The sequence below is a fragment of the Ziziphus jujuba genome, chromosome 2, assembly GCF_031755915.1.
Source record: "Ziziphus jujuba cultivar Dongzao chromosome 2, ASM3175591v1".
NCBI lineage: Eukaryota > Viridiplantae > Streptophyta > Magnoliopsida > Rosales > Rhamnaceae > Ziziphus > Ziziphus jujuba.
The window spans coordinates 10,505,238-10,577,326 of record NC_083380.1 but is presented as its reverse complement, the minus strand read 5'-3'; the positions used below and the strand labels follow the sequence as shown (position 1 = coordinate 10,577,326).

The 72,089-nt window shown below is 35.0% G+C and overlaps 2 protein-coding genes and 1 pseudogene across 2 annotated transcripts; 1 reads left to right on the top strand and 2 right to left on the bottom strand.

Moving 5' to 3' along the window:
- Positions 1–3,341: 3,341 nt before the first annotated feature.
- Positions 3,342–5,607, bottom strand: LOC107418322 (phenylacetaldehyde oxime monooxygenase CYP71AN24-like). The gene is made up of 2 exons (XM_048474235.2): positions 4,580–5,607; positions 3,342–4,072 (listed from the first exon to the last, which is right to left on the bottom strand). Exons 1-2 carry the CDS (start codon positions 5,543–5,545, stop codon positions 3,461–3,463), a joined length of 1,578 nt encoding a protein of 525 aa, XP_048330192.2. The 5' UTR covers positions 5,546–5,607; the 3' UTR covers positions 3,342–3,460.
- Positions 5,608–20,282: 14,675 nt separating this feature from the next.
- LOC125422597 (uncharacterized) lies at positions 20,283–47,920 on the top strand (annotated as a pseudogene).
- A 17,452-nt stretch (positions 47,921–65,372) lies between these two features.
- LOC125422594 (phenylacetaldehyde oxime monooxygenase CYP71AN24-like) lies at positions 65,373–67,331 on the bottom strand. Its single transcript, XM_060814659.1, has 2 exons — positions 66,281–67,331; positions 65,373–66,170 (listed from the first exon to the last, which is right to left on the bottom strand). The coding sequence occupies exons 1-2, from the start codon at positions 67,241–67,243 to the stop codon at positions 65,550–65,552; spliced, it is 1,584 nt and encodes a 527-aa protein (XP_060670642.1). The 5' UTR covers positions 67,244–67,331; the 3' UTR covers positions 65,373–65,549.
- Between the last annotated feature and the right edge of the window lie 4,758 nt (positions 67,332–72,089).

Sequence of the window (72,089 nt, the reverse complement as noted above, 5' to 3'; positions counted from 1 at the left end):
ATCAGCAAGATGGAATTTTGTGAACACTGCATATTAGGGAAGCAACATCGGTTGAGTTTCAAGCTAGGAACACGTAAAGCTACCTCAATACTGGACTATGCACATGCAGATTTATGGGGACCAGCTAGCACACCTACACATGGAGGTAACAGGTACTTTCTTTCAATTGTTGATGACTTTTCCAGAAAAGTTTGGGTTTTTCTGTTAAAAAATAAAAGTGATGCTTTTGTTAAATTTAAACATTGGCACTCTTTAGTTCAAAACCAAACAGGGAAAAAATTGAAAGTGTTAAGAACTGATAATGGGCTAGAATTTTGTAATCTAGAATTTGACAATTTCTGCAAAGAAATTGGAATTCTTAGACATAGAACAGTTAGTTATACCCCTCAGCAAAATGGAGTTACTGAGAGGATGAACAGGACCTTACTAGACAAGGTTAGGTGCATGTTGCTAAGTTCTGGTTTACCAAAACCATTTTGGGGTGAAGCTATTATGACAGCAACTTATTTGGTTAATAGATGTCCATCAACAGCTATAGAATTCAAAACTCCTGAAGAAATGTGGACAGGCAAACCAGCAGATTATACTAGGCTAAAAATCTTTGGATGTGCAGCATATGCTCATCAAAGTGAAGGGAAACTTGAACCTAGATCATTGAAGTGTGTTTTTCTAGGTTATCCCGAGGGAGTTAAAGGCTATAGGCTGTGGGCAAGAGACTTGAAAGGTTTTAAAACCATAATAAGTAGGGATGTTATTTTTAATGAAAATATTATGCCTTGCTTGAGTAATAAAGATGCAGGGATTGAAATTTCCACCAAAGATAAGTCAGTTCAGTTTGAGGTGGAGCCATATATGAAGGCAAAGGAGGACCAAACAACCCAAGTGGAAGCTGAAGCTGAAACACAACTTCCAGAATCTGAAAATGAGCAACCAGATCAAGAAACTGAAGAAGAATCAATTGCTGAAAGCACAAATCCTCTACAACATTACCAGCTGACCAGAGATAGGCAAAGGAGAGTGGTAAAACCCCCTGTCAAATTTATTTCTTCTAACTCCACGTTTGCTCTAGTATGTTTTCAGGAACTTGCTGATGAGGAACCTAAGTCCTATTCTGAAGCTATGAAGAGTAAGCATTCCAGATTGTGGTATAAATCTATGTTGGAAGAATTGGAGTCTTTACACAAGAATAAGACATGGGTGTTGGTTCCTAAACCTACAACTCAGAAAGTAGTTGACTGCAAGTGGATTTTTAGAGTGAAAGAGGGGATATCAAGTGCTGATCCAATTAGATTTAAGGCAAGATTAGTTGCCAAGGGATTCACACAGGTACAAGGGATAGATTATACTGAAATTTTCTCACCTGTGGTGAAATACACAACTATTAGGATGGTTTTATCATTAGTTGCTCATTTCAACTGGGAGCTGGAACAACTTGATGTGAAAACAGCATTTTTGCATGGTGAGCTTGATGAGATTATATATATGAAGCAACCTGAAGGTTTTGAGATCTCAAACTCAAATAAGGAGATGGTTTGCTTGCTGAAGAGATCATTATATGGTTTGAAGCAGTCTCCTCGACAGTGGTATAGGAGATTTGACACTTATGTGTTAAAAGTTGGTTTTAAGAGGAGCAGCTATGATAGTTGTCTATACTACAAAGGTGAAAACTATCATGAATCAGTCTATTTACTCTTATATGTAGATGATATGCTATTAACTGGTCAAAATATGAAGAATATCAAGGATATTAAGGATGAGTTGAAGGCTGAATTTGACATGAAAGAGCTTGGACCAGCAAAGAAAATTTTAGGCATGAGTATTGAAAGGGACAGATTGAAGAATCAGCTTTTCTTGAATCAGAAAAGTTATATTCAGAAAATATTGTCTAAGTTTTCAATGAGTGCTGCAAATTCAACAAATGTACCACTTGGGAATCATTTCAAGCTATCTGCCAGTTTGTGTCCTCAAACCGAAGAAGAAGAAAAAGACATGAGTAATGTGCCTTATGCAAGTGCAATAGGGTCTGTCATGTACGTTATGATCTGTACAAGGCCTGATCTAGCTCATGGAATCAGTGTTCTTAGTAGATATATGGCAAATCCTGGAAGAAAACATTGGGAGGCTCTTCAATGGCTTCTAAAATATCTTAAGGGGACTTGTGATGTTGGCTTGATGTTTAGTCACTGCAAAGAAGGTGTGGTTCTCAAAGGATATGTAGACTCTGATTATGCAGGTGACAGAGATAGAAGAAGGTCAACTAGTTCTTATGTATTTACACTTTGCAATAATTGTGTCAGCTGGAAGTCTAGGCTACAACCAAGCGTGGCATTATCATCAACCGAAGCTGAATATATAGCTACTACAGAAGCTATGAAAGAGGCTTTATGGTTAAAGGGTTTGCTACAAGAATTGAAGCTTTTAGAGGGTGAAGTTACTGTATTTTCAGACAGTCAAAGCTCAATTCATTTGTGTAAAAATCCGGTTTATCATGATCAAACAAAGCATGTTGAGGTGAAGTACCATTTCACAAGAGATGTTGTGAATGAAGGAGTTATTGGCTTGGAGAAAATTGCAACAGTACATAATCCAGCAGATATGGGAACTAAAGTGCTTCCAGTTAGCAAACTTGAAATTTGCAAAAGTTTGCTAAGAGTTGAACCTAGTTGATAGCTTAAGTCAGTGAACTGAGAAGTCCAAGGAGTCTTGCACACAAATTATCCTCTCACTTGAATCAAGGTGGAGTATGCTGGTTGTGATTCAATTGAGAGATGGTCAAAGTTAACGTTTCGTATAAGCATCAGTTGTGAAACAATGCCGTTGCACTTAAGGAAGTGGTTATGATGAGTCAGCGGTTAGTTTTCTGTTTTGGAGGTTTATAAATAATGGTTTAACTGCAGAAACAGAAAAACAGATGATAGAAGCAGCTAGTTCTCTATCAAAGTTTTTCTTCTGGTTTTCTCTTTTCTTCTTGTAGCCTCTTTCTCTTTGTATTTCTCTTTCTCTTGGTATTGTTTAGGATCATTCTGGGTGAGTGATTTGTGAGAAAGAGAGAGGTTGTAAAGGGGTTTCTGGTGTGGTTTATGGGTGTAGAGAATCTGTAAAATCAAGAGAGAAACTGCTGCAAAGGTGTATCTGTTTTGTTCATAGTGCAAGAACTTCTTGGATGGAGTTCACTGAGGATGTAGGTCATTTCTAGACCGAACCTCGTAAAATTTGTGTGTTCTTTGTGTGATTCTTCTTGTTTGTTTCTTTCTATATGCTTGCTGTGATGAGTTCTGTATTGAATTAAGTTTCAATACCTACCTCAAATGATATGATGTCATATCAATGAAAAACAGAGATGGGAACAGAAAAAGGAACAGAAGATTCCGATCCTCTTTTTATTCGTACAACATACTAATACATAGCTAGGGAAATTTAAATACCCCATAATCCCCAAGTGCAAAAGTCATGGACATCATTAGGTAATCGGGATTGGTACTACAACAAGAGGGTTTTTCCTATGCTTAGTGAGCCCTACAGTTTCATCCATGTCCAAGTTCTTTGGTGTTTCATTATTCTCATCAGGCAGCTTCCAATCAAACCAATATAAGAGGTTGGCTATCACGTACTCAACCACGAACATCGCAAATGTCACACCAGGGCATCCTCTTCTTCCAACACCGAATGGTACCAGTTGAAAATCTTGGCCTCTGAAATCAACTTGGCTATTCTCAAATCTCTCAGGGACAAACTCTTCTGCTCTATCCCAAAAATTTGGATCCCTTTGGACTGCCCATACATTATAAATAACTCTGGTTTTAGGAGCAATATCATAGCCTCCCAATTTCACACTTTCCGTTGTTTCTCTAAAAATTATCACAGCTGCTGGATGTAGCCTTAGCGTTTCTTTGATTACACATTTTAAATAATTCATTTGATTAATATCGCTCACATCTATGCTTGATTTTTTCCCGACCACCCTTCTCACCTCTTCTTGTGCTCTCTTCATCATACTTTTGTTTCTCATGAGCTCTGCCATTGTCCATTCCATTGTCGCTGAGATCGTGTCACTTCCTGCCACAAACAGGTCCTGATAACATATAATTAAAGACTAATATTAGTATCCATGTGGATACATATTATTAATACATCTTCTTCGATTGTATGTGTATGTTTGTGCGTGTGTGTGTATATATATATATATATATGTAAACCTATATAATCTCCCAGCTTATAATGGTCAAGAATGAGAAACATGATGATGTGACAAACCATATAATTAATAATTTAAAATCTAATTTAAATCTAAAAAAAATTGAAGATGTTACAACCTTTAACACTAGCCATATTATCATATTTTCTGTTATAACTTGGGGAAATAGTTTTAATTAAAAAGATCAAATATACAATATTCCGCTATGATAAATGTTTAATTTCCTATTATATATAATTCATGGATTATATTACAGAAATTACATGTAGTTAGATGTTAGTTATTGTGACAATATGATCCATCATTTAAAAATTAATCAAATATATATATAAATATATATATGTAAATATATTTATAAAGGTTAAAATTGAGGAAGAGAGATACCAGCAAAATGGCTTTGAGGTTGACATTAGTGAGTTCCATGTCAAGACCACCATCTATTTGAAGCTGGAGGAGAATATCAACAATGTCCTTTTTGTTATCAGAGGATTGTTCATCCTTATCACTTAAAGCAGCCTTATGATCTTCAATTACCTTTTCAAGAAAAGGGTCTAATTCTCTGAAAGTTGCATGGAGGCTTGAAACCAATCCTGTAACTACGTCCATCCAACTCAAATAAGGGAAGAAATCTCTGAAGTTGAAAGCTGTAAACTGGCTCATAGCCCTTTTGGAGAGCTCTCCAAACCTGGTTGTAGTCTCGTCTTCTTCGTATTTCTGTCCGAGAATGCATCTCGAAATTACATTATTCGAAGTTGCAATCAGCATCTGGCTTAAGTTCACTGCAAGCCCTCTCGAGCTTGCATCGCGTAGCTTACGAACTAATCCTGCAGTTTCTTCTTCCTTGACAAATCCGAAAGATAGTGCTCTTTTCAGGCTCAGAAGTTCAAGAACAAAAAATTTCCTAGCTTGCCTCCAGTACTCACTGTATGGTGTAAAAGCAACATCCAAACATCCATAAAAGAAAATATCAGCAGCCATGGATTTGGGCCGGTCGGAGAAAGCGATATCATGGTTCTTGGTTATTTCTTTAAGCATACCGGCAGAGGAAACCACAAGAGTTGGAGTATAGCCCAAGTCTAAGTGCATTAGTGGACCATATTTCTTAGAGAGTGCTTGGAGAGATCGGTGTGGAAGCTTGCCTAGCTGGTGAAGGTTTCCAATAATGGGAAGCTTTGGTGGAGATGGAGGCCGTTTGAGTTTGGTTTTTGGTGATCTAGTCAGAGAAAATGTGAAGCGAAGTGAAATGAAGAGAAGTAAAAGGAGGAAGAGGAGAGAAATGAAGTAATTAGCAAAGTGTTTGCTTCTTTGTAGCTCTTCCCACATGGGCAACAAAAATGATAACACTTCCATTTTTCTGTTTAAGCACGCACCAAAATGAAAGATAGCCTTGCCTGTCTTCCAAATGTCTATTTTACTTACATATTTATAGCCTGCGCAACATCAAATCAGTGGGTAAACATCTGATTTTCTGTTGTTATTAATTATCTGGTTTAATGACAAGGAGTCCACCATCTAGATTCAATCATTGGTTAACAAAGAAAACTAGTACAATAAAACTGTTGTACAGTGGGTCCAACATTCTACTAGTTTTTTCTTTTACTATAAGTTTTTTGAGTAATATTATTTATTCTGAAAGAACGCGCAAGTTTGTTCAAACTTGCAAAGTCCAAGTGATGAATCCAAGTGTTTGGTAATGGGTAATGGAACAAAATGAACGATAGCCTTGCCTGTCTTCCAAATGTCTGTTTTACTTACTAATTTATAGCCTGTGTAACATCAAATCAATGTGTAAAACATCTGATTTTGTTTCGTCATAAACTATCATTTATTGACAAGGAGTCCAACATCAAGATTCAATTATTTTTATAAAAGAAAACTAGTACGATAAGTCGACTATTCTGCGGTGGGTCTAACAATCCACTAGTTTTTTCTTTGACTATAAATTTCTGAATATTATCATGTATTCTAACTTCTCAGTACACGCCAGTATATTCAAACTTGCAAAGTCCTTCAATTTCCAAAACATCTGGCGATCACGATAGCAATTAGTACTATGCCAAACATAGATTTCTCAGGTGATATATCCAACAGTATGGTTATGGAACAAAAGAAAGGGATTTTCTTATATGATAGGCATAGCACTAATGGAAATATTCTTTTTTACTATTTTTGTGTTTCTATTATTAGTGATAAAATTCTATCTTGTCTTATATTTTTTTACTATTATAATTGAAAAATACTATTTACCATCACTAATGGATCGTTTACCATTGAGATCATTTATATATTAAATGATAATTTAAATGTTTGCTATTAAAATTTTCACTTTTAAAGTTTTAATATAAAAAATAATAAAATCAGATGCTGCAATTAAAATTTGTCACATATGCTGATAATAGTTATTAACATCAATATTTGATAGAAATTAAATTAGTGAATAATGACTACAAATGAAATGATAAAAAAAATTCTAATTGTGCATATTTGTGGTTGTAGGCTGTAAATTTTATTATAAAGAGATCGAGCTAGACTGAATATTTTGGTTAACAAAGAAAAAACCATTCTATGGTGATCCAAGATTCGAAAAATTGGTTTACAGAGAAAAAAACATTCTATGGCACGACGATAGATTTTTTTTTTCACATTGCAGAACTTTTTGGATGGCATTAGCATCAAAATTTGATAGAAATTAAAGTACTAGAAGATTGATAAAAATAAAATGATAAAAAATTCTGATTGCGCATATTTTTGGTTGTAGTTTGTAAATTTTTCCGACAAATTGGTTAACAGAGAAAAAAAGCATTCTATGGCAGGAGGATAGATTTTCTTTTCACATTGAAGATCTTTTTGGATGGCATTAACATCCAAATTTGATAGAAATTAAATTAGTAAAAGATGACTAAAATTAAAATGATAAAAAAATTCTAATTGCGCATGCTTTTGGTTGTAGTTTGTAAATTTTATTCATAAGGAAATCGAGCTAGATTGAATATTTTTGGTTAACAAAGAAAAAACCATTCTATGGTGACCCAAGATTTGACAAATTGGTTAACAAAGATAAAACCATTCCATGGCATGAGGATAAAGGAAATTTTTGAATGGCATTAACTTCAAACTTTTATAGAAAAGTAATTAATGAATGATGATTAAAAATAAAATGATAAAAAAAATTCTAACTGTGCATATTTGTGGTTGTAGTGTTGTAGATTTTATTATAAGGAAATCGAGTTAGATTGAATGTTTTGGTTAACATTGAAAAAACCACTCTATGTTGACCCAAGATTTGTCAAATTGATTAACAAAGGAAACCCACTCTATGATAAAGATTTTTTTTTTTTAAAGTTTTTTCACGTTGAAGAAATTTTTGGATGGCATTAAAGTCAAAATTGAAAGAAACCAAATGAGTGAATGATGACTAAAAGTAAAATGATAAAAAAAAAAAAAATTAAGGTGCATATTTGAGGTTGGAGTTTGTAAATTTTATCAATAAGGAAATAGAGCTAGATTTTTTTTTTTTTTTTTTTTTGGGTATAAAGAAAAATCCACTCTACGGTTGACAAAAAGTAATTAATTTGACGTCTCCAACTAACAAATAAATACGAATGCTAATGGTATATCAATTAAGCCAATTTTGATTGAAGAAGATGACATATACTTTGTAATTTATAATATGACAATATTTATATATCTATTCACTAATTAGATCATTTCTAATCTGTATATGTTTTCATTCTCTTTTTTAACAATATGTCCAATTTTTCCCCTTTTAGGAAAGAAAAATCACTGATTGGACGGCAGTAGACTTTTCTTTTTCCTTTTTTTCTTTCTTTGGCAGCAGAATTTTCAGCCAACAAAGTGCAATTTATCTGTTGATTCTTCAAAAATACTTTGGAGATTGTAGTTATCTGTTTTTAATGTCATTTCCGATGACAAGTCCAACACAAAAGTCATGAGACTCATGATCGCAATCAAGAATTAGCTTTATTTTTAACTTTTTTATTTTACTTTTTAAAACTAATTAAAAATATATGTATAAAGAATAAACTCATAAGTCATAATATTCTGCCAATTAAAAAGCACTATATTAGCTGGTGGATCGCTGTTATCATTACAAATATGATGACAAATGGCAATATTATGGATAGCTCTTCATCAACCAGGATTATTTTAGCTTTTAATAATCTAACAAAGTTTGACCCATGATTCTTAATAATCTAACAAAGTTTGACTCATGATTCATTTGAAAAGTATTTGGAGCCTCAAAGTTTGAAATCCAAAGCATCTTTTTTGAATCTTGAAGTATTTGAAAGTTCAAAAATTGAAGTATTGATTTGACTACATAAAAAATAAAAATAAATAAATGAAAAACAATAGGTTCGTGGTGCAATGTAAGAAAAGTCATAGTTTAACGGATAAAGTTGAAAAAAAAAAAAAAAGGTGCAACGTGGCATAGTTTGGGTTCAAATGATATTAAACCTTTTTATTTTTATTTTTAATTTATTTATTTTTTATTTTTTGTAAACACCCTTTTTATTATAAATAACAAATAAAATATATCACATGTGAATAACAAATAACGACTACTATCTACAACACTTACTCTAGGCCAACCATCAATTTCACATGTTATTAACCTTGGAGTATTGTGGCATCTACAAGAAAGGGCTTAGGACATTAAGCCCGTTAATTTCACTTATATATAATCCTTCACCATAACATGCCCAAGTATTAACCCATTGGTATTCACCAAAAAAGTATTAACCCATTGGTATTTTATACATTTTTAGTATCATTTACAGAAACAAATTCGCAAACATTGACATGTTTAAAAAAAAATAAAAATGCCAATTTGACCCCCAAAAAAAAAAAAGAAAAACAAAATTGTAAATACCAAAATACATTCTAACCGAGAGTTTGTAAATAGCTAAATAATGGGATCTCATTTTTCTTTTTCCTTTTTTTTTTTTGATAAACAATCATAGGGATCTCATTTGGTAATCGATATTGGTATTAATCTTTTTTTTTTTTAATAGAAATAATGAGTCCTGCAGTTTCATTCATATCCAAGTTCTCTGGTGTTTCAATATTTTTAGGGAGCTTCCAATCAAACTAATATAAAAGATATTCTTGCAAATTCAAGTTGGCCGATGATTTTTCTTGCAAGTTGCAACTGATGCATTTATTTATTTTTAAAGATATTCTTTAAACACGGTTTAGTGGTCAATTTTTTTTTATTAGAATCAGTTTAGTTCAACTTAATAATAAGAAAAACCAATAAGAAAAGGAAAAATAAAAAAGGATCATCATTATATGAGAAACAGCGATTTTACCGCTAGATTTAATTATTATTATTATTTTAACTAGACTCAATTATTGAAATTAACAAATGATATTAAAGAGATGATTCAATAAAATAGTTCCCCCAATAATTGCCAATTAAGTCAAGATAAATAAATAATAAATAGTAATTAAACATAAGAAATAGGTCGCGTCCCGCATATATGTGAAAGCAAATATGCAATACTGATACTGATTAGTGATGCTGATCTCTTTTCTAGATCGGCTTGTCCTTTTCTAATACGAAACCATAACAAATTTCCTTTTGAAAGCATACAAAAAACTTGGTGATAACTACATTTTTTCCTCTTCAATTTTATATTACTATTTACGTTTTACCTTCTATATATATATATATATATATATTACAAACCTGTCATAGTTGTCTTCTCAACTGTTACTTTCTTGTCACTTAAATTTTGATACCTCATGTAATGGACTAAAATGGCAAGCAAAATAATTCTAGGCTATAATGTCTTTTGTCACTTATCTTTGATGCTAATCATGGTATCTTGTGGACTCCTCCTGGACATGCCCATGCCAAAGCCATTATTTCCTCTAGCAAATATCTAAAATTCGTATCAAAACACAGTAACTTTTACATTAGAGCCTGGAAAAATAATTCTAACATAGAAGATTAAAAATACAATTATGTTATAATGAGTGTCTAATATCCAATTACATCCAATTCGTAAATTTTATTACTGAAATTACATGTGATCAAATTTTAGCCATCAGCTAATAAATATTTAAGTAAAAATATATAAAAGTTAAAAAAGGGGAAGAGAGAGATCATTAAAATGGCTTTGAGGTTGCCATTAGAGAGTTCCATATCAAGAGCACCATCTTTTTCAAGCTGGCGGAGGATATGACCGATTTCCTTCTTGTGATCGGAAGACTGTTCATCCTTATCACTTAAAGCCTCCTTATGATCTTCAATTACCTTCTCAAGGATAGGGTCCATGTCCCTGAAAGTTGCCTTGAGGCTTGAAACCAAGCCAGTAACTACATCCATCCACCTCAAATAAGCGAAGTAATTTCCAAAATTGAAAGCTGTCAACTGGACCGTAACACTTCTGGGGAGCTCTCCAAAACCATTTCTGGTAGTGTCTTCACTCATATCCAATTCCTTGTGATCCATTAATGCACTACCCACTCCTCCATCAGGAACCTTACAATCAAGCCAATAAACAACATTGGCAATCATATATTCAACCACAACAAGTGCAAATGATGATCCAGGACATCCTCTTCTTTCCACCACCAAATGGTAAGAATCTGAAATCTTGGCTTTTAAAATCAATGTTCGTCTTCTCAAACCTCTTTGGAATGAAATCATCTGGTTTTCCCAAATTCTGGGGTCTCTTTGAATTGCCTCAGCATTGATAATCACACTGGTTTTTGGAAGAAGGGGACATGGAGGGTGTAACATTAGAGCTTCTTTGATGACACATTTCTTACCTCTTCTTATGCTTTCTTCATCGTTTTCAGATTTTTACCAGCTCTGCCATTTTCCATTCTACTAACGTTGAAGTAGTTTCTGTTCCACCCGCAAATAAATCCTGAAAGAACAACTAGATTTACATTTTTGTTCACAAAAAAAAAATAAATAAATAAAAATAACGATAAAATATTATATAATTATATTAGGAAATCCAGAGATTTATCTTATTACCCGTAATATAGAGCGCCTTTCACAGCCCTATTACCAGTGATAAGATGTTTTGTCTAGGATTTCTGAATAAGGGAAAAATTATATCTATATATATATTGTAACACCCCGTACCAAAAAATATACATGATTAAACAAGTCTGTTGACCTTTTCAATAGCCAATATTTTTGCTTTGACTAAGGTACCATTGTGTAGATCTCGTCGAGACGATTTCATCGATTGGCGGCACGCCAAATTCTGAGTTACGGATAAAAAGTTATGGTTCTGAGAAGTATAAGTTTTAAATCAGTGTCCAAGCCAGTCTCCAGTTTTTGTCTATTAGTAACCCAAGGCTTTATATAAGCCTAGGTAAGCGTGTCAAACAGAAAACAAAGCCCAATATTGTCAGGACCCGTCCAGAATTCCTTCCCCGGAACCCTAGACAAGCCCTGATCCCAGGGAAATACCACCGAACCTTCCAACGGAAAATCCGGCAGCACCTCCCCTAAGGGTAGGACTAACCAAAAATTACCTGCACTGAAAACACACTTCAAAAAAAAATATCCCATTATTCCTCCCACAATACTACAAATTGGTTCCACGAATTTCAGCATTCAAAATAAATACAGTAATCCAGTGCATAAATAACAACTACACGTCCAATACAGTATGCAGAGCATTAAACAGATAAATGTGGAATTTATACAATGACAGGTAAGAAGCAATACAAGATAGAGAGGAAAAAAAGGGAAGAAAAACTTCTTGAACCTTCGGCAACGAACTGAGACGTTGGGCTCGCCCCGGACAATCAACGTCTCCAAACTGGACCTAGGGGAACAGAATTTAAGAGTGTGAGATGCTAATCATCTCAGTGAGTGACCCTATCTACTATACAATATAATACCACGGTAATAAGTATATAAATAATAATTAATTGGAAAATAATAATTTCTCTCAAAACCCTTACAATTCTCTCAGTTGGAAAAGTTTCCCTTTTAAAACATTTTCACAAAACTCTTTGTTCGTATTCCCCGAAAACCAAGACATCAAATAAATACCAGAAATGGTAATAATTATAATTTTAATTCCAATACAGTTTCCAAACATTTTATTTTTAAAACACAGTTCTGAAAATCATTTGATGCACCCACTATATACCAGTGGCGCCAACAGTACCTAGCGTCCCGAGGTACCGCCAGACAGGAGGTTATAGAGAGAAACCGGCATACGGTCGCGTGGCGTCCCACTGCGCCGCTGCTAACCTGGTGTCCCGGCCATGGGGGGTGGCCTACCCTCATCCGATGGCAACCACAGGACAACCTCATAATATCAACGCGCGCTACTCACACCCACCTGCGCGCTAATCACAACCGTGTGCACACTAACCATATCACATATAAACAGAACACCAATACGTGCACGGTGCATCTAAAAATCATAAAATCCACATATTTAATTTATAAATCAAAACTCACATTTTGCATAAACATAGTGGGTATAGTCCATCCGCTTGAACCCGGAAATTCTCCGTAATTTCTTTATAATCAACACCATAAATTCCATGATTTTCAAATCCACCAACTCCCCAAATCCACCAATTCAAATATTCACATTTTTCCAATAGCATAAATAATTTCTCGAAATATAATAATCAAATCTCATAATATTCCATGGGCATATTTTATAAAATTGAAATCACCAACATAACCAAATATTTTCTTTGAAATATTTGAAAATCAAATCATGCCCAATTTAATATTAAAACCACAAGAATTTCAAAATTCTCAAACCCATAAAATAATTTCACATGGCATAAATTTGTAAAATGCACATTTTCTTAAATCCAATAATTTCACAAATAATTCCACAATAAATCAAATAATTATTTGGCACATAGAATTTAAATTCCCATATTTAAATCTCACATAATATTCACCAATTAAATTCCCAAAATAAATTTGAAGGTGGGTCACTCACCTTATGCACGTATCTCAATCAAGATCCTTCGTAGGATCGACTCCGCTACTCGCACGTGCACCTAAACATCCACAGTACCAAACCACAAATATTAATATTTTATTCGAGTAATTCCCAAATGGGTACCCGGGAAGCAAACACCAAACGATATCTAAAATTTACGAATTATATACCGAATCGAAGCTCAAGTGATGCTGATCACAAATTCGGTCTTAATTTCCGGTGATCGTACCCGACGGGGTCGGAATTTCGCCGGAAAGCTTTTCGGATTTCGGCTCCGCAATTCCACAACCGTCGCCGGCGGCGGCGCGTGCGGTGGCCGTTGGCTGTGATTTTTTGCAGATTTGTAGATCGTGGGGAGAGCAATCCAACGGGACCGGCGGTGAGGCAAACGGAGGCCGGACGGGGGAGAAATCATGGTTTGAAGATTTCCGGCCCCTCGCCGGAAAACGCTCCGATCCCGGCGCGTCGGTGGTCCGATGGCCTTGAAACTTGGTGGGTCGGCCGGACTTGAGAAGAGGATGAAGGGTGTCAGGCGCGTGTGGCCGGAAAATGGCCAGAAGTGGGTCGATCGGCCGTGGCCGACGCTGGAGGGAAAAACTCACCGCCGATCTTCGAACGTCCGATCCGGGCGCGTCCTGCGGCCGATCGCCGTGAACATTTGAGGTTTTGCCGGAAATGGGGAGGGAAATCTTGCTAGCCGGTGCATGTACAGTAATTCAGCCAGAAAATTTGAAAAATTCCGGCGCCGGTCGGACTCTCTCTCTCTTTCTCTCTCCTCTCTCTCTTCCCCGAGAATTTTATCAAATAAAAACTCCCGTGTGACACTGTTCATGCCACGTGGACCAATCAAAAGCTGACACGTGGCATCACTGTGCACTTAAGCCAGATATAATAAAATAATACGGTATCCGGCGAATTTCAAACGTCCATAACGTTTTAACCAAGCGTCCGATTCAAGCGTGCCGCTAGTCTATGAACTCGTATCGATGAGTACTTTACAACCGTACAAGAGTCAACACAAAATTACACCACAAGAAAAAGTCAACTCCCGGCACCTTTTGGACTGCTTGCACTTCAACTTGTTTCGCCCATAACTTGCAAACCGTAGCTCCATTTTCAATGTGCTACTAGTCTACGAACTCGTGCCAATGTGTACTTCATAACGGTACCTCAGTCAACCTAGAATCCCAATCGGATCAAAAAGTCAAATTTGACCCCTTCGGTCAACGGTCAACAGTCAACCTCGGTCAAAGTGCAAAAATTTCCGACATGGTTCGGGACGGGGTGTTACAAATATACCCATTTCTTCCCCAAAACCCGAAAAATTCTCTCCTCAGACCCGTGGGTCCGAACTGGGTCGTTTCGACCCGTTTACTGTCGAACCGGGTCACCACCGTTTTGCCCATTTCCGGCCAACCACCACTTACACGCTCTAGCCACCTAGGAAGGTCACTTGAAAGCGAGCTCAGCCGTGAAATTTCACGGCAAGAAGTGGCCGGACGCGCCCAAATAGGGCCGGCGAAGTCCACGGCTGCCGGCGAGGTGGGTCATCGGATTTTCTCATTTTTTGGCCGTTTCAGGCCAACCCATACACCTTTTCCACTATTTTCGACCCCTCTGAGCTCATTTCCATGGTTATTTTGTCCAGATTCCTCACTGTCAGGACCCGTCCAAAATTTCTCACCGGAACCCTAGACAAGCCCTAATCCTAGGGAAACCCTACAGGACCCTCCAATGGAAAATCCGGCAGAACCTCCCCTAAGGGTTTGACTTACCACAAATTACCTGCACTGAAAATACATTTCTATATTCATCCCCTTATTCCTCCCACAATACTACAAATTGATTCCATAATTTTACAGCACTTCACAGGAATAACAGCAATCCAGTGCATAAATAAATCATAAATGTCCAGAATAGTATACAGAGCTTCATGAAGTGCTATTTAATAGAAAATACAACAAAGATGAAAGAAATAATATAACTGAATTGCACGAGTACAAAGGTACTTCTCGAACTACGATAGCGGCGGAGATTTGGTTCGCTCCGGAAGAACCCCTACCACCCCTTGCACCTAAGGGAACAGAATTGAAAAACGTGAGATGCTAATAATCTCAGTGAGCGACCCTAGCTACTGAACACTTTTAATAATAATAATATAAGAAATAAGGGAATTAATTAATATCGGCAATTAAATAGATAAATAAATAATAACAATTGAAAGTAATAATTTCTCTCAAAACTCTCACTATTCACTCCGTTGGAAATGTTCCCTTTTTAAAAACCTTTTCACAAAACCCGATATTCGTATTTCTTGAAAACCAAGGGATCAAATAATTTGATAAACCATAAATAAATAAATACCCCAAATGTAATTAAAATGTAAATAAATATAATAAATAATTTTTGAACACTTTGGGGTTTGAAATTTTATCTGAAAATTTATACTTGATGCACCACACCATATACCAGTGATGCCCTCCGATACCCAGCGTCCCGAGCACCGATTGGCGGGGAGATTAAAGAGAGAAACTTGCAAACGGCACTTCGGCATCCCGATAGTACCGCTGCTGAAACCGTCATCCCGGCCAAGGAGGGGGGCGGCTGTGGCCAATATCAAACTTGCCTGCCCACGGTCCAATGGCAACTCACGGGAGACATAATACTTGTGCGCTAACCACATATACACCGGAACACCAATACTGTATGAGTGCGTCTAAAATAATTACTAAATTAATTATAACCGTACCATTTTTCCAAAATTACTGTGGAAAATATATCAATTTTCACGTTTATCATCCCACATATTTTCCTTTAACAAACTCGGTACGAAAACATTGATAACAATAAAACAATAATTTTTCTCGTAACACGAAGTTCAACAAATAATATACCACAGGCATAGTTATAAAAATTAAACCACCAATTTAAACAAATATTTCTCAAAATATTTAAACCAATTATGCCCAAAAATAATATTAAAACCACATACGATTTATTACTAAAAATACCTTGCTCATGCATAATAAATAAAATTAAATTACAATAAAATAATAATTAAATTGCACCACATGAGCATAATTTCAAATATCAATTTTACACCAATTAAATATAATTAATTGCCCCAAAATATTTTTAAAGGTGGGTCACTCACCTTAAGCGCGTATATCAGCTAAGATCCTCCGCAGGATCAACTCCACTACCCACACGCGCACCTAAAACATTCACAGTACACCAACCAAATATATTACTATTTTAATCGGATAACTCCCAAATGGGTACCCGGGGAGCGAACACAAACGACAACTAAAAATTTCGAGTAATATACCGAATCAAAGCTTGAGTGATGAGGATCACAAATTCAGTCTTACTTCCCGGAGATCGGACCCGAGGTGGTCGGAATCTCGCCAGAAAGCTTTCGGGATTCAACTCCTCGATTCTCCCAAACTATCGCGAATTGGAGGAAAAGGATGCCGGATTCGGATTCAGAGGTCGGAATCAATGGACAGGGACCGACGGTGCAATTGGGTACTCGCCGGAACAGTGACTTCCGGCGAGCCGCCGTGGTCACCGGCAACCGTCGTCGGCGGCGGCGCGTGCGGTGGCCAATGGCTGAGTTTTTTTGGGGTTTTGTAGATCGAGGGGAGAGGATTCCAACGGGACCGGCGGTGAGTCAAACGGAGGCCAGACGGTGAAGAGATCGAGGTTTGAAGGTTTTCGGCGCCTCGCCGGAAAATGCTCCGATCCCGGCACGTCAGAGGTCCGATGGCGGTGAAATTTGGTGGGTAGGCCGGAATTGACACGGGTGAGAGATTGGTCAGGTGCGTGTGGCTTGAAAGTGGCCAGAAATGGGTCAACGGCGGTGGCCGACGGTGGAGGGAAAAAATCGTCATCGTGCTTCGCCGGCTCGGTCTGGGGGCGTCCGGCGACCGGCAGTCGTGAAATTTCGGGGTTCGGCTGGAAATGGGGAGGCGCTCTCATCTGGCCGGCGCATGTAGCAAGGATCGACCGGAAAATTTGTCGATTCCGGCGGCTGGTCATTTCTCTCTCTCCTCTCTCTCTTTCTCTCTCCTCCCCAATGTCTTTGCCAAATAAAAGCCACCATGGGTGACACTATTCATCCACGTGGATCAATCAGGTGACGACACGTGGCGTTACTGTGCACTTAAGTCAGATATAATAAAATATTACGGTATCCGGTGAGCTTCACACATCCATAACTTTTTAACCAGATGTCCAATTTAAGCATGCTGCTAGTCTATGAACTCATATTGATGAGTACTTTACAACCATACAAAAGTCAAAACAAAATTACACAATAATAAAAAGTCAACTCTCGGCACCTTTTGGACAGTTTGCACCTCGACTTGTTTTGCCCATAACTTTCAAACCGTAGCTCCGTTTTCGACGTGCTACTAGTCTACGAACTCAAGGCATCATGCACTTCACCACGGTACCATGGTCAACTTGAAATTTCAACTGGAACAAAAAGTCAACTTTTGACCCACTCGGACAACGGTCAATCTCGATCAACGTGCACGCATTTTGATGTGGTTTGGGTCAGGGTGTTACACTCACCGTTTGAAAGATCCGACAACAGGAAGTTTGACCGATGCTTCAACAGTGTTTTCCGGCCACCGGAGGAAACTTTGGACCAAGGTGAGCATACTGATGAGTTCTTTGTCTCTTGGGATTTCCATCAATATAAAGTTTGTGAATTTTGAAGGTCGTTTGATAATTTTTCTATTTTTTGGATCAATTAGTTAATTTTCAGATAAGTTAGGGTATGTGTTTGGATAAAAATTGGTCAAATTAGTTAAAATTGGAGTTGAATTAGTGAAATTGGATATTATTAGGACCCATTAGGTGGTTCGATTTCGAAAAATTAGGGTTTGGGTGAAAATCCCCAATTTTGGGTATCGAGTCTTAAGGGCACACGGTATAATTGGACTGCCCGATGTCCAATTTATGCAACTTTGTAGTACTGTAAATTATCTTGGGACATTTGGATTATACAAGTGTCTATGGTTTAGTTGTTTGGAGCCTGAGGAATATTTTGTTATATTACAGGCACTCGAATTGAGCCTGGAGGCGATCCTGTAGAAGAGCAGGCATGAGCATCTACAGTACTGTGAGTGGTTATATCATTTTAAATGTTTTGGGTATATAGTATACTATATATGTGGTTTAAATATTTTACGTATATACCATTTGATTGAAATGTTGTTTTATGCATGTATAAATATGTGCTTTCACATATATGTATTATCATTTTATATGACTTTTGATAATATTTTAAGTGATTTTCAATTTTAATGGGTCCATAAATGGACTTGTGGTATTTAAATATCTTGGTAATTAAATTGATGTTTTAAATCATTTTGGAAACTATTTGGTTTGAGAAACCAGATGGAAAATCATATAATTTTAAGCATGATCAAATATTTTATAATTTTATGTGCTTAAAATTGGTTTATGGTGAATATATTTCACTGTGGTATTTCTGGTTTTCGTATGAAATAATGTTTTGAGATTTTTGAAGTATTTAATTAAGCGGTGGAAGTTTAAATGTTAAATTATGATTTATGATACAGTATCGTTTGGAAAAGTTTATATATATAATCTTACAAGATTGTTTCATGTATACTATATTGGTTATTTTTAAATTGATGTAACCATGTAATGCCAATACCTTGGATCAGTATTATATTATATTACCGCGCGCTGGGTTTACCATGGTGCCGTGAGGTTGGTTTCATCCAACGGTTATTTATTATTACCACGGACTGTGAGGTCGGGTTTATCCGACGGTTTATTATTATTACCATGGTGCCGTGAGGTTGGTATCATCCAACGGTTTATTAATGCCATGTACCGTGAGGTTGGGTACGTCCCGATGGCTATTTATTATTTCCACGACACCGTTCATATATTGAGAGTCGTGAGGTGGGTATATCCCACGGTTTGTTGATTGGTACATCGTATGGTACATTGTATATGTTTGTATATATTGTTAATTTACAAATATTGTGATGATCTCTACATTTTCATATTTATTTTGTGGAATTGTATTTATTATATTTTGTGCTTAAATGTTTATATCATGATTTGAGACATTTCATAATATTACAATGATTGTTCATTTATACTTTTGAGCATCGGTTTTTATGATATTAATTGGGGTACAAGTTTGGGTTTTATGAAATGATTTTTAAACGGGGAACTTTTCAAAAGAGTGGAACGAGAGGTCTTGAGAGAAAGATTTTTCAGAAGTACATCATTATTTTTCTATTATACTATGCTACTCACTGAGATTCTTTATCTCACGTTTTATTCTTTTAAATTCGTTCCCCTAGGCCCAGGCAGCTAGTAGCAGTCCATCTCGTGCACAGCTTATCGCTTGTTTCCTTCCACTACAGCATTCGTATTTATCCTTTCTTTACCTATTGTTATTTTCTGGACTTATTTATTACTTATTTGTACTCATATAATTTGTTGATACTTTTAGAACACTCTGATTTTAAATATGGAACTCAGTAGAGACCATGGTACTCATATGTGTAGTTATGGCCTGTAGTACAGTAGGCCGGTTGTGGACTTATTTATATTATATATATATTGAGGTATTATGTTAATGCTGGTGTTTGATTATCTATGTTTTAAAGTGAGGTTCCATTGGATATTTTCTAGGGTTTGTCTAGTGGAACTTCACTAGGCGGGATCACCCGGGAGGTCCTGGGAGGGTTCCCGGGGCAGGTCCTGTCAGCTTGGTATCAGAGCTTTAGGTTCTAAATTCCTCGGGGTGGCGCATTGCTGTGCAACTCATCTTGTGTTTTGCATACTTTCCTAACCTATTTCTTGACATTGATTTCATTTCTTTTATTAGTGGAAATAGTTCCATTTTTCCTTATGGCATACAAAGGTAGACGTAAGTCTCAGCAGGCTTCAGCCGAAAGTACGGATGCACCACTTATGAGGAGCATATTGTCGAGTGCCTGGCTCGATCACTTGAGAGGAGTGAGTTTACTGGATATACTATTGATCAGGCTCGTAGACTTGGAGCAGTGGGTTTTGATGGCTCCACGGACCCTATTATAGCCCTATCTTGGCTAGATGATATGGAAAAAGTCTTGGATGAGGGTATGCAGTGTCCGGATGAGGACAGAGTCAGGATAGCTAGTTTTATGCTAGGAGGTAATGCAAGAAAGTGGTGGGCATATGAGAGGACTAGGAGACGCCACACGTGGCCACAGTTTAAGACCGCTTTTCATACTGAGTTCTACCTTCCAGCTTTTATTGAGACCAAGAGGATAAAGTTTGAGACACTCACCCAAGATAGCATGATAGTTTCTGAGTACGAGCGGAGGTTCAGGGAGTTATCAGAGTTTTATCCCAATTTGGTTGCGGATGAGGTTAGCAAGAAGAAGAGGTTTCTTGATGGGTTGAGTGAGCCCATAGCTTTGAACATCTCAGGTGCTGTTCACCCCGCATATCAGTTGATGAGAGATGCTGCCCTTGAGGTAGAGAGACAGGCTCTGATGCGCAAGACTAAGTGCCAATCATATGATGGGTTATCTTTGGGAAGCCCCAGCCAGGATCGTTGAAGAGGGGTAGTTTCAGTTCAGGATCTTCGGGCAACAGAGGATCTAGAGAGGGTAGGCATGATGCCAGTGGTAGCAGATTTAACAGAGGTGGACATACCCAGGGTGCTGGATTTCGATCAGTGAGCAGTGGGAGCAGTCATTTTCAGAGGTCCGCAGGCTGAGGTGGTTTAAGTTTTGCATGTGCCCTTTGTGGCAAGTCTCATGATGGACCGTGCCAGTGGGATGGATCATGCTTTCAGTGCAGACAGTCAGGACATTTCAGGAGGGATTGCCCTTATCGAGGTCAGACTCAGTTTAGAGCCTCAGGATCAGGCACTCAGTTTCAGCAGACCAGTGGGTACAGAGGACAGGATACACACATGGGTCAGACTTCAGGCGGTTCTGTGAGCACTGGGCAGCTGCAGCTAGAGGCAGAGGTCAGAGGGAACGACCACCTGCTAGAGTCATGGTGTATGCTATGACCAGGCAGGAGGCACAGGCGACCCCCGACGTTGTGATAGGTACATTATCTATACTTGCTGATGATGCACGTGTACTCATTGACCCAGGGGCTACACATTCTTTTATTTCATGTGAGTATGTTGCACGAGTCGGGATGACTCCCATTCCTTTAGGATGTTGCTTGGAGATTGCCACACCCACAGGAGAATCATTATGGCCTAGTCAAATGCTTAGAGGTAGCCTACTTTGTATTAAGGGCCAAGTTATGGAGGCCGATTTGATCTTGTTAGATCTTCAAGGGTTGGATGTGATTCTCGGCATGGATTGGCTTGCTTCACAAGGAGGTGATATTTAGACGACCTGGTCTACCAGCAGTGGTCTTCTATGGAGAGCAGAGGCAGACACCTTCAGGTTTGATTTCTACTATCTGTGCTAGACGTTTACTTCAGAAGGGTTGTAAGGGGTATTTAGCTCACATAGTTGATACTCGAATTAGTGAGGTGAGGTTGGGGAATGTACCAGTGGTGAAGGATTTCTCAGACGTGTTCCCTGATGATCTTCCAGGTTTACCTCCTGAGCGGGAGATAGACTTTCCCATTGAGTTAGTCCCTGGTACGGCTCCTATTTCCTTACCACCTTATCATATGGCACCAGCTGAATTGAAAGAGTTAAAGGCTCAGCTGCAAGAGTTAGTAGATAGAGGATTCATTAAGCCTAGCGTTTCACCTTGGGGCGCGCCGGTGTTATTTGTGAAGAAGAAGGATGGTACTTGGAGGTTGTGTGTAGATTATAGGCAGTTGAATAAGGCCACCATTCGTAACAAATACCCTTTGCCTCGGATTGATGATCTTTTTGATCAACTTCAGGGTGCTAAAGTTGTTTTCCAAGATTGACTTGAGGTCGGGATACCATCAGTTGAGGACTAGGGAATCGGACATTCCCAAAACTGCATTCAGGACAAGATACGGGCATTATGAGTTTTTGGTGATGTCTTTTGGACTCATCAATGGCCCTGCAGTTTTTATGGACTTAATGAATCAGGTTTTCCGTCCATATTTAGACCGGTTCGTTATTGTTTTCATTGATGATATTTTGGTGTACTCGCGAAGTGAGATAGAGCATGAGATGCATTTGAGTTTAGTGTTGCAAACCTTAAGGCAACACCAGTTGTATGCTAAGTTTAGTAAATGTGAGTTTTGGTTAAGTCGAGTGGGATTTCCTGGACATGTAGTTTCTGCTGATGGCATTTATGTAGATCCTCAGAAGGTAGAAGCAGTGTCGAATTGGGAGCAACCCACTACGGTGACTGAAGTACGGAGTTTCCTAGGTTTAGCGGGGTATTACCGCAAGTTCATCGAAGGATTCTCCAAGATAGCAGGACCACTTCACTATTTGACCAGGAAAGGAGTTAAGTTCAAGTGGACTGACAAGTGTGAGGAGAGCTTCCAAAAATTAAAGGAAAAGTTTATTTCAGCTCCTGTCTTGACATTGCCCGAAGGCAATGATGGTTTTGAGGTTTACAGTGATGCTTCACGTCAAGGTTTAGGTTGTGTTTTGATGCAACATAAGAGAGTTGTTGCCTACTCTTCTAGGCAGTTGAAGAAGCACGAGTTGAATTATCCCACTCATGACTTAGAGCTTGCTGCGGTGATTTTTGCATTGAAGACTTAAAGGCACTACTTGTATGGAGCTACTTATCAGATCTTTATTGACCATAAAAGTCTTAAGTATTTGTTTACTCATAAAGAATTAAACTTAAGGCAAAGGAGATGGATGGAGTTGCTCAAGGATTATGATTGCACTATTGATTACCATCCGGGCAAGACAAACGTAGTAGCCGATGCATGAAGTAGGAAGTCTACAGGCTCATTAGCTTATATGCAGACAATACAACTTCCTTTGATGGTTGAGTTGAGAGAGTTAGGTGTCGATTTTCAGATGCGCAATTTTGGAACAATACAACTTCAACCAATCATACCATATAATCTAGCATGTCATAATTTCACATCTACATACAAAATTAAACGAACAATACTGTCCAGCTTTTTTATTAGCAATCAATAAAATTTTTTTTTCTACAATAATCCAAGTTAACATCCATTGAACTAGATCATGAATGTATTACCAATGCATTTTAAATATCATCATTCACAAATTTACCAAAAACATATTAAAATCTTATACAAAATTATATAAAATGATAACAAATATATCTGAATATAAATAAGAATATATGCATAAAATAAGCATTTACTTTTCAACCTTAAATATATCATGTTTAAACCATGTAAAATATTTCTTGGTCTTATTTCTTCCTTCATTTTTTGAACTTTCTTCCCTTTGAAATTTGCTTTAATTATTTTTAATCGCAGTTGACCAAGTGGGTCAAATTTTGACTTTTTGCTCTGAATGAATTTTTATGTTGACCGAGGCATAATTTCAAAGTACACATCGATTCGAGTTCGTAAACTAGTAGCAAATCGAAAACGGAGCTACAAGTTGAAAGTTATGAGCAAAATAAGATATGATCCAAACTGTCTAAGGGTGCAGGGTTTAAATTTTTATTTTTGTATAATTTCACTTTGAATCATGTATGATTGTAAAGTACTCATCGATACGAGTTTATAGACTAGTGACACACCTAATTTGAACATTTGGTTAAAGAGTTATGGACTTGCAAAATTTTTTCGAGACATCGTTTAACGTGCATTGATATGCATGTGTGCACAGTGTCCAATGACACTGTGCCACATGTCAAAAATTTGGGCCAGCCCATGAGTGCACAGTGGCACCCATGGGTGTTTTGATTGGCTGAGAGGTGTGAGGGAGAGGGGAGAAAGATAGAGAGGAGAGAGAAAGAGGAGAGAGAGAGAGAAAACCGACAAACCGTCGATATCCATTTTTCGGCCACCCAAACAATATGCGCACCTGACCACCACCACCGCCTTTCCATTTCTGACTAGCCACCCAAAAATCAAGGCCATTGGCTATCGAATGCACCATCGGCTGTCTTTCCTAGTGGGCACAGCAGCTCACCATGAAATCTGATTCCGGCGAGTTCGTGGTGAACCCACCTACCCTTTCCCCCTAATTAAAATAATGACTAAAATTAAAACAATAAAAAATTCTAATTGCGCATTCTTTTGGTTGTAGTTTGTAAATTTTATTCATAACGAAATCGAGCTAGATTGAATTATTCTTCGTTAACAAAGAAAAAAAACATTCTATGGTGACCCGAGATTTGACAAATTGGTTAAAAAAGATAAAACCATTCTATGGCACGAGGATAAAGATTTTTCTTTCACATTGAATAAATTTTTAGGTGGCATTAACATCAAACTTTGATAGAAAAATAATTAATAAGTGATGATTAAAAATAAAATGATCAAAACTTCAAAGTGTGCATATTTTTGGTTGCGGTTTGTAAATTTTCCTAATAAGGAAATCGAGCTAGTTTGAATATTTTTGGTTAACAAAGAAAAAACCGTTCTATGGTGACCCAAGATTTGACAAACTGGTTAACAAAGATAAAACCATTCCATGGCATGAGGATAAAGTGTTTTTTTTTTTTCTTTTACATTGAAGAAATTTTTGAATGGCATTAACTTCAAACTTTTATTGAAAATAATTAATGAATGATGACTAAAAATAAAATGATAAAAAAAAAAATCTAACAGTGCGTATTTGTGGTTGTGGTGTGTACATTTTATTATAAGGAAATCGAGCTAGATTGAATGTTTTGGTTAACACTGAAAAACCATTCTATGGTGACCCAAGATTTGACAAATTGGCTAACAAAGATAAAACCATTCCATGGCATGAGGATAATATTTTTTTTTTTTTTACATTGAAGAAATTTTTGAATGGCATTAACTTCGAACTTTTATAGAAAAATAATTAACGAATGATGACTAAAAATAAAATGCTAAAAAAATTCTAACTGTGCATATTTGTGGTTGTAGTGTGTAAATTTTATTATAAGGAAATCGAGCTAGATTGAATGTTTTGGTTAACATTGAAAAAACCATTCTATGGTGACCCAAGATTTGACAAATTGGTTAACAAGATAAAACCATTCTATGGCACGAGGATAAAGATTTTTCTTTCACATTGACGAAATTTTTTAGATGGCATTAACATCAAACTTTGATAGAAAAATAATTGGTGAATGATGACTAAAATTAAAATGATAAAAAATTCTAAGTGTGCATATTTTTTGTTGTGGTTTGTAAATTTTATTGATAAAGAAATCGAGCTAGATTGAATACTTTTGGTTGACAAAGAAAAACCATTCTATGATGACCCAAGATTTGACGAATTGGTTAACAAAAATAAACCATTCCATGGCATGAGGATAAAGATTTTTCTTTCACGTTGAAGAAATTTTGTATGGCATGACTAAAATAAAATGATGAAAAAATTCTAACTGTGCATACTTGTGGTTGTGGTGTGTAAATTTTATTATAAGGAAATCGAGCTAGATTGAATGTTTTGGTTAACATTGAAAAAACCATTCTACAGTGACTAAAGATTTGACAAATTGGTTGACAAAGATAAAACCATTCTATGGCACGAGGATAAAGATTTTTCTTTCACATTGACGAAATTTTTTAGATGGCATTAACATCAAACTTTGATAGAAAAATAATTAGTGGATGATGACTAAAATTAAAATGATAAAAAATTCTACATGTGTAAATTTTATTATAAGGAAATCGAGCTAGATTGAATGTTTTGGTTAACATTGAAAAAACCATTCTATGGTGACCCAAGATTTGACAAATTGGTTAACAAAGATAAAACCATTCTAAGGCACGAGGAGAAAGATTTTTCTTTCACAGTGACGAAATTTTTTAGATGGCATTAACATCAAACTTTGATAGAAAAATAATTAGTGAATGATGACTAAAATTAAAATGATAAAAAGTTCTAAGTGTGTAAATTTTATTATAAGGAAATCGAGCTAGATTGAATATTTTGGTTAACATTGAAAAAACCATTCTACAGTGACCCAAGATTTGACAAATTGGTTAACAAAGATAAAACCATTCTATGGCACGAGGATAAAGATTTTTCTTTCACATTAACGAAATTTTTTAGATGGCATTAACATCAAACTTTGATAGAAAAATAATTAGTGAATGATGACTAAAATTAAAATGATAAAAAATTCTACATGTGTAAATTTTATTATAAGGAAATCGAGCTAGATTGAATGTTTTGGTTAACATTGAAAAAACCATTCTGTGGTGACCCAAGATTTGACAAATTGGTTAACAAAGATAAAACCATTCTAAGGCACGAGGATAAATATTTTTCTTTCACAGTGACGAAATTTTTTAGATGGCATTAACATCAAACTTTGTTAGAAAAATAATTAGTGAATGATGACTAAAATTAAAATGATAAAAAGTTCTAAGTGTGTAAATTTTATTATAAGGAAATCGAGCTAGATTGAATGTTTTGGTTAACATTGAAAAAACCATTCTATGGTGACCCAAGATTTGACAAATTGGTTAACAAAGATAAAACCACTCTATGGCACGAGGATAAAGATTTTTCTTTCACATTGATGAAATTTTTTATATGGCATTCACATCAAACTTTGATAGAAAAATAATTAATGAATGATGACTAAAATTAAAATGATAAAAAATTCTAAGTGTGTAAATTTTAGTATAAGGAAATGGAGCTAGATTGAATGTTTTGGTTAACATTGAAAAAACCATTCTATGGTGACCCAAGATTTGACAAATTGGTTAACAAAGATAAAACCATTCTATGGCACGAGGATAAAGATTTTTCTTTCACATTGACGAAATTTTTTAGATGGCATTAACATCAAACTTTGATGAAAAATAATTAGTGAATGATGATTAAAATTAAAATAATAAAAAATTCTAAGTGTGCATATTTTTGGTTGTGGTTTGTAAATTTTATTGATAAAGAAATCGAGCTAGATTGAATATTTTTGGTTGACAAAGAAAAACCATTCTATGATGACCCAAGATTTGACGAATTGGTTAACAAAGATAAACCATTCCATGGCATGAGGATAAAGATTTTTCTTTCACGTTGAAGAAATTTTGTATGGCATGACTAAAATAAAATGATGAAAAAATTCTAACTGTGCATACTTGTGGTTGTGGTGTGTAAATTTTATTATAAGGAAATCGAGCTAGATTGAATGTTTTGCTTAACATTGAAAAAACCATTCTATGGTAACCCAAGATTTTGACAAATTGATTAACAAAACAAACCCATTCTACGATAAAGATTTTTTTTTTTTTTCACGTTGAAGAATTTTTGGATGGCATTAAAGTCAAAATTTGAAAGAAATTAAATTAGTGAATGATGATTAAAAGTAAAATGATAAAACTAAAAAAAAAAAAAAAAATCTAATTTGCATATTTGAAGTTGGAGTTTGTAAATTTTTGTTAATAAGGAAATCGAGCTAGATTAAGTTTTTTTTTTTTTTCTTTTTTGGTATAAAGAAAAATCCAGTCTACGGTGGATAGAGTAATTAATTTGACATCTCGAACTAACAAATAAATATGAATGTTAATGGTATATCAATTAAGTCAATTTCATTGAAAAAGATTGAAGAAGATGACATGTACGTTGTAATTTATGATATGACAAAATTTATATTCCTATTCACTAATTAGATCGTCTCTAATCTACACATATTTTCATTCTCTTTTTTAACAATATGTCCAATTTTCCCCCTTTTAGGGGAAAAGAAAAATCACTTATTGGATGGCAGTAGATTTTTCTTTTTTTTTTTTTTTTTCCTTTCTTTGGCAGTAGATTTTTCAGCAAACACGGTGCAATTTATCTGTTGATTCTTCAAAAATACTATTAGAGATTGTAGTTATCTGTTTTTAATGTCATTACCGATGACTAGTCCAACACAAAAGTCATGAGACTCATGATCGCAATCAAGAATTAGCTTTATTTTTAATTTTTTTTTATTTTACTTTTTAAAACTAATTAAAAATATATGTATAATAATAAACTCATAATATTCTGCCAATTAAAAAGTACTACATTAGCTAGTGGATCACTGTTATCAATTACAAATACGATGACAAATAGCAATATTATGGATGCCTCTTCATCAGCTAGGATTATTTTAGCTTTTAATAATCTAACAAAGTTTAACTCATGATTCATTTGAAAAGTATTTGGAGCCTCAAAGTTTGAAATCCAAAGCATCTTTTTTTAATCTTGAAGTATTTGAAAGTTCAAAAATTGAATTATTGATTTGACTATATAAAAAATAAAAATAAATAAATGAAAAACAATAGGTTCGTGGTGCAATGTAAGAAAAGTCATAATTTAACGGATAAAGTTGAAAAAAAAAAAAAAGGTACAACGTGGCATAGTTTGGGTTCAAATGATATTAAACCCTTTTATTCTTTTTTCCTTTTTTTTTTTCTTTTGTAAAAACCCTTTTTATTATAAATAACAAATAAAATATATCACATGTGAATAACAAATAACGACTGCTATCTACAACACTTACTCTGGGCCAACCATCAATTTCACGTGTTATTAATCTTAGAGTGTTGTGGCATTTACAAGCAAGGCCTTAGGACATTAAGCCCATTAATTTCACTTATATATAATCCTTCAACCATAACATGCCCAAGTATTAACCCATTGGTATTTTATACATTTTTAGTATCATTTACAGAAACATATTCGCAAACATTGACATTTAAAAAAAAAAAAATTTTACCAAAAAAAAAAATAATAAAAAAGAGAAGAAAATGCCAATTTGACCCCCAAAAAAATTGTAAATACCAAAATACATTCTAGCCAAGAGTCTGTAAATAGCTAAATCATGGGATATCAATTTTTTTTTTTTTTTTGGGATAAACAATCATGGGGATCTCATTTGGTAATTGACATTGGTATAAATCTTTTTTCTTTTTTTTAATTTAATAGAAATAGTGAGTCCAGTAGTTTCATTCATATCCAAGTTCTCTGGTGTTTAAATATTCTTAGGGAGCTTCCAATCAAACCAATATAAAAGATATTCTTGCAAATTGCAAGTTAGGCGGTGATTTTGCTTGCAAGTTGCAACTGATGTATTTATTTATTTTTCAAAGAAATTCTTTTAAGCACAGTTAGCGGTCATTTTTTTAATTAGAATCTTTTCACTCCAGGTACAACATAATAATAAGAAAAACCAATAAAAAATTTAAAAAAAAAAAGGATAATCATTATATGAGAAACAGCGATTTTACCACTAGCTTTAATTATTATTACTATTATTTTAACTAGACTCAATTATTTAAATTAACAAATCATATAGAAGAGAGGAGGATTCAATAAAATAGTTCCCCCAATAATTGCCAATTAAGTCAAGATAAATAAATAATGAATAGTAATTAGACATAAGAAATAGGTGGCGTCCTGCATATATGTGAAAGCAAATGAGCAATATTAATGTACTGATTAGTGATGCTGATCTCTTTGCTAGATCGCTTGTCCTTTTCTGATACAAAACCATAACAAATTTTTTCCTCTTCAATTTTACATTACTGTTTTACATTTTACCTCCTATATATATATATATATTTATTTATTACAAACCTGTCATATTTGTCTCCTCAACTGTTACTTTCTTGTCACTTAAATTTTGATACCTCCTGAAATGGCAAGCAAAATAATCCTAGGCTGTAATGTCTTTTGTCACTTATCTTTGATGCTAATCATGATATCTTGTGGACTTCTGGGCATGCCCCATACCAAAGCCATAATTATCTCTAGCAAATCTCTAAAATTCGTATCAAAACACAGTAACTTTTGGTGTTGACAGAGTTTTATCTTTTATTTAATTAAATTTTATTCATAGAAAGTGGATTATTACAAACAAACAAACAAAAAAAAAAGAAAAAAAATGAAATGATACGAATTTGATAAACAAGAAGCAATCCAGTTAGAAAACTTCCAACTGGTGTCATAAGTCTTATATTGGCCAGATGTGGGGATCCTAAAAGGTGTGTAAAAGGCTTAGGTTAATCTCCTCTACTGGATTAACCTTTTAAGGTGGAACCTTAAACTTTGACAAGTGTTATCCAAGTTGCATAAGATGAAACTCCCTAGATGATCGAAAGAGGAGCTGGGTTATCTTTCACAACACAAATTTTAAGTGGTCCATTTTATTTATATCTTCCATTTCTATCTTCTTCTTTTTTTCCTTCCCCCTTCCCACCCCCCTCCTTACTCTTTTTACCTCTTTATGGACTTTCTTAATAACCTTTGGATTTCTCATTAGCTCTGACATTAACCATTCCAATGATGTCCAAGTTGTATCACTTCCACCTAAAATACTTGTCCTGCAAGGAATATGCAAAAAAAGATTAGATAAAGGCATACATATTCAAACTCATATCAGATCAACCTTTTGGTTCATAAGATTACAATTCCTTTGATGTTGGTTTAGGTGAGCTCAAAGTCGACCAACTCATCCTTTCAAATTCTAAGTAGAATATCCAAGAAGTCTTTCGCATCATAGCCATATTTTTAGGAAAGTGCTCTAAGTGATCAATGTGAAGTTCCACATCGGTTGGAAAGGGGAATGAAACACTCCATATAAGTGGGTATGGATACATTTTCCTTGCGAAGCCTTTTAAAACCTTGAAGGCTGGGTTATAAGAGGATTTCCCAATCATAAAGAGGACTTTGTGACAATATCACATGCGAGTGGTCTGAGCCATCATAGATGGTATCAGAGCCGGACCCAGATCGGTGTGCCAGCGAGGACGCTGGGCTCCAAAGAGGGTGAATTGTGAAGTTCCACATCGGTTGGAAAGGGGAACAAAACACTCCATATAGGTCTTTTAAAACTTTGAAGGCTGGGTTGTAAGAGAATTTTCTAGGCCCAAAGAGGATTCGCTGGGCCCCAAGGGGAGTGAATTGTGAAGTCCCACATTCTGGGCCCCAAGGGGGGTGAATTGTGAAGTCCCATATCGATTGGAAAGGGAAACAAAATATTCCATATAAATCTTTTAAAACCTTGAGGGTTTCCTTTTGTTGAAAACTTTGGTGGTGAAGGAAGCAAGTTTAGTACTTTTCCATTGCCTGATGATGATCTTGTGCATATAAATAGAAGCAAAAGTGAAAGGAGGAAAACAGAGAGAAGTAGGGGATTAAAAAGTGTTTCCAAGTATAGCTCTAATTTCAGTTAGTGTTTCCAAGTATAGCTCTAATTTCAATAACTGGTTTAACTGTTGAAATAATAGCGCCATCTCAACTCTTATTATTGGAGATTTTAGATTTCATTACTAATGCTGCAAACAAGAATCAATAGATTTTGGGGCATATAATATAAAACACACCCTAATTAATTTATGAACATTGTATATATGCGATTGTTTCAGCAATTTCAAAGAACCAACCTGAAATGGTAAGCTGATTAAAAAGTAAAGGGGGGAAAATAAGTAATTCGCACTTAATTAATTCTAAATTAGTTTCTTGATACTATACATCACCAACCATATTCTTTTTTTTTTTTTTTTTTTAATCAGTGATTTGAATCCGGGTGGATTCTTATCAAGAAATTATGAATTGACTATGTAGCTAATATGTAGAATTCTTATCATGCGCAAAGATTTAATTTTGGGTGGTTTTCAATTGTTATGTTTATGGATAAGGAATTTAAATGGACTCGATTGATTGGTGAACATCCTTGCGTTTAACATGTGAGGTTATAAGCCTAACTAAGTGGGGCCTCAGTCATATGTACTTTGAACTTCAAGAACAGATAGACCAAGAAAGACTTAATTGGACTCAATAGACTCCATGGAGTGAAAATAATTGCATGGTCCGGGTTATGAGTGAGGACCAGATGATTCTGACTTCATGTGAAATTTGCTCCTCCATGGTGTACCAGACAAATTTCCTATATAATATAATAATAAATTATTTGTGGCAATCAGCATGATCGCATTCCACATACACTTTTAAGCTATGTTCTGTTTTTGTTATAAATAATAATAATAATAATAAGAAATAAATAAAGGCTATATTCTGTTCTTTGGATGTTTCCTATCATTGTAGATGTCATTTTTCTTGTCACTTTTCCTCAGTTACTTATGTCATGAGAAAAAGTAGTGATCCGAATAGACAATCACATGGCCAACAGGGGGCCGTCGGTACTTCTCTATACCACTTTTTATAATTGTTGGCATGAGGAAAATTTATGGCTTCCCCATCAGCTAAGATGATTTGTTCTCATTCTCTCATATGCATGCTTTTTTTCTTTTTTAAATTGAACTTCAAACTGTGTGACTCAGTATAATTTTGTTAAAAAAAAAAAATGACGTGCATATTCTCTCTTCCATGCTTGTCCTAACTGGATCATATTAATAAGGCATGAGTGAAAATTATGTACATCTTTGCATTAATGAACGATGAGTTGCTGGAATAAACTGCTAAACATGGTATTTCTGTTCGATATTTTCTCCCAAAGTGATACTAGGCGTGCTTGAATTATGGGTTAAAAATAAATTTGTTCTTCAAATTGTGCTAGTATACTGTGAAGCAAATACACTTGTATGTTTTCTATTATAGCCAACCTTTTAAAAAGTGGATAACTGTGTCATACATCTCTAAAACCAGTGAAGAGTCATGCTACTCATCTAGCTTAATATTTTGGCAACCCCACAAAAGTATGGATCTAGCATTGCACCATTTGACTGTGTTTGCTACTAGAAGACTGGTGTATTAGTTTGATAATTTTTTTTTTTTTTTTCCATTGGCAACTTTACAGCATAATTAATGTGGGCTTATATTAGTATGTAATATGTATGCATTATTCATGGTGGTAATAGATGGATAGTCTTGGGTACTTGATAAGATTTTCATCTTCTAACAGTAATCTCATACGTATATATATGTTTGTCGGATCAAAAATCAAATTTTACAAGCAGGGAGTAGTGTAAAGTATTATGACTTTCCTCAGCTAAGTTTACTTGTTCTCATGTCTCTTTTGTCGTTTACTTCCTTAACTCCTTTTAACCAATGAATCTAGACTATGAGTTATTTTCCCAATTTGAACATAACCTGCATGGGCACAATGCTCTTCTAGATTACCTCAGAAGGGATTAACATCGATGGAATGACCTTTGTGTCTCCTGCCTCATATACATTACTTGATGAGCATTTTCTCTGCATAATTGAAATGGTCTATGGGATAATCCTAATGATTGTGTAATGACCATATAAGCTAGCAAATACTGAGATGCTTCAGTTCTTTGCATTTAAAAAGGCAAGGAAGCAGCAAATTCCAAAGTTGTTAAAAGATGGTTGCTTTCGTTGTTCCTTTAACCTTACCTTCAAATAATTGGGTTTTTAGGGTCCTCTAGTGGAATCAAGAGATCTACTAATCATCCTAAAAATATCTCTGCTTACCTAGTTGTGATGTGTTTATCATCTAGATTTAAGACGTATGTAATGCAGTCCACCAGACTAATGGACAATATTGGCACCACGTTTTACAAGCCTCTCTATGTACCCTTGGAAAAGTAATGAACTTAATAAGAAGAATAATGATCTACAAACAAGAGTTCGAATGCAACCAATGCTTATTGCCAGCCTTATTTGCAAACCTCAAAACTGCTACAGTGTTGTTCAAATTCTACTTTCATGGACACCTGTGACCTTAGCTCTCATCCAAGTTGAATTCTTTTCTAATATTCTTCCTTTCAAAACTATATCTCGGTTATATTACAAGATGACTGTTTGAGTTGTACAACATCTAATATTGTTTGTAGTTTATCCTAATAGCAGTTGCTTCATTCTTGCTTCGGTTATGTTATTTCCTGGTAGAAGAACATAATGAGCAAAATCAAATGAGTCTGTACCACTCTAATTCATAAAGTTATATTGCCGGTTTTACCAATACTATCGGACAACCATCCAATTGGTTTTCATGTGATGAATCCACGAGTATCATACAGGAACATGAAGAAGAACTTATGGACAATTAAGCCCATTAATTTCACGTATAATCCTTCAATCAAAACAAGCTCAAATAAGTCACACTTTAAGTGCTAACCCATTATATATAATCAGTGGTATTATTCATATTTAGCTTTATTTTATGGATGAAATATTTTGTTCCAATTTTCTTACCTCATATGATGCGGTATCACATCCATAGTAGATAGGGACTGAAATAGGAAAAAGAGACAAAAGATTCCAATCCTTTATATATATATATATATATATAAACAAATTAATGCATTAATAGGGGAATTTAAATAACCAATAATCTCTAAATGCATAAATCATAGACATTATTGGGTAATTGGTATTGGTACTACAACAAATGGGTTTTTCGTATGAATATTGCGACCTATAGTTTCATTCACCCCAAGTTCTTTGGTGTGTTTCTTTATTATCATCAGGCAGCTTCCAATCACTGCAAATGTCAAACCACGACATCCTCTTCTCGCAACACCGAACGGAAGGCCTTTGAAATCAACTTGGTTGTTCTCAAATCTCTAAGGAACAAACTCTTCTTGTCAGGACCCATCTAAGATCTTTCACGGGAACCCTAGACAAACCCTAATCTCAGGAAAACCCTACCAGTGTTAGGACCCGTCCAAAATTCCTCACCAGAACCCTAGACAAGCCCTGATCCCAGGGAAATACCACTGAACCTTCCAACGGAAAATCCGGCAGCACCTCCCCTAAGGGTAGGACTAACCAAAAATTTCCTGCACTAAAAACACACTTCTATAATCGTCCCCTTATTCCTCCCACATTACTACAATTTGATTCCACAAATTTACAGCACTCCAAAAGAATAACACAACTCAGTGCATAAATAATAACTATATGTCCAATACAGTATACAGAGCATTATACAAATAAATATGGAATTAATACGATGATAGATAAGAAGTAATACAAGATGGAGAGGAAAAAGGAAAGAAATACTTCTTGGACTTTCGGTAATGAGGACGTCGAGCTCGCTCCGGATGATCAACGTCTCCCAACCTGGACCTAGGGGAATGGAATTTAAAAATATGAGATGCTAATTCTCTCAGTGAGTGACCCTATCTACTGAAAACTTTAATATTATTAATATAACAAATAAAGAGATTTAATTAATCAATACCGAACAATTAAATAAATAAATAAATAAACATTTGAAGGTGATACTTTCTCTCAAAACCCTCATTATTCACTCCGTTGGAAATGTTCCCCTTTTAAAACATTTTCACAAAATCCGATATTCGTATTTCCCGAAAACCAAGGGATCAATTAATTTAATAAACAATAAATAAATACCCCAAATATAAATAAAATGTAATAAATTATAATAAATAATTTTTTTTTGGGAACACTTTGGGGTTTGAAATTTCTATCCAAAAATTTCACCGGAACACCAATACTGTATGAGTGCGTCTAAAATAATTATTAAATTAATTATTACCGTACCGATTTTCCAAAATCACCGTGGGAAATATACCAATTTTCAAATTCACCATCCCACATATTTTCCTTTAACATACCCGGTACGAAACCATCGATAACAATATAAAAATAATTTTTCTTGTTACACGAGGTTCAACAAATAATATTCTACGGGTATAATTATAAAATTTAAACCACCAATTTAAAAAAATATTTTCCTTACAATATTTAAACCAATTATGCCCAAAAACAATATAAAAATCCAAACACAATTAATTAATGAAAATACTTACTCATGTATAATAAATACAATTAAATCACAATAAAATAATAATCGGAAAATTTTTAGTAACCCAAAATTCCGTTTAGCATCAATGGAAAAATATATATATATATAAAATAATATTTTGTTCCCGATTATATTTAAATTCCACCACATGAACACAAACTCCAGATATCAATTTAACACCACATAAATATAATTAATTACCCCAAAATATTTTTTAAAGGTGGGTCACTCACCTGGAGCATGCAATTAACCTAAGATCTTCCATGGGATCAATTCTACGACTCACCCGTGCTCCTAGAACACAATTCACACACAGTCAAATAAATTAATATTTTATTCGAAGAAATAATACCCGGTACCCGGGGGGTCTAACACAAATGTTAACCAAAATTGACAAATTATATGTCTATGGAAAGCTTGTGAGATGAGGATCACATTACCGACCTCCATTAAGCTCAATTCGACCGGCGGTGGCCGGAATTTGGCCGAAAAGCTTCGGCCAAGTTTAAACTTGAGGGATCTCTCAAACGGTGGGAATTTTGGGCAATTTAACCACGAAAATGGACTCAGGGGGGTCGAAAATGGTGGGATAGAGGTATAGGTTGAGCTGGGTTGGCCGGAAAACACAAGAAAATATGAGAGAGAAAATTTTCGGCCGGCGGCTTCTCCAGCCCGATCTGGGCGCGTCCGGCAGCCGATGACCATGAAATTTTGCAGCCGAGCTCGCCTCCATCCCCCGCTTATCTCTGGCTAGCGCGTGTAGCAAGGTGGTGGCCGGAAACGAAGAAACAGTGGCTGCCCGAGAGGAAGAAGGAAAGGAAAGGAAGAAGAAGGAGGAAGAAGAAGAAGAAGAAGAAGAAGAGGCTCGGGTGTTTTCCCACATGGGGGAAAAGAAAAAAAGAAAAAAAAAGAAAAGAAAAAAAGAAAAAGAAAATAAAAAGAAAATAAAAGAAATAATTAAATAATAACAAAATAATATTATTATATAAAATAACAATAATAAAATAATATGGTATTAAGCATGGTTGACATGTGGCATCTCAACATGGTGACACATGGTCACATTTATGAAGTCACACGTGGCACATTGTTACACGTTTAAAAATAATATTAAAATAATACAGTATTTGAAAAACTCTACAGGTCCATAACTTTCAAACCACATGTCCAAATTAAGCGTGCCGCTAGTCTATGAACTCGTATCGACTAGTACTTCACAACCATTGATGAGTCAAAGCTCAACTTTGCATGAATAAAAAGTCAACTCCAACACCACTTGGACAGTTTGGACCCCAACTTGTTTTGCTCGTAACTTTCAAACCGTAGCTCCGTTTTCAACATGCTACTAGTCTACGAACTCGTGCCAACGTGTACTTCGTAACAGTACCTCAGTCAACCTAGAATTCCATCCGAGTCAAAAAGTCAACTTTTAACTCCTTCGATCAACGGTCAAAGTCAACGATCAACGGTCAACGGTCAACCTTGGTCAAAGTTGGAAAACCTTCGTTATACTTCGGGACAGGGTGTTACAACCAGACCCTCCGATGGAAAATCCGGTAGAACCTTCCTTAAGGGTTGGACTTACCACAATTCCCTGCACTGAAAACACACTTCTATATATATTGCCTTATTCCTCCACCTTACTACAATTTAATTCCACAATAATCAGCACTTCCATAAATTAAACAGGGAACTAATGTAGTATTTAAAAAAATATATCCAATACAGTATACAGAGCATCATAGGGTACAATTAAGTATGGAAGTTATATAACAAAAGATGGAAAGAAATATTACAACAGAAATAAATGAAAGGAAAGAGAACTCCTCGAAATACGACAGCAACAAAGATCAAGCTCACTCCGGGCGAACATCTACCAATCTTTGTACCTAGGAGAATGAATTTAGAAATATGAGATGCTAATCATTTCAGTGAGTGATCATATCTACTGTACAATTATAATAGTAACGATAATCATAGTACACTTGAATAATTAAGAATAAATAAGTAAATAAATAATAATTAATTGAAAATAATATTTTCTCTCAAAACCCTCACCATTCACTTTGTTGGAAAGGTTCCCCTTTTAAAACATTTTCGCAAAACCCAATCTTTTATGTCCCAAAAATCAAGGAATATTAATTTAATAAATAATTACATAATCCAAATATGAATAAAATAATTTAAAATATTTGCATTAAAGAAATATAACATAAAAGTGAAATTCAATATATAATTCATAAAATTTGATTTAATAAATTAAAATAAACAGTATCAAAAATATAATTTAAATAATTACAAACAATCATGTAGATTAAGTGATAAAAATATTATAAAATTATTTTTGAAATATTCAATCAATCTATATAATAAAAATATGGCAAGATGCATTTTAAAAACATTAATTTAAAATAAATGACATAAAATATGAATAAATATATTTTAGAAAATACTAATTGGAAATAGTTGATAAAACAAGTTAAATACATTTAATTTAAATGCTGTTTTAAAACTTTAGGATGTAAAATTTATATCAAAAAAATAATACTTGACACACCACACTATATACCAGTGATGCCCTACGATACCCAGCATCCCGAGCATCGTCCGACGGAAGGTTAAAAAGAGAAACTTGCATACAGTCGTTTCGGCGTCCCGACAGCGTCGCTGCTTAAACCGTCAACCCGGCCATGGAGGGGGATGACTTATGGCCAATATCAAACTTGCGTGCCCTCAGTCTAATGACAACTCACGGGAGACATTATAACTTGCGCGCTCATCTACATACACAGTATAGAACACTAGTACTGTATGAGTGTGTTTAAAATAAATAACCATATTATTTAAAAAATAATAATTTTTCCAAAACTCATCGTGGGAATCATACAATTTTTCAAATTCACAATCCCACATTATTTCTTTAATATCTCCAGTATAAATTCACTAATAATAATATACAAATAACTTTTGTCCAAATCATAAAATCAATCAAATAATATTTCAAGGGCATAATTATATAATTTAAAAGCACCAAACTTAAACCAATATTTTTCTTGAAATATTTAAAATCGAAATATGCCCAAAAATAATATTAAAATTGTAACACCCCGTCCAAAATCGCACCAGAATCCGTGCACGTTGACCGAGGTTGACCGTTGACCAAGCGGGTCAAAAGTTGACTTTTTGCTCTAGTTGGAATTTCGAGTTGACTAGGGTACCGTGGTGAAGTGCATGACGCCCTGAGTTCGTAGACTAGTAGCACGTCGAAAACGGAGCTACGGTTTGAAAGTTATGGGCAAAACAAGTTGAGGTTCAAACTGTCCAAAAGGTGCCGGGAGTTGACTTTTTCTTGAGATGTAATTTTGTGTTGACTCTTGTATGATTGTAAAATACTCGTCGATACGAGTTCATAGACTAGCGGCACGCTTAAATCGGACATTTGGTTAAAAAGTTATGGACGTTTGTCGGATACCGTATTATTTTAATATATGTGGCTTAAGTGCACAGTGGTGCCACGTGTCAGCTTCTGATTGGTCCATGTGGCATGAACAGTATCACACAGGGGTTTTTATTTGTTAAAATTCTCGGGGAAGAGAGAGAAAGAGAGAGAGGAGAGAGAAAGAGAGAGAGAGAGTCCGCCGCCCATCGGAGATTTTCAAATTTTCCGGTCGAGTTACTGTGCACGCGCCGTCCAGCAAGGTTCCCCTCCTCATTTCCGGCGAGTTTTTCCCTCCACCGCCGGCCACCGCAAATCGACCCACTTCCGGCCATTTTCCGGCCACACGCGCCGTACACCCGTCACCCTCTCCTCAAGTCCGGCCGACCCATCAAAAATCACAGCCATCGGATCACCGACGCGCCGGGATCGGAGCGTTTTCCGGCGAGGGGCCGAAAAACTTCAAACCGTGATTTCTCCGCCGTCCGGCCTCCGTTTTGCTCACCGCTGGTCCCGTTGGATTGCTCTCCTCACGAACTACAAGTCTGCAAAATTTCACGACCAACGGCCACCACACGCACCGCCGCCGGCGACGGTTGCCGGTGACCGCGGCGGCTCGCCGGAAAGTACGGTTCCGGCGAGTACCCAGTTTTCCGGCCGGCTCCAGTCCGCTATGTTCGACCTCCTAAACCCGAATCCGGCATCCGTTTCCGCCAATTCGCGATGGTTTGGGAGAATTGTGGAGCCGAAATCCGAAAAGCTTCCCAGCGAAATTCAAACCCCGTCGGGTACGATCCTTGGAAATTGAGACCGAATCTGTGATCAGCATCACTCGAGCTTCGATTCGGTATATAACTCGTAAATTCTAGATATCGTTTGTGTTTTAACCCCCCGGGTACTGGGTATTATTTATCCGAATAAAATATTAATTTATTTGACTTTCTGTGAATTTTGTTCTAGGAGCACCGATGAGTCGTAGAATTGATCCCGTAGTGGATCGTGGTTTAATTGCGTGCTCCAGGTGAGTGACCCACCTTCAAATTAAATTTGGAAATTTAATTGGTGAATATATTATGTGTGATTTAAATATTTGGAATTTAATTTCTATGTGCCAAATATTTATTTGATTTATTGTGGAATTATTTGTGAATTTTATCGGATTTAAGAAATGTGCATTTCACCAATTTATGCCATGTGAAATTATTTTATAGTTTTGCGAATTTTGAAATTCGAGTGGTTTTAATGTTAAATTGGGCATGATTTGATTTTCAAATATTTCAAAGAAAATATTTGGTTATGTTGGTGATTTCAATTTTTATAAGATATGCCCATGGAATATTATGAGATTTGATTATTATATTTCGAGAATTATTTATGCTATTGGAAATGTGGATATTTGAATTGATGGATTTGGGAGTTGGTGGATTTGAAAATCATGGAATTTATGGTATTGATTATAAAGAAATTGTGGGGAATTTCCCGGTTCAAACGGATGAATTATGCCCGCTATGTTTATACAAAATGTGAAATTCGATATATAATTTAAAATTGTGAATTTTATGATTTTTGGATGCACCATGCACGTACTGGTGTTCTGTTTATATGTGATATGGTTAGTGTGCACACGGTTGTGATTAGCGCGCAGGTGGGTGTGATTAGCGCGCAGGTGATGTGATTAGCGTGCAGGTGGGTGTGAGTAGCGTGCGGTTGATATTATGAGGTTGTCCTGTGGTTGCCATCGGATGAGGGTAGGCCACCCCCCTTTGGCCGGGACACCAGGTTAGCAGCGGCACAGTGGGACGCCACGCGACCGTATGCCGGTTTCTTTCTATAACCTCCTGTCTGGCGGTACCTTGGGACGCTGGGTACTGTTGGCGCCACTGGTATATAGTGGGTGCATCAAATGATTTCAGAACTGTGTTTTAAAAATAAAATGTTTTGAATCTGTATTGGAATTAAAAATATAATTATTACTGTTCTGGTATTTATTTGATGTCTTGGTTTTCGGGGATTACGAACAAGGGTTTTGTGAAAAAGTTTTAAAAGGGGAACTTTTCCAACTAAGAGAATTGTAAGGGTTTTGAGAGAAATTATTATTTCCAAATAATTATTATCTATCTACTTATTACTGTGGTATTATATTGTATAGTAGATAGGGTCACTCACTGAGATGATTAGCATCTCACACTCTTAAATTCCGTTCCTCTAGGTTCCAGGTTGTCGGTGTTCATCCGGAGCGGACTTGATCTTCATCCCTGTTTTACTTCGTGAAGTATCATGTTCCTCTTTTATTGCAGTTGTACTATTTCTTTCATTCTTGTTGTATTTATTATGCACTGGATTACTGTATTTATTTTGAAGTGCTGAAATTTGTGGAATCAACTTGTAGTACTGTGGGAGGAATAAGGGGACAATTATAGAAGTGCGTTTTCAGTGCAGGTAATTTTTGGTTAGTCCTACCCTTAGGGGAGGTGCTGCCGGATTTTCCGTTGGAAGGTTCGGTGGTATTTCCTTGGGATCAGGGCTTGTCTAGGGTTCCGGGGAAGGAATTCTGGACGGGTCCTGACAAAAATCCAAATACAATTAATTAAATGAAAATACTTTGCTCATGCGTAATAAATTCAATTAAATCACAATAATAATAATCAAGAATTTCTTAATAAACCAAACTTTCATTTAGTATCAATAGGCATATATATATATATATATATAGAAAATACAATTTACCACAGTTATAAATAAATTCCACCACAAGAGCATATTTTCTAAATATTATATTAACACAAAATAAATATAATTAATCACCCCAAAATAGTTTTAAAGGTGGGTCACTCACCTTAAGCACGTGTCAATCGAGATCCTCAGCAGGATCAACTCCACTACCCACACGTGCACCTAAAATATCCACAATACACAAAACTAATTATTTTAATATTTTAATCGGGTAACTCCTAAATGGATACCCGAGGAGCAAACACAAACAACAACCAAAATTTATGAGTGATATACCAAATCGAACCTTGTGAAACGAGGATTACGAATCTGGTCTCACTTTCATGAGATCGAACTCGAGATGGCCGGAATCTCGTCATAAAAGTATTAGGTTTTGGATTCTCGGATCACATAAACAGCCACGAGTTGGAGGAAACCGATCTCTGATTTGGATTCAGGGGGTCAAAACTAGTGGGAAAGGATGGACGGTGCAACTGGAAACTCGCAAGAAAGTTGATTTCCCGATAAGCCGCCGTGGTCATCGGAACCTGTCACCGCCGGCGGTGCGTCCGATGGCCATTGGTCGTGATTTTTGGAGGAGACGTAGATCGGATGATGGGAGAACAGATGGGACTGGCAGTGTGGCAAATGGAGGCAGCATCGGGGAGAAATATAGGTTTGAAGCAATCGGTGAAGCCGCCGGAAAAACCTCATATCCAGGTGCGTCAGTGGTCGGTTGGCTGCGAGATTTGGTGGACTGGCCAGAAATGGAAGGGGCAATGTAATAGCCCAGACCACCAGCCTCAAGATATTGTCCGCTTTAGGCTTGGCCCACACGGTTTTGCTCTTCCCGACCCCAGTACAACGGTGGGTCACAGGAAAAGGCCTTTTGAAGGGAAAGGTATCCACACGCTTATAAGCCATGCTTCGTTCCCCTTTCCAACCGATGTGGGATGTTACAATCCACCCTCCTTAGGGCCCAGCGTCCTCGCCGACACACCGATCCGGGTCCGGCTCTGATACCACTGTAACATCCCACATCGGTTGGAAAGGGGAACGAAGCATGGCTTATAAGCGTGTGGATACATTTCCCTTCAAGAGGCCTTTTCCTGTGACCCACCGTTGTACTGGGGTCGGGAAGAGCAAAACCGTGCGGGCCGGACCCAAAGCGGACAATATCTTGAGGCAGGTAGTCTGGGCTATTACAGTGATTCACTCAATTAGGCATCAAATTTTCACAAATAAAACCACTAAATATTTGGCACATAAAATATCAATTTCAAATATTCAATTCACACAAAATATTCAAAAATTTAATTCTCGAAATTAATTTGAAGGTGGGTCACTCACCTGGAGCGTGCAATTAATCCAAGATCCTCCATGGGATCAATTCCACGACTCACCCGTGCTCCTAGAACAACAACATGACCCACCTTCAAATCTGTAACAACCTAGACCACCCGCCTCAAGATATTGTCCGTTTTGGGCCCGACCCGCACGGTTTTGCTATTCCCGATCCTAGTACAACGGTGGGTCACAGAAAAGGCCTCTTGAAGGGAAAGGTATCCACATGCTTATAAGCCATGCTTCGTTCCCCTTTCCAACCGATGTGGGATGTTAAAATCCACCCTCCTTAAGGCCCAGCATCCTCACTGGCACACCGATTCGGGTCCGGCTCTGATATCACTGTAACATCTCACATCGATTGGAAAGGGGAACGAAGCATGGCTTATAAGCATGTGGATACCTTTCCCTTCAAGAGGCCTTTTCCTGTGACCCACCGTTGTACTGGGGTCGGGAAGAACAAAACCATACGGGCCGGGCCCAAAACGGACAATATCTTGAGGCGGGTGGTTTGGGCTGTTAAAGTGGTATCAGAGCCGGACCCGGATCGGTGTGCCAGCGAGGTGCTGGGCCCTAAGGAGGGTGGATTGTAACATCCCACATCGGTTGGAAAGGGGAACGAAGCATGACTTATAAGCGTGTGGATACCTTTCCCTTCAGGAGGCCTTTTCCTGTGACCCACCGTTGTACTGGTGTCGGGAAGAGCAAAACCGTGTAGACCGGGCCTAAAGCGGACAATATCTTGAGGCGGGTGGTCTGGGCTAATATGAATTAAAAACTATGAGCACCCATCTCATAAAATCTCCCATTTGGCATAAAAATCAAGTAGTGGAGTAGGATATTGGAACAAGATGAAGTGGAACTTTCTTAGTAACAGTCATACCATGCAATCAAACCAATAGAGAAGCTTCTTGATATTGCATCACAGAACAATTTTCTTTTTCTAATAAAAAGAATTAACCAGTTGAATTGAATCTAAGTTCGCCTCTTACAAAAAAAAATTTAAGTTTAGTATATATGTAATACAAATATACAAATTGAATTTTTTATGACCTACGCAAACTTACGTTTCAGTCTGGAGCATCACACTATATACATATAAAAAACTAATACACAAGTAGGGGAATTTATAAATAACTAGTAATCTCTGAATGCATAAATAACTCCAACATTTATAAATGATATTTGGACATTAGTAACTCCTACATTTATTTGTCCAAACTAGTTTTGGTTCTTACTTGCAAAGTCCTTCGTTTACAAAGTATCTTTCACCCAAAAAAAAAATATATATATATATATATATATCACTAACAATACTATACCAAACATCAATTTCTCATGTGATGGATCCAAGAGTACGGTAATGGATAGTAAGCCCTGCTGTCTCATAAATCATGGATATAATTTGGCAATCGGTACTGGTATTACAACAAGAGGGTTTTTGTTACTAGTAGTGAGCCCTCAATTTCATTCATGTCCAAGTTGTTTCATCATTCTCATCAGGCAGCTTTCAATCAAACCAATACAAAAGTATGAATTGTGTATTACATTTATTTTTCTACCCCTGTTGATCTTATATAGAGGTTGTTGTAATTTGTCTTCAGGTGCTAGAATTTCCCTTTCATCTTTAGTAGTTTTCGAAGGAAAGATTTGTTGGGATCCTTACTAATATTGATTTTCTATATTTTTCAGCATTGGAGGAGCAAGTGATGGAATGAGCAGAAAATTGAAGCACAAAAGTTGCCATCGTTAGAGTTACAAGTGTTTGCTGAGAAAATTATACACACACTTACAGAGATAGAGAAAGAGAGAGAGAGAGAGACATATAAATAGATAGAGAAGCATTGGTGGCGGTTTGTCCCCCATTAATGTAAGTTGCTTCTCTGAACAAAACAGAAAAATGTTGTAAACTAATTTCACTTTAATGTAACGAACTAATCTGAGAACCTTTATTTGTGCTGTATTGAATGGTTTTTCAGAATTGTTGATAATTTCCATGATAGATTATTTTAGAGATGATAAGTCATCTCTTTATAAATTGCTCAATTTTGAACCTTTGTCATTATGAGCTATGCTTATAATATTGTGTTATTTGGTGTGACAGAAGTGTTTGTGTTGCATGGTTAGAATGTGAAATGTGAAATTAAAACTATTATAAAGTTATGTTTTTGTTTGAATTTAATGGGAGGTTTGAATGTGAAACCATAATATATGTGTTAGAACTATAGGTTATCCTTAGGAAGCAATGTCACATGCCCATGGTTGGTTTGTTTCCTAATGTATAATGTACACTAATATATAAAAGATATTGTAGCTTTTAAATCCACATATGCACTGGTTCGAAAAGATTCTTTAGCCATTTTCATTATATTTTTGCATAAATCCTGTTAGGTGTATGTCATTTAGGTTCTGGAAAATTTTCCGCCTAGAGGAAAAAATTTTTCCTCTAGGCGGAAAACTTTTTCCTCCAGGCAAAAAACTTTTTCCTTCAGGTGGAAAATTTTTTCCTTTAGGCAGAAAAATTTTCCTCCAAGCTTTCCTCGTGTCGGAAAAAACGTTTCCTCCATATGTTATGCTTTGTTGTATTTGATTTGTAGATAAAATGGATTCAGATTACCAACGAAGATTTTGGGACTCGAAGATATCAAGCGTAAAGTTTACTTGTAGATCGAACTTCTGGAAAGCCGTGTCAGATATTAAGTTCAAGCTGACTCCAACCCAAATAAAGAAGTTTGAGGATAGCTGTTTTGGCCACTTTTTGAAGGCTAACAAGATACAATTTAGTGGCCACATCGTCAACAGCATGTTGTATAGGCAGTGTGTTTGCGATGATAAGGATTCTATGGTATTCAATTTTGGAGGGTGTGGTGCTAGATTTTCACGAAGAGACTTCACCATAATTACAGGTCTATGGTTTGGTTACGAACCTAATAGGCGAGTTAACATCTCTAGTCGTATTAGTGACATGTATTTTGGCGGAAAGCGAAAAGTCACTAACTCGGAGATAACCGAAGCTTTCATGACCGCATAGTGTCAAGACAATGATGAAGCCGACGATGATAGATTGAAGTTGGCTTTATTATATTTCCGAGAGACGGTCCTTCTAGGCAAAGAAAGCATGGCCACCTTACCTAATAATCACTTGGAGATGGTGGATGATTTAGAGTACTTCAATAACTATCCATGGGGTACTTTATCATATACCAGCACCATTAGATCGTTGAAGAGTGCTTTTGAGCATAGAGAGTCCATGGCTTTAAACAAGTCAAAGAGTTATAGTCTTTGTGGGTTTCCTTTGGCTTTCATGGTAAGTTTGTTACACTTGTATTTATGGTGTGTATTTCTTTACTTATTCATTATTAATTAATTGTTTGACATATTTGGGGTTTTGAGACAATTCCTTTTTTAGGTCAAGCATTTGGAAAGAAGTTGCCGGACATGGCATTCCCTCGAATTCTTAATTGGCATATTTTACAAGTGCCAAGTTTTGAAAAGACCACTGAACTCTTTGATTATCGTGATGTAAGTATATGAGTTCTTCTACTTATATGTACAAATATATATATATATAAATATAAATATACATTCCAATATAGTAATATTATTTATAGACTTTTGTAGTATTTGTAGTAATATTAGTATTACTTAATAATCACTTGATGATAATCCCTTTTGTCTTTTACAGTATCCCGTTCATGACTTAATGAATGCAATTGAATTTGAGCGTGCATATATTGGCAAAATTGCATGGGATGTACATCATGACACTACTCCATACAGTGTTGCACCAGCTGTCCGAGACAAGCCACCACAGGGAAGTCATGGTGAAAAGGATGAAGGTGTTCCACTTACAAGTAGTGGAAGAAGTAAGAAACGAAAACAGGCGTCTGTGGAAAGTAAGGGTAAAGGAAGGAGGCGGCGAATGGGAGATAAGCCAACAGACCAACCTTCATCATCGACTGCAGGAGTTGCTGCTCATGTTTGTGTTAAACCATCGACTCCATCCCAACCTCCAACAACTCCATCCCATGATGAGGTTTGAATAAATTGTATGAATGTTTATCTTTTTTATTATTGCAAGTACTAATCATTATTGTTTCTTATAGGTACCTTTGAGAGAAAGATTAACTAGCCTTGAAGGTGAAGTGGCTAATGTATGGCAAGACATTAAGGATTTAAGAATTGCCATGCTTAGAGAGTTTGCAAGTTTGGAGACCAAGCTTGATAAGTTAATGAAGCACCAAGGAGTGGGAGTTGGTGCTGATGGGGTTGGGAGATGGGATGGAAGCAGATGTTGAAGGGGATGAAAATAAAGAAGAGTTTGGTCCCGATGCGACCCCCGTTGATAGACGATCACATCCATCCGTTGTAGACGATGCAGGACCAAGTGTTACGATTATCAAGAAAGTGTCTCCATCAAAGTTTCTAGCCGGGAGACATGCAAGAAAGGTAGCAACTGCTAAGCAAAGTATAGATATTGGGAGGCGGTAGCAGCTATTACAACTCCTTACAATGTTGGAGGCTTGCGGAAAAAACTACAGCACACTTTACCCCGTGCATCTTCTACTTTGAAGTTCGACCCATACAAACCAGTACCCACGCAACTTGTAAAAATTTTTGACCAATTTATGAAGTTTGATTGGACAGGAAAGGTTGATATGGACATTTTGTCTGCGGGTAAAGACTTTTTCCAGTTACTTATAACCAGTGAGAAATGGATGAATCACGATGTAAGTATTTTTCGATCAAGATTTTTATTTTATAATTTGATAAATTCCATAGATAGTTGTTCAACTGCATGGATGTAATTTAAAATTAACTCATCTTTCAATGCAGCATATGAAAGTCCTACCTTACTTATTTCGTATACATGCCAATCGATTCCCTGATTCTTTTTTTTCCTAGTTTTGAGGTGATAGGTGGAGGATTTTGGGTACGTAAAGACGTATTAAAGGCCAAGTGTCCTATATATGGCTATTGTGATTTTAGGTAACTAATAATTTATTTTGTTGTAGGTATACATTGAGCAGTGTTATGGAAAGTTCCTCGCCAATCCATCTAAGTTCCAATTCTCATATGCAATGCAAGAATATGTATTGGGGATTCGAATGAAGGAGTCGAAGCCATGGAAATGCTTAAATCATGTACAATATACATGTCCAAATTGTGTAATGTTAGCTATTCATTTATTCATGTGCCTTCCTTTATTTGTTGTGCTAACTGAAATCCTGTAATGTATTGACAGTTTTTGATTCCACTAAACAAGCGCAACATACATTGGCTGGTAGGGCACGTGGACTTGAAAGAGCGTCGTATGACTGTATATAACAAAGATAAGGTTGGCAACCGAAACAGGGGAGAAATTTATTTTCAGAAATTATGCATTATGTTACCTTATTTATTGCGGTCTGCATCCTTTTATGAGCAGTGACCGGATCTTGTAGACTCCGTTGATGAGTTTACATGTGAATTGGCACAAAATTTCCCTCAACAAAGTAATAGGTAAAGCCCCTTAATACGTACATGTTTGTTGAATAAATATTAACTATTGAATATGGTTCTAATAATACTAATATATGTTATAATAATTGTTTTTTTGTAGTGGTGACTGTGTCATGTTGATTGTTAGGACTCGTCCAAAATTCCTCACCGGAACCCTAGACAAGCCTTGATCCCAGGGAAATACCACCGAACCTTCCAACGGAAAATTCGGCAGCACCTCCCCTAAGGGTAGGACTAACCAAAACTTTCCTGCACTGAAACACACTTTTATACACATCCCCTTATTCCTCCCACAAAACTACAAGTTGATTTAACAAATTTACAGCACTCCAAAAGAATAACAGTAAATCAGTGCATAATAATAACTACACGTCTAATACAGTATACAGAGCATTATACAATAAATGTGGAATTAATAAAATGACAGATAATGAAGCAATACAAGATGAAGAGGAAAAATGGAAGAAATACTTCTTGGACTTTCGGCAACGAACTGAGACGTTGGGCTCGCCCCGGACAATCAACGTCTCCCAACCTGGACCTAGGGGAAAGGAATTTAAAAATATGAGATGCTAATCATCTCAGTGAGTGACCCTATCTACTAAACAATTTTAATATTATTAATATAACAAATAATGGAATTTAATTTAATACCGACAATTAAATAGATAAATAAATAATAAACAATTGAAAGTAATAATTTCTCTCAAAACCCTCACTATTCACTCCGTTGGAAATACCCCTTTTAAAACATTTTCACAAAACCCGATATTCGTATTTCCCGAAAACCAAGGGATCAAACAATTTAATAAACAATAGATAAATACCCCAAAAATAAATAAAATGTAATAAATTATAATAAATAAATTTTGAATACTTTGGGGTTTGAAATTTCCTTATCCGAAAATTTATACTTGACGCACCACACCATATACCAGTGATGCCCTCCGATACCCAGCATCCCGAGCACCGACTGGCGGGAGGTTAAAGAGAGAAACTTGCATACGGCACTTCGGCGTCCCGACAGTACCGCTGCTAAAACCGTCATCCCGGCCAAGGAAGGGGGCGGCTGATGCGCAATATATAAGACTTGCCTGCTCTCGGTCCAATGGCAACTCACGGGAGACATAATACTTGCGCGCTAACCACATATACACCGGAACACCAATACTGTATGAGTGCGTTTAAAATAATTACTAAATTTCTTATTACCGTACCGATTTTCCAAAAATCACCGTGGAAAATATATCAATTTTTGAATTTAGCATCCCATATATTTTCCTTTAACATACCCGGTACGAAACCATCGATAACAATATAAAAATAATTTTTCTCGTAACACGAGGTTCAACAAATAATATTCCACGGGCATAATTATCAAATTTAAACCACCAATTAAACAAATAATTTTCTTAAAATATTTAAACCAATTCTGCCCAAAAATAATATAAAAACCACACACAATTAATTAATGAAAATACCTTGCTCATGGGTAATAAATACAATTAAATCACAATAAAATAATAATCGGGAATTTCTTAATGACCCAAAATTCCGTTTAGCATCAATGGGTTAATATATATATAAAATAATATTTTTTCCCGATTATATTTAAATTCCACCACATGAGCATAATTCCAGATACCAATTTAACACCAAATAAATATAATTAATTACCCCAAAATATTTTTAAAGGTGGATCACTCACCTGGAGCATGCAATTAACCTAAAATCCTCCATGGGATCAATTCCAGGACTCACCCGTGCTCCTAGAACAACAACAGTACATATCTCAAATAAATTAATATTTTATTCAGGTAAATAATATCCGGTACCCGGGGGGTCTAACACAAACATTAACCAAAATTGACAAATTATATGTCTATGGAAAGCTTATGAGATGGGGATCACATTACCGACCTCCATTGGGCTCAATTCGACCGGCGGTGGCCGGAAAGCTTTGGCCGAGTTTAAACTTAAGGGATCTCTCAAACGGTGGGGATTTTTGGGCAATCTAACCCCGAAAATGAACTCAGAGTGGTCGAAAATGGTGGGATAGAGGTATGGGTCGAGCTGGGTTGGCCGAAAAACACAAGAAAAGAGGAGAGAGAAAATTTTCGACCGGAGACTTCTCTAGCCTGATTTGGGAGCGTCCGGCGACCGATGGCCGTGAAATTTTGCAGCCGAGCTCGCCTCCGTCCCCCGCTCATCTCTGGCTGGCGCGTGTAGCAAGGTGGTGGCCGGAAACGAAGAAACGGCGACGGTCCGAGAGGAAGAAGGAAAGGAAAGGAAGAAGAAGGAGGAAGAAGAAGAAGAGAGCTTCGGGTGGCTGGGCGTTTTTTCCACATGGGGGAAAAGAAGAAAAGAAAAAAAGAAAAGAAAAAGAAAGAGAAAGAAAATAAATTAAAAATAATATTATTATATAAAATAATAATAAAATAATATGATATTAAACATGGTTGACATGTGGAATCTCAACATGGTGACACATGGTCACATTTATTAAGTCACACATGGCACATCGTTACACGTTTAAAAATAATATTAAAATAATACAGTATTTGAAAAACTCTACAGGTCCATAACTTTCAAACCACATGTCCAAATCGGACGTGTCACTAGTCTACGGACTCGTATCGATGAGCACTTTACAATCATGCATGAGTCAAAGCTCAACTTTGCATGAATAAAAAGTCAACTCCAGCATCCCTTGGACAGTTTGGACCTCAACTTGTTTTGCTCATATCTTTCAAACCGTAGCTCCGTTTTCAACGTGCTACTAGTCTACGAACTCGTGCCAACGTGTACTTCGTAATGGTACCTCAGTCAACTGAGAATTCCATCCGAGTCAAAAAGTCAACTTTTGACCCCTTCGGCCAACGGTCAACGATCAAAGTCAAAGTCAACGGTCAACAGACAACCTCGGTCAAAGTTGAAAATTTTCCGTTGTACTTCGGGACGGAGTGTTACATTTATACTCAAGACCATCGAGTTTTTATATGCTAGATTACTAGTGACATTCACATAAGATGACATGGAGTTCTTTAGGAGGAAGTATGCATATGAGGCTTACAACAAAGAACTAAGCACATGAGCTGGGTGGTGATGCATTTTTCTTTCCTTTTGTCATGTTTATAGATGCATATTCTTTATTACATTAGACTTTTAATTGTAAAGATAATGGTGGCTTATAATGTTCATTTACCAAAGATAACGATGTGTTATTGATGTAAGGATAACTAATTGACCTTATAGAAAATCTGCCATGTTTATTTATTAGAATTCCATTATGCACAAATGTCTTACGAGCTCCATTGCAAATTCTAAAAAATTTTCCGCTTGTTGGAAAATATTTCCTCTAGATGGAAAACTTTTCCTCTTGGAGGAAAAATTTTCCTCCAGTCGGAAATCCCATATGGAGATCAATTGAAGTCTCTTGATAATTTTCCGCCAGGTGGAAAATTTTTCCTCCAAGCGGAAATCGTTTTCTTTCTGTTGGAAAAAATTTCCTCCAAGCGGAAATCATTGAATGATTTTTACTCCTATCAAAAACTAATTTCCTCCACTTGGAAAATCAATCTCTAATAGATGATTTAAGTTAATAGTAGGGTAAAAAAATTGAGAGTGGAGACAAATATTATATAAGATGAAGGTGGATTTAACAAAAAATGTATTGACATTTAAAATCACTAACCATTTTAAAGAAAAGAAAAAATGATATATATTTGTTTTTCTTTTCAAAATCATTTGGACATTTCATAAAATGAGATGTAAACTAAAGATTTAAAATCAACTCCAGAAAGCCTCTTTTCATTTGGGATTAAATTGAAAAATATATATATATATATATTGCTAATAAATCTTCCACCGTGGAGTAGAAAATATAATATCCAAAATATGAAATAATTATCAAAACATATTAAACCATAACACTAAATTAAAACTTTCTAATTCGAAGAATAAGATAATGGATTCGTACATCTCTACCTATAATGTCCAACACCACCGCATCGGCTACATCTGCATCCAATAACATCTTCACCTTCGGATGGTATGCATTGCATCTTCTGCCTACCGGCTCACCTATGTGTTCATCTTGGTGGAACAACAATACGACTTGCCACGTCATCCGGGGCATGCCACTGTTTTTCATCTAACACAGGCTAAATGGACTCAGCATAAGCTGCACGATATGCATCCGTGGTGTAGTAATGAGAACACATGCCATAAGGAGCAATTTTGCGGTGTCTGCAAGCGGAAATACAATGATCACAAGGATATTGATTAAGATTGAAGACTTTGCATGAGCAAGTTTTTGATTGGAGATTAACTGTACCCCTCAAACTCCCACCTTCCACAAGAAATTCATGCATATTAATGGCTTTCACACGTAGTCCGATAGACTCCAAATTTCGTAGTTTGAGTTGCTCTTCCATATGGTTAGTCACAGGCTTCGTCAATTTTGCACCTGCAATACGTCGCTCATAAAACCACCTTTGCAGTAAATCTCCTATGTGCTTAATTAATGCTACTATTGGCATCTTTCTAGCAGCTAGCAAAATACCATTCAAGCTTTCTGCAATATTGGTGGTCATGATAGTGTACCTTCTACATGAAGAAAGAGAACGTGCCCACCTTGTAGGGTCACATGATTGAATGTATTGGGCAGCCCTACTGTTTTTTGCCTCAATTTGCCCCATATAAAACTCAAAATCTTCAACCGAATATGCACTAGCTGCAAGCATGAAACATTGTATTATTTTTTCATCTTTCATATGTCCATTTGATTTAATATTTCTGCTTATATGGTACGTGCACAACGCATGGTATGCATTGGGAAAAACTTTGCCTAATGCCCTTTCAATAGCGGAGTGTTTATCACTCATAAACACCAAATCCGGAAAATCTCCAATGGCATCCTTGAGGTTTTGGAAAAACCATGTATATGCTTGCTCGTTTTCTCCATCTCCAATGCCGAAAGCCAAAGGATATATTTGCTTATTGCCATCCATGCCCGATGCAATATACATGTACCCTTTGTATTTCCCTTTCAATGTAGTTGCATCAACAGCCAACACAGGTTTTATGTGGGATTTAAATCCCCTAATGCTTGCTCCAATTGCCATAAAAAAATATATAAAAAATTGTTATTATCGTCTGTTTTAATATGTGTAAAAGTCCCAGGGTTCTTTGACACTAACTCATAACAGTAGGCAGGTAACTTAGCAAAATTCTCCTCTAGAGATCCCCTAACACTGTTAAGTGCATACTCTTTACCTCTCCATGCTTTGTTGTAGCTTATATTCACCCCATATTTCTGTAAAAAATCATGTTGAATTTCTTTGGGTTTGTAAACACGTGCAATACCTTCATATTTAGATTTGATACATTGCCCGATAACCCAGCTACTGGCCCGCTTATGTTCTCGATGCACAATATCTAACGAGCAACTGTGTACATTATCAAAAATTCTCACAACAAATATTTCTGCATTTTTAAATGTGGTTGCACGTAGTCGCCATTTACAAGTATTTTCCAAGCATACAACCTCATACCGTTGTGTAGTTGATTGTGTCACCTTAAACTCCTTATTTTCTTGCATTCAATAGATACTCAGTTTATTCTGTAAGTCACGTTTGTTGCGAAATAATTGTCCAACTACTATGCTCTCATTGCCAGTGAACTTTGAAGAAAATATGGCCATAGAACCACTTTTGTTGCTCGATGATATGTGATCACTTGTAGCACGATGGACCCTAACATCATCAACTCCTTCATTGTTCATTTCAGGATGCATATCATTATCATTGTCCGGCAACTCATGATCAAAATCTACATTATTATAATCAACATCATCCCCTGCTGCATTGTACTTCTCATCATGATCAATATTATGCAACTGCTCATACTCTTCATCGTTAGGAAACCGTTCAGCATAGTCACCTCCAACATCAACTCCTTTGTGAATGTTAAATGATGTCCAGGCCCCACGAACATCAACTTGACCTTTAAACTGAGTTTCTTGAACCATAATTTTTTGACATGTAGCCTGAATAGGTTCAGTACCAGAAACTTGTGGTAGTCGAACGCCAATTGGAGGACAAGAAAAAGAATGAAGATTACTCTTACTATCCGAAGCAATGGCTGTTTGATGAACATTTCTACATACATGTTCAACTTTTGAAATCATCTTAACATAAATTGGAGGCTGCATCATTGTCATCCCTCAATTCCTCACTTCTTGAAGAAAACATTTCACATCCCTATCACAGCGTATTTCTGTAGGATCCAACTTTTCTGCACATCGTCCATATATCCATTTTAGCTTTAGCATATATTCATTTCGATCTATCTCAATAGAATTGAAAATCTCATCTTCTAACTCTGATTTTGTGCATCTCTTGTCGACGGAAACCATTATATTTTTACCATTTCGATATTCCCAATTACCACCATCATTTTGTACCAATGTTCTATTATATAAAACTCCAATTACAATATCATCATCTTCCATTTTACTGCAAATTAAATAAATAACGTTAAACTAAATTAATAAATATATAAAAATTTGAATAATACTAAACAAACATATTAACTGTATTAAAAAAGTTGATTCTATTTTGTTTTCCGGCCAAATATAGCTTTTTCCTACTAGCAGAAAACTGACAGAAAATTGACGGAAAATTGGCAAAAAATTAGCGAAAAACTTGCGAAAATTGACAAACTGGAGAAAAATGGCGGAAGTTAATATTTTTGGCCAAATTTCCTCCGTTTTTACTGTTTTTCATATTTTTTCAGTTTTACACAAATTTTTTCCTATTTTCAAACCGTATCCACCTAAATATCTTTAAACTCATATATAACAGCTCATAAATTAATTTCTTGCATACCTATATTAAATAAAAAGCTTAAAAATTCCAAAACTATCAAAAAATACAAGAAAAAAGAGAAAAAAACACATATTTCTTTACTTTCATCTAATAAGAAAAAAGATAAATTTTTTACCTAAATTTAGTTTCAGATATGAGAAAATACAAGAAAATGAGAGTGAGTAGAGATGAGATGCAAAGAGTGGCCTGTTAGAGAAACCTTTGCATGAAAGGCTGTGTACAGGAAGAAGGAAAGGGTAAAAAAAAACCTATTGCGTAATTTTCAATTTTAGCAAGGATATTTTTGTCCCAAGGTGGCTAGTTTTAAAAAAAAAAATAAAAAATTGCTATTCTTCAAATAACCATTTACGGGATGGCTACTTTTCGAAAAAACCATTTTCCTAACTTAATAGGCTCAAGGCCCATTCTAAAATTGGATTTCAAATAGTTGTTACTGGAACGATGAGATGGGCCATCTTATGGAGACTAGAAGGTTGGGCAAGTGGGGCGAGACGTCCGTACTGCATAGCTTGAGCTAACTAGCTGGCCCTCTAATCTATATAATTTATTATTTCAGTTTTCAAAATTAGGAGGTAAGTTGGAACTTCTCAATTAAGGACCAAATCCTACTATTAGGGGAGATAATCAAATTGGATAATAACATGGATAACCCAACTTAACAACGAGATGATGATATAATAATAATAATACTAATAACAACTTGAAAATGAGATGGGAAAAAATAAATGAATTTGAGTCAATTATACACGGATTTGGATTGATTTGGCATCATTATCGATTTAGCAAAAGATTAAATGGATAATTTTTATGTTTATGTACTCAAAGTTACATTTTATTATTAGGTTGGGTGGATGATTAAATTTATACAATAATCTTGAAGTAATACATATTGAAATATATTGTTTATGCCAATTTCGTTTTAATATAATATTACTCAATAATTAATAAACTGGTATCATTCAGATTTAGTTATTTACAAACGATCTAAACTTAATAGCGGATAATACAAGTATGAAAATTAGGTTTGAAGGTTAGAGTAATAGTAAAAACATTATCCACTCTATCTATTTATTACCAAGTGTACATATAGTATTATTTGATTGATTTAAATTTAATTACATTTATCCATTTAATATTGACTTATCCATATTTAAATTATTTTAATATATTAACTAATCAAATAATAATACGTATATACTTGATATATTAACTGGTGCATGTAATGTTACTCTTGAAAATTATCCCCAACCTATGCTATGATTATAAAAAAATGATTTAACAAAGTTTGGTTACTTTTATTGTCATTGAACAGAAAAGTGCACCACTTGATGTTTCCTAGTCAACTTCCAATTTACTGTTTTCCTAAATATAAAAAAATATATTAAAGTATTGAAATTATGATTTACAAAAATATCTAGGAAAAATGTATATAACAAAGCGAATATATATATATATATAGTTTCTTCATTTTTTGTAAATATATTCTAATAGTTTTCCCATTAGAAATTCACTTATTAGTCACTGAAGTTTTTGAAAAGTTGAAATGTAACGATACTTTTGGATAAGGTGTGTAGAAAAACAAACCAACCAATAAAACTGATCTATCCAATCCAATCCAATTTGTTAAGATCGGTTTTTTTTAATGTAATCAGATTGGATCAGTTTTGAAAATTAAAAATTAACTATAGATTTGGTTTGATTCAATTTTTGAAATGAAAATCGAATGAAACTGATCCAAATCAAACCTATTGACAATATAAATAATATAATTATATATATTAAAATTTATGTTATTATTTGTAAATTTATTAGTTGATTGCGTGATTATAACTTGATATGCAAAGTTATAACTTATTATTGAGCTTTAACTTCTTCTTTTTTTATTTTTTATATGTATGTATTTTATGTATTTTTTTTTTCATTTCTTTTCTTGTAGACAAGTATGCATTTTAGAAAATAAATATTTTATGTAATAAAAAACCCAAGAGCCAAAGGTTGCTATCTAAAATTTAAAATTTAAAAAAAAATCAATATAAATCGATTACAAATTGGATTAGTTTAGATCGGATTTCATATATATATAAATTGGTTCAATTTGAATTATAAAAACCAAACCCATTACTAATTGGATTAGATTAGTTATTTACAAATTAAGTCAGTTCCAAACTAATAAACACCAAAAGTTTTGGGGTTTAAATGTGTTTGGACATGATTCACTTTGTCCTCATACAATTTTAATATTTTATCAAACTCATTTAGTCTGCTAAGATATTTTTAAATATCAGACTTTAAAACAATCCAAAAGACTAATGGTAATTGTATGATTTTTCATCAGGATGCTTTGATAGGTTACAAATAGTATATGCATGTATGACACTTATGAATTATGAAATATCTTGAACAAATTAAATTAATTATAGCAGCTTATTTATCTAATCATTAAAATAACCCAATAAAAAAAATAAAACACTAAATTAAATAACTGGTGGGTTATTTATAAAATGATACTCAACTTTTTTAGTTGAAAATAAGTGAAATCGTTAGATTTAATAAGTGATAACATGTCATATCAAATCCAAAGACTCTAAATAATCAAATTTGCTTTTTTAAATTAAGAAAATATTCTCACACATACTTTTTGCCAAACGGTAAGTATTATTTACATTTATTTGTATCTATAACAATCTATATTCATAGATTTGATCTACTACTAAAATCATTGAGAATTATTGGACAAGCATATGGCCCTGCCCAAAAGTATATATCCATGGTCAGCCACACAAAATATTGTTAGGTAGGCAAAGAGAAAGAGTAAGGTCCAGTCCTTTTAATTATTTATTTTGATCTTCTTTAATTAATTTCTCAAATGATATTGAAAATTAACACCTTCCCTAATTTATATAAAAGAAAAAAGAAAAATTAACTCAATCCCTTTCCTATATATCCCATCTCCAAATCCCTTGCATTTCTATAAATTAAAGTACTCATCCATCATTAATTCTACTCTCAGTTTGCTTTTGAAAGATGAAATCAATGGTGCTCTTCCTTGCCTACAGTGACAATGTTGCTAAGCACAAACACACGACTCGATATGTGAGTCAGTGATGGTGAACCTCAGTGCCTGCGTCGATATTGTTCTCAATGTCACAATTAGCGATTCCATAAGCCCTGAATGTTGTGGCAGTTTCGAAGTCATCTCAAATTTAAAACTTCCTATCGATATAAAAGCTTATTGTGTGAATAAATATTTCTTAGGGCTTCAGCCACAGACTCCCTCTCATGCTCCCTCTCCTGCCTCCATCTACACCCCCAAGCTCAGTCAAGTACACTTGACATCAATGCCTAAATCGAATCACAATGCAATATCAACCTTGGCTTTAGTATCAAAATACTAACTGCTGAGCAATTATGATCCTGAGCAATTTTATGATCTATATAATATAGATATATGTAATAATGATGTTACTGAATAATGTCGTTGCTTAGAAATAGCAATGGCAATAGCAATGTGGCTTATTACCCAAAAAATATCAGTGCGACTTAATTAAGAATAAGAGAGACATTTATTGTCCCAAGATCATATTGCATTCCCTTCTATAAAATTAATATATACATGGATACATATGGGTGCACACTAGATTATACATTTAATTTGCTATTCGATTATGTATGAAATGTAGTAGATTACATTTAATGTGAAGTCCCACATCGGTTGGAAAGGGGAACGAACCACGTCTTATAAGGTGGTGTAGATACCTTTCCCGTATGACGCGTTTTGATAAAACCTTGAGGGCTAGGTTATAAGAGGATTCCTCAAGCCTAAAGAAGACAATATCGGACGCGAGTGGTCTGGGCTGTTATAGATGGTATCAGAGCCAGTTTTGGACCGGTGTGCCAGCGAGGATGCTGGGTCCCAAGGGGGGAGTTCCGGACTGGTGTGCCAACGAGGATGCTGAGCCTCAAGGGGCGAGGATTGTGAAGTCCCACATCAGTTGGAAAGGGGAATGAAGCACGCCTTATAAGGTGGTGTGGATACCTTTCCTATACAATGCGTTTTGACAAAACCTCAAGGGCTGGGTTGTAAGAGAATTCCCCAGGCCCAAAGAGGACAATATCGGAAGGTAGTGTGGATACTTTTCCCGTACGACGCATTTTGACAAAACCTTGAGGGCTGGATTGTAAGAGGAATGCTCAGGCCTAAAGAGGACAATATCGGACGCGGATGGTCTGGACTGTTATGTAACACCCCGTCCCAAAGTATAACGGAAATTTTTCAACTTTGATCAAGGTTGACCGTTGACCGTTGACTTTGACCGCTAAACGTTGACCAAGGGGTCAAAAGTTGAATTTTTGACTCGGATGGAATTCTAGGTTGACTGAGATACCGTTATGAAGTACACGTTGACACGAGTTGGTAGACTAGTAGCACGTCGAAAACGGAGCTACGGTTTGAAAGTTATGGGCAAAAAAAGTCGAGATTCAAATTGTCCAAAAGGTGCCGGGAGTTGACTTTTTATGGTTGTGGAATTTTGCTTTGACTTTTATATGGTTGTAAAGTGCTCGTCGATATGAGTTCATAGACTAGCGGCACGCTTAAATTGGACATCTGGTTAATAAGTTATGGACATGTGAAGTTTTCCGAATACCGCAATATTTTAATATATCTGGCTTAAGTGAACAGTGATGCCACATGTCGACATCTGAGAGGTCTACTTGGGTGAACAGTGTCACCCATGGTGGCTTTTATTTTGGCAAAACGGGGAGGGATGAGAGAGAAAAAAAGAGAGGAGAGAGAGAAAGAGAGAGAACCACCGGCCGCCGGATTTGTATTTTAATATTATTTTTTGGCATGATTTGATTTTTAAATATTTTAAGAAAAATATTGGTTTATATTGGTGGTTTCAAAATTTATAATTATGCCCGTGGAACATTATTTGTTCGACTTTGTGATACGAGAAAAATTATTTCTATATTATTATAGGTGGTTTTGTACCGGAAATGTTAAAGAAAAATGTGGGAGGTTGAATTTGAAAATGGTATAATTCCCACGGTAAATTTTTGGAAAATTTGGTTATTTATTTTAGACGCACTCATACAGTATTGGTGTTCTGGCTGTATATGTGGATTAGCGCGCAAGTTATAATGTCTCCCGTGAGTTGCCATTGGATCGAGGGCAGGCAAGTTTGATATCGGCCACAGCCGCCCCTCTCGATGGCCGGGATGAGGGTTTCAGCAGCGGTGTTGTCGAGACTCCGAAGCGACCGTATGCAAGTTTCTCTCTTTAACCCCCCACCAGTCGGTGCTCGGGGACGCTGGGTATCAGAGGGCATCACTGGTATATGGTGTGGTGCGTCAAGTATAAATTTTCAGATAGAAATTTCAAACCCTAAAGTGTTCTAAAATTATTTATTATATTTTATTACATTTTATTTATATTTGGATTATTTATTATTATTTATTAAATTAACGATTCCTTGGTTTTGGGACATACGAATAACGAGTTTTGCGAAAATGTTTTAAAAGGAGAACTTTTTCAATCGAGTGAATGGTGAGAGTTTTGAGAGAAATATTATCTTCAATTAATTATTATTTATTTATTTATTTATTCTTAATTAATCAAGTGTACTATAATTATCGTGGCTTTATAATTGTACAGTAGATAGGGTCACTCACTGAGATGATTAGCATCTCATATTTTTTTAAATTCCGTTTCCCTAGGTCCAGGTTGGGAGACGTTGATCGTCCGGGGTGAACTCGACGTCTCAGTTCATTGCCGAAAGTCCAAGAAGCATTTCCTTCCTTTTTCCTCTCCATCCTGTAGTACTTCTTTATCTGTCATCGTATTAATTTCATATTTACTGTCATAATGCTCTGTATACTGTATTGGACATTTAGTTATTAATTATGCACTGATTCTTGTTATTTATTTGAAGTGCTGAAAATTTGTGGATACAAATTGTAGTAAGGTGGGAGGAATAAGGAGATATTATTGGAGTGTGTTTTCTGTGCAGAAAAATTTTGGTTAGTCCTACCCTTAGGGGAGGTGCTACTGGATTTTCCGTTGGAAGGTTCGGTGGTATTTCTCTGGGATCAGAGCTTATCTAGGGTTCCGATGAACAATTTTGGACAGATCCTGACATGTTACATTTAAGCATATATGCTGGCTTGTTATAACAAAATTATATATATAATAGCTACATACATTGACCATGATGAGCATCGCATAAATAAGTATTCTTTAATTAAATATATATATATATATATATATAAATTTTTTTTTTTGGAGCACTATAATTAAATCCTTAAACAGATAAGTAAAATATAACAAAATCCAGTCAAATATGAGCATATAAATGTTAAATAAAAATTAGTAACCAAAAATGGTGGACCAATGATCCGATGCCATAAAGCGTTGTAACATGCATGGGACACGCCAAGACAACAAGAAGGCATATCAAGATCCTAATTACAACTCTTCAGCTTGCAAATATAATGGTTCAATCAGCTTTTTTCTACTAAATTATCACTCTCGGATAACAAAAATAGTGGACCTAATCCATTGTTTTTCTATTATTTTTAAAGAATAAGATTTATTTTATAGTTATATAATAATTGGAAATTCTGTTTTAAATTAATAAGCTTGATTTATTTTATAGTTTTATAATAATTGTACAATACTTTTTTAAATTATTAAGCTTGAATAATCTTTTTGTTTTTTATTTTTTTATTTTTATAATCTTTCTGTTAAGTGTTAAATTTTGGTGTGTGTAAGTATGAAATCTGAATTGTTGGGGAAAAAAAAAGTATGAAATATGAATTAATTAATGATAATATCGATGGAGTTGCCCCATTGATCTCTTCAACTTATATATCCATCACACAATCAAGTAGTAATGAAAATAAGATTTATCAAACACCAATTATATATTTACCTCAAACACTGAATATATTTCCAAATATATATTTACCTACTAAAATATACAGTACGACCTCTATTCCAAAGGAAAATTAAAAAATTAAAAAAAAAAGACCCTTATTTTAAACATGAAATAAAACAGTTTTATAATAAAGTGACATTAATTGGGCATCATTAATGTTTAAAATTCATATGTCAAAAAAATGCATAATGAGGCTAAGGTGACCAAAAAACAATAGTTCAGGAAGCAATGTAATATTATTATTATTTTTTTTTTTATAGTTTGGAAGATAAAGTAAAAAACTCGTATTAGTTTAGGGAAGCCAAGTGTATTTAACTGTTTTAAAAAAATATCCATTTTGATTGATTGGCAGATTATTATTGGTTTATTAATTTTTTTTATTTTAATTTTAAAAAGTACAAAGACATTTAACTGAAAAGAAGAGTCAACGGTGATATTGTTTGTCAATCCCATTGATGATAAACGTCATTATGATTTGAATTTATTGAGCAAAAGCCAATTACAAATAAGTAACAAAAAATACAACTAAATAGTGGTTTTATATAGAAATAATACAGAAATTCAGAGTCTAAATTTTATAAGAGTCTAAGATAGTAAACTTATCACTTCGAATAAAACCAACTTTTTACAAACCTTTTTTGGGAAGAATTCATTGGCCTGTCCCATAAAATTAAATAAAAATCTTGAACCTCTTTGGATTACCCGTGAATTCATAGAAACTCATGTGTTTGCAAGAATATGGTAGCCAACTTCCGATTCCCATGGCGGTTGATGTTTCCCCAACGAACCAAACAAAGGAGCTGGAGGATGCAAAAATGTCGATGAAATGTCAATCATAATTCATAACACAAAGTTGTGGATCACAATTAAAAATAAAACACTTTGTATTAATTCTTTTATTAGAAATATATTTTTTTTGGCTTTTTTGTAATATGCATGCGTACATTTATTATTTATGAAAAAAAAAAACAATTTAAAAGTTTGTGTTTTTTTTTTTAAAATTTAAATAACACAAACATTATGTCATCGGAGTTTTTTTTTTTTTTAATTCAAATTTACAATAAATCATTAAATTTAGTCTTTTAATTAGGAGGGAGATTTGACAACTACCTACCGACAGTGAAAAAAAAAAAAAATACAAAGCAAATTACGTCATGATAACGAAGTCAAAAGTATACCGTAACGTGTGGTTGTATGCAGGAACTATTTTATTGTTATTTGTTTTTGCAGAAAATGAAATATAGGAATTTGTTTGAATTGAAACTGGTTTCTTTCTTATTGACCAAGATTACCCATTGAATTATTACCAAAAAATAACATTACACATTGAATTTACTTCATCAAAAAAAAAAAAAAATACATTGAATTTTTTATCCGTTTAATTCGTTGGAATGAAAGGAGATTTTTCTCTTTATTTTTCCTATTTGTAAATGCTTGATTAATGATAAAATTTCAGCCACTTTAACTTACTTTATTTTAATTCTTTATTAATGTTATTAATAAAATAACATAAAAAATGCGACAAATGATCATGATTTATTTTATTTTATTTTTTGGGAATGGGCAATTAATTAGCTATAAATTAATTATCAAAGCCAATGACAAAATGATTAATGACAAACAGATTGGCCCATTTAAAAAAAATTATTTTTCCCCTAATATAAAAAAAAATAAAAATTAAATGCTCGGTAATTGGGCGGTGATCTATTTTCAAAGTTGCAACTGATTTATTCATTTATTTTTTCAATAATGTGCCCTTGAGACCATGGAATGGTTGATGTATGTTTATTTAATTTCTTTTCAGCCATTAATCAATCAAATAGCTGAATTATTTAAATATTTGAGCAGAGTTTTAGCTTTAATCAAATTTACTTAGATGGAATATCTTCACGCCAAATCCAAAATAATAAATTAATAAACCCTCAATTATTCAAGTTAATATAATCTACTCAATAAAGAGAGGATTAAAATGAATATTACTACTAAGAATCGGTGGCTAGTCAATGAAAAGTAATTAACAAATAGTAATTAGGTTATGACGTCCAAAATATGCGAAAGCGACACTAGCTACAACTGACGCTGATCTTTTCCCTTTGCTTGTCCCATTTTAATTCAAAGACTATGCCCCCAAAAAAAATATATTCATTAAAAAGCATAAATTTTTTGTTTGACTTTCCAAAGCCATAGTCTTTTTGTGATATCCAGAGCCCAAAAAAAAAAAAAAAAAAGTAGTCTTTTTGTGATAGTGTAGCGTAAGTACCTGTATGTGTGGTTTTTGTATTATCCATTTTTTTTTTTTTTTTGGCTGAAGTTGAAAAAATTTGTATTATCCATTTTTGTAACTACTATTTGGTGTACTTTGATATGGGTAGCGTGCATTTAGATTAGATTGTGCTTATCTATTATTTGTAAACTGTAAAGCCTATTGTATTTATATCGGATACTGAAATGAATACAAGTTATCGTTTTCCAATACCTGGGTTAGCTCTTATATTTGGTCACCACTTTTTGATGCCAATCATGGTATTTTATTTTATTCTCCTTTATTATCCAAATTTGAACAATGAGATGACAATTATCACAAGTGTCAACCTCCAAATTTTGGATTCAATCAGGAGCTAAAACAAATCTGTATACCTTTATATATAAAATTTACTTTGGCTTCAATTTTATTCATTAAAAGCCAATTACAAACAAGAGAAAAAAAAAAATACAGGAAATTAAATTACATAGAACAAGTAGCAACCCCAAATTATATATTATAAATGATCTTCCATTGGGTGATAATATTCAAGCAGCTGGAAAGTAGGGAATTGGAACAACATGAAGACGAACTTTCTTGGGAACAGTGAGTCCATAAACTTCACTCATATCCAAATCCTTCCCCAATTGACCAGCTGGAAGCTTCCAGTCAAACCAATACAGAAGGTTTGCAATCACATATTCAGTGGAGCAAACCCCAAATGTCACTCCAGGACATCCTCTTCTTCCAAACCCAAATGGAATAAGTTGAAGATCTTGACCTTTAAATTCAACATTAGAATTCATAAACCTCTCTGGTACAAACTCCTCTGGCCTGTCCAACCACATTCTTGGATCCCTTTGGATTGCCCAAGCATTGATGAACACCCTTGTTTTTTCAGGAATATGGTAGCCTCCCATTTCGATGTCTTTCGTTGTTTCTCGAGGAACTAGAAGAGGAACTGGAGGATGCAATCTTAGATTTTCTTTCACAACACATTTCATGTACTCCATTTTGTTTATATCATCCATATCTATCTTGGGCTTTTTCCCCACCACTCTTCTAACCTCTTCTTGAGCTTTATTCATCACTTCTGGATTTCTCATTAGCTCGGACATCATCCATTCCAGTGCTGTGGAAGTCGTATCACTTCCACCCAAAAACATGTCCTGCAAAGGATTGCAAAAAATGATAGATTGTTATATATATATATATAGTCAAATTTATATCAGATCGACTTAATTGTTTATCGTGTCTATATATATATATATATATATACCATTAGAATTCCTTTGATGTCGCTTTGAGCGAGCTCAAAGCCAAGCATCTCATCCTTTTGGAGTTGGAGGAGAATATCGATGAAGTCTTTTGCATCAGAAGATCCGGAATCCTTCCCAAGTGCTGCTTTGCGTTCTTCGATAACCTCATCAAAGAAAGCATCCATTTCCGCAAAAGTTTCTTTCAAGCGTCCAATATAGCCTCTAAGAGCATCAATCCATCTCAAACTAGGGAAGAAATCGGCGATGCAGAATTCGGTTAACTGAACCATAAGCTTCCTCGCTACCTCTCCGAACCTGCTCTTACCATTTTCATCCACAACAGACAGTCCAAGTACACATCTAGCCACTATATTGTTGGAGATTGCCATCAGCAACTCGCTTATATTTATAGAACTTCCACTTTGGCTTGCTTTTCTTATCCTACCGACCAAAAGTTCAACCTCTTGGTCCCTCACAAACTGAAACTGATTCACTCTTTTCACACTCAGAAGCTCAAGAACACTGATCTTGCGAACCTGTCTCCAATACTCGCCGTAAGGAGCGAATCCGACGTCTTTGCAACCATAGAGTAAGATATCAGCAGCGGTGGTTTTGGGACGGTTGGAGAAGACGATGTCGTGTGACTTCAAGATCTCATTCACCATCTCTGCTGATGAAATCACAAGCGTTGCAGCTTGACCCAACTGCAAAAGCATGAGATCATAGCCATGTTTTTGTGAAAGTGCTCTCAGGGAGCGATGTGGGAGTGAACCCAGTTGGTGGATGTTTCCGATTATTGGAAACTTTGGTGGTGAAGGAGGCAAGTTTAGTACTTTCCCACTTGATGATGATGATGATCTTCTGCGTTTAAAGAGAAACAGAAAGGAAAGGAAGAAAACAGAGAGAAGCAGGGGATGAAAGAGTGTTTTCAATTGTAGCTCATGTAATTGCCATAACTGGTTCAGTTGTGGTAATAGAGCCATTTCTGATGTTTATCTCGCGCTGCTGGTTAAGCATAGCCCTGGAAGTTCTATCTTATAGAGTAAGTAACACAGTGTTGTTTTTCCCCTGTTTAAGTTGACCAACTTTTTAATTAATTATTCGGCAAACCAGGAAACGAGGAATATTAATACTGCAGCAATTTTATTTTATTTTATCTTTTTGTTTTTTCTGATCTCTTTGGCTTGAGCTTTCACGTTGAAAGAGATCATGCTAAAAGAAAAAAGTGCTATCTGACAGTGAAATTAAGCTAGTGGAAAAGGATCATGCTAAGTTAATTTAAAGATCATCCAATTTCTATACGTTAGCAATTTATTTTATTTTATCCTTGTAAAAGATAGATACACAGCACGCACACGCATACCACCATACAACTTTGGCATTTTCTCAAGTTCTATCCATAACTGCTGCAATTTTTTATTCTTTGGAATTTTGGAATAATTTTTTACCTATTTTATTTGGCTGATTGATTTCTAGATAAGTCCAAATTTATCTAGAATGTGTATTAGAGTATTTCAAATCGCTTTTTTTATTGTTAAAATTTTTTTACCATATCAGAAAAATAAAATCATTCAAAAAAATATTTTCAAAATGTCTATTTAGACACATGTTAAGCTAATATGTTGATAAAAAAAAAAAAAAACATTATGTAAGTAATTTTTTATTTTTGAACGTTTTATCAGATACGGTGAAGTTTTCATAAAAATAATTTGTTAAAAAAATTTAATAAAATATATATAATTAATAAATAATTTTTTATACATTAAGGGAAGAAAATAAGTTTAAAATTATTTATGATTTTATTTTCTTTTAAATCTAAATAATGTCAAATTTTATATTAGATAGTTAAAATTTCACGCTTACGGCAAAAATAGAAAATACACAAACCAATGAAGTAGTAGTCCTGCTGCAGCGCGTAACAAACAACTGACATCTTGATTTCTAAATGGGCTAAGGATCACCACACTTGCATTAGTTGTTTTTTTCTTTTTCTTACCGCCTCCCCAAACCCTATGTATATATATATATATATATAACCCCCCACAGCCCTGCATATATATATAATTTGGATGTGTCTAGCTCTTGAATATTTAAGATTAAGATTGTTGGATACCAAGTTTAACCATGTGATACCACAGACTTTTTCTTCCAATTCTCTATCGGTGTGTAGAACATTTCATTTTTTGTCCGAGAAAAAAAAAGAATAAAAATTATAAGCACCAATTTTATCAACATAACCATATTTTTCCCATTCAATTTTATTAGCGAAATTCTTCGACCCAAAAACATTTATCAACGATATCATTAATGGCATGTAAATATGTATAATTAGAAAGCAATTCTTTCATACCAATCAGAATATAAATAATTTTTTTCATAAGAAAAAATAATAAAAATCTTTTACTAATTATTTTAATTTTTTTTTTTTTAATTTGAAAAAGAGATTTCATTAACAACGAATCGAAAATAGATCTTTGTCCAACATAGGAAGCAACCAAGCTGGAGCTTCCTCCAACCAAGACTCAAATACTATTTAAATACAAAGCACTCTTAGTTAACACAAAGAGATACAAGATACAACCTGCAGAATTATTCAAGAGACTTTTAATTTCCACAACTAAGAAAACATCAGCACCCAAGTAATCACAGTTTTTCAAGAGCACAAGATTAATTGCCAGCATGAGAATCACTACACAATTCCCCTTTGAAGAAGGCCTGAATTTGCATCAAATAGTATCCCTTCCTTCAGAGCAAAACGATTCCGCGGTAAAAGGCTAGGAGAACATTCTAGCTAAAGCGGAATATATATATAGCTGAATCTAGCAGCCATCGCTTGGCCAATATTAGAGTCTCGAATAAATAACACCAAACCCAAATTTCCCTTCATCAATTCACTAAACCCCCATCGATGTTAGTTTTGAATTTGGCCTGCAGGAGGATGAGACCATCTGATTGCAGTACGAGGAACCCCTATAAGGGGAAAGTCAACGATTGCTAATTAAACTCAACGATATGCAGTAAAGAGTAATGTCTTCTACCCCAACATTAATGACGCCCATAATCGTTTAATGTCATTGCTAAGCTATAAATAACAATATCCTATATATACCTAGTTAAACATTACCAGCGTGTACGTCTACATATATACCCATTTCAAATAATTTGCCATTTCAGGGCCGATGATCAGCATTTTATATAGTAAACATTAATTAGAACATTTAATTATATTATTTTTAATTTAAAAATTTCATAAATAAATATTTTAATAATAATCATTTGCATTATTATTGGAGATGTAAGTTCTATGGTGGTCATTTATTAATCGTAATAAATAATTATTTTTTCAAATGTGAGAATTCAATAAAATATTTATTTATCATTATTATTTATTGAATTGAGATTTGAAATATAAATGTTTGCCAAAATAGTGATTTTATTTCAAAGTTGTAACAATGTGACAGATTAAATGAGAAGAAACATAAAAAAAATAAGGTGTATATCAAACATAAGAGAAGGACGACTACCTTATTCACATATGATGGTCTAAGCACAGGTAAACTATGCGGTCTTAAGTCCTAATATTACATTAAAGAATATATATATATATTTTTTGTTGGGACTTCAAAAGATAACTATCGAAGAAAAGGTTTGACCACATAGCTCTAATTATTTAATATCTACGTACCTCAAAATTAAAGTTTACACTTTGCATGTACAAGGACAGAAATTTTCTGTCTTCACATTCTAGCTTCATTCTTGTTCATAGAATATTTATTTTATTTTCAAAAGTAATTATTTAATTTTATATTTCAGTGTCTTTAAATAAAGATAATAAAATGGAAACAAAAGATCATCTATTATCATATGCGATCTTGTCTACTTTTTCATGTCTTACTCATAGGTGACATTAAACTTTTTTTTATTATTATTATAATTCATTCAGTGAAAGCCAATTACAACAATATCATAAACCCAAAAGCAAAATTTAATTCAAACATAAAATTAAAAATAAATATGAATTAAAAACTATGAGCACCCATCTCATAAAATCTCCCATTTGGCATAAAAATCAAGTAGTGGAGTAGGATATTGGAACAAGATGAAGTGGAACTTTCTTAGTAACAGTCATACCATGCAATCAAACCAATAGAGAAGCTTCTTGATATTGCATCACAGAACAATTTTCTTTTTCTAATAAAAAGAATTAACCAATTGAATTGAATCTAAGTTCGCCTCTTACAAAAAAAAAAAAAAATTTAAGTTTAGTATATATGTAATACAAATATACAAATTGAATTTTTTATGACCTACGCAAACTTACGTTTCAGTCTGGAGCATCACACTATATACATATAAAAAACTAATACACAAGTAGAGGAATTTATAAATAACTAGTAATCTCTGAATGCATAAATAACTCCAACATTTATAAATGATATTTGGACATTAGTAACTCCTACATTTATTTGTCCAAACTAGTTTTGGTTCTTACTTGCAAAGTCCTTCCATTACAAAGTATCTTTCACCCAAAAAAAAAAAATATATATATATATATATATCACTAACAATTCTATGCCAAACATCAATTTCTCATGTGATGGATCCAAGAGTACGGTAATGGATAGTAAGCCCTGCTGTCTCATAAATCATGGATATAATTTGGCAATCGGTACTGGTATTACAACAAGAGGGTTTTTGTTACTAGTAGTGAGCCCTCAATTTCATTCATGTCCAAGTTGTTTCATCATTCTCATCAGGCAGCTTTCAATCAAACCAATACAAAAGGTTGGCTATCATATATTCAATCATAAAACACCCCAAATGTCGAACCAGGACATCTTCTTCTCCCAACACCAATGGAATGAATTGAAAATCTAGGCCTTTGAAATCAACATGGTTGTTCTCAAATCTCTCAGGGACAAATTCTTCTTCTGGTCTATCCCCAAAATTTTGATCCCTTTGGATTGCCCATGTAGTGATAAGAACTCGGGTTTTAGGAGCGATATGGTAGGCTCCCAATTTGACACTTTCTGATGTTTGTCTAAAAATCAACACAGCTGGTGGATGCAGCCTTAAAATTTCTTTCAATACACATTTCAAGTAATTCATTACTAATATCATTCTCATCTATTCTTAACTTTCCCCTACCACCCTTCTTACCTCTTCTTGGACTTTCTTCATCTTACTATCATTTCTCAAAAGCTCTGACATTGTCCATTCCAGTGCCGTCGAGACCATGTCACTTCCTCCCACAAACAGGCCCTAAAACATATGAAGACTGTTAGTATGTGGTCGACATAGTGATATAACAAGAACTGGTAATCTTAAACTAAAAACTAGATTGGAGATATGACAACCTGAGAACTTATCATGTTACCATATCTTCTATTATTGTTCTCCTTTGAGATTTAAAATTGTAATTTTAAAACTATATAAGTTTAGTGAAATATTATAATTCTAGGAAGGCAAAGTTATACTTAAATAAATTTTAAATCCATTTTTAAATTTCAGCTTTTAAAACAATGTAAGAATTAAGAAAAAAAGGTCGAATATGATAATTCCTATATAGAGAATAAAATGAAAAGGAGAGATGCACCAGCAAAATGGCTTTGAGGTTGACATTATTGAATTCCACGTCGAGAACGCCATCATTTTGAAGCTGGAGGAGAATATCAACAAAGTCCTTCGCCTCAGATGACGACGGTTGTTTTCAAGCAGCTTTGTGGTCTTCAATTACGTTTCAAGAAAAGGTCTAATTCTTGTAAAGTTTCTTTGAGGATTGAAACCAAGCCAATAACCACATCCATCCACCTCAAATAAGGGAAGTAA

Coding starts and splice junctions, on each gene's coding strand:
- LOC107418322 (XM_048474235.2), bottom strand. CDS start 5,545: ATGGAAGTGTTATCATTTTTGTTGCCCATGTGGGAAGAGCTACAAAGA. Junction 4,073..4,579: donor ACCTCAAAGCCATTTTGCTG/GTATCTCTCTTC, acceptor ATATGTTATCAG/GACCTGTTTGTGGCAGGAAG.
- LOC125422594 (XM_060814659.1), bottom strand. CDS start 67,243: ATGGCTCTATTACCACAACTGAACCAGTTATGGCAATTACATGAGCTA. Junction 66,171..66,280: donor ACATCAAAGGAATTCTAATG/GTATATATATAT, acceptor AATCCTTTGCAG/GACATGTTTTTGGGTGGAAG.